The sequence below is a fragment of the Malurus melanocephalus genome, unplaced genomic scaffold (assembly GCF_030028575.1).
Source record: "Malurus melanocephalus ecotype Western Australia unplaced genomic scaffold, MMel_1.1 scaffold_877, whole genome shotgun sequence".
Classification (NCBI taxonomy): Eukaryota; Metazoa; Chordata; class Aves; order Passeriformes; family Maluridae; genus Malurus; species Malurus melanocephalus.
In genome coordinates this window covers 1-55700 of record NW_026624109.1, presented here as the reverse complement: position 1 = coordinate 55700, position 55700 = coordinate 1, and the positions used below count along the sequence as shown (strand labels likewise).

Genomic DNA, 55700 nt, shown 5'->3' with positions numbered 1-55700 from the left:
GAGATTCCCCTGCCCTGGAAATGTTCAGGRATGGGTTGGAAAGGACTGGGAGCAACCTGGTCTAGTGGAAGGTGTSCCWTKAAAGTAAGATTTAAATCCTACTGTGTTTTTGTAGTCAGATATGGATTTTTGGATGGAAAATCRGCCACTGCAGTGGCTTGTGGGGATGTACCAGTGATACCATGGCAGAGCAATGAATTCTCTKGTCAGGTGGGTGATGGCTCCTCAAAGTCCTGCTCAGGCCCACATTTCCCCTTTTCCACATCTGCTCACTGCCTCTGCTGAACAGCAGTGACTCTGGGCTCCATCAGTGCCCAGTGCCAAGGAGAAGCTGCATCTGAAGAGGTTCCAAACCCAATTTCTCAATTCCCTAACCCCGTGAATGCGATTCAGATCCATCCACAGGAGCCCTCATCCTTCCCATCCTGCGCTCCCACCCTGTCCTTCTCAGGTGAGATGCAGCAGGAGGAACGTGGGGAGGTGACAGCAGCATCAGGGCCAKCAGAAGGAGATCCCATTCTGGTTTTTCATGGAAACAGGAATGCTTTTTCCAGGCATGCTTCCCTTCCCCTGCGTGCACAAAGGGGTGGCCTGGCTCTGGAAAAGCTCACGGCCAGTTTGGGAACAACTCGGGGATGATGGTGCCTTGGCCCGACTGCAGAGGAAGGGAAATGTGTTACCAGCCTGAACTGATGTGATTTGATTCTGCTATTTAATCCAGTTTTGTTTTCTGGCTGTGCAAAAATGGCTCCTTGAAAACCCAGCTAAGAACGAAGCGCVCTCCCTGCAAGTCTGAGCGAGGCAAGGAAACCCAAATGTTTTGAGTTTAACTATTAAACATAGTTTCCAGCCAGTGTGCTCAGAATTTGAAATTAAACAAATGAAAGAAACATGTTTCAATGGTTTTATGCAGGCAATAATGTCATTAACAGGAAATCAAGAAATTGGGCTTTGCAGCTGCAGCATGAAGTTTAACCCTTCCCGTGCAGCTCGGGGCTTGCTGGGCTGGCACAGCCCAAATCCCACCCCTGGCTATCCCAAAAAAACTTCCTGGACCCGAATATCCCAATCCACACAGCCCTGAAAGCAGGATGGTAATGGAGAAAGCAGGAGGAGAGACAACGGGTAGGAGGGAATGGCTTTCCTGACTAGTGGAAAACTTTCAGATCATAAAGTCAAATAAAACTTTTCACTTCCAGGGGGGAAAAAAAAACCCAAAAACCCAAGCCTTTTGTGCATGGTTATTTTTAGGTGTGCTGTCAAAGCTGAGTACCCTAAAATTATACTCAGCCTTGGTTTGTTTCTGCCTGTCCATTCRATTCTCAGAATTAAGGACAGTGAAGGGTGTGAGGCTCCAACCCCCCTGGTGCTGTCAGGAATTGGGTGATGCCTCTCCCAGGCTGGACCAGTCCCGAGGCCACAAAAAAAAACATTAATTTTCTTAAGGATACCTGGATTTGCAGGTTTGAAATGCAGGCTGGAGAGAGGAGGCTTTGCATGGAGAAAGCTTCAACCCCACCCATGTCCAAACCAGCACTGAATTATCGAGGCCATTTCATCCAAAAATCACCTTGCACTGCTCCACCTTGTCCCAGTTTATCTACTTTATTTTTTTTTTTTTTTCAGTAGATCCTATCTTCCTCTGCCAAAGCCCTATTGATTGTATGAAAAGGTGTTTTCTTCCACTGTGAGAACCTCCACCATAATCCTTAAATAATTAATATTGGCAGCTTTGTTTCCCCTTTTCATTAAAAGGAAGGGAAACCTGGTGAGTGTGAGGTTGGTCTCTCCCCTGACTAGACTCAAAAATGGCTCCTTGCACGTACAGTTCATTAATGATTTTTTTTTTCTTTTTAGTAGAAATCATCATGATGGGGGAGAGACCATCAAAATATTTTTAATCTTTTCTCCTTTTGCTTCCTAATCCTTTCACAGAAGCCTGGAAATTGGAAATCCGCCATCCTTTCTCCCCATAAGAAACTGGGGGGACCGAGAACCTCAAATTGAGGTTTTCCTGAAAATCAGGAGARACTGAGATGTTATTAGGGSACATCCCCATTTCTGCATCCCCAGCCCCAAAACAGCTTCTGGGCTTTTCCCTTCTTTTTCCAGCAGGCCTGAAATTAAAACACTTAAAAAAAATAAATTTGAAAACAAATCTACCTTGATTCTCCTGTGATCCTGAGAGCAGATTCCAGGCCCTTTCACATCCCAACTGAGGGTTCTCTCCCCTCCTTTATTTGGGGAGCTAATAATTTTTTTGGATAATCATTTCCCCAGCACTCCATTCCTCCAAGAGCCCTCCCAGCTCAGGGGACTGAGCCACAAAACCCCTCCCCAGGAGGCTCCTCTGGCACTGAAGCAGCTCCTGCCTTGCTGTTATTCTGCTGGAAAAGGCCAGCACACCCCTCCACACGTCAAATCAAAGGTTTTCTAATCAAACATGCAGATCACTCATTAATGAGGATGCAGTGGGATGGTGACTGTGGCAGGAAGCACCGAGGGGAGCAGGAGGTCACTGTCACCTCCTGAGTCCCTGCTGCTGCTTCCTGAGATAACTTTGGCTCCTCACAGAAACATTTCCACCTGGGGGAAGCCCTAAAAACTCCTAGAAAGCAGGAAAAGCTGAAATCCTGCCATGGGTAACACAAAGTCAGGTTGGCTCCAGGACAACTGTGCTGCTGTGGTGTTTTACACCTCCAAAAATATCGGTTTTGGGGACTTTGTCAGAGACAGATTTTGGGTCTGTTCCCCTCTGTGCATATAATGGGAATAAGAGGGGCTCACATGAGCTGGAAGGAGAGCTCTCCCCTCACCTAAATCACGGGTGAAGGGGTTTGCTTGGAAATAGAAACTAAAAATTCAGAAATAATGAAAATAAAACTTCGATTATGCTCCCCATCCCATGCCTGGCTGCTTAAAKTAACCAMRARCACTGCCAGGATGCATCTCAGCCCATTGGGAAGATGGTCAGCTGCCAGGAGAACCGGGCACCTCCTGCTCTGTGCCAGCCTGGGGGTGGCACAGGAGGGGCAGCAGCTCCTGTGGGCMCAGGAGAAACAAACTGACCCCAGGGACAGCGATTTCTGAGCACATTTTGTGCAGCTYCAGCTCTGCAAGGGCTGCCTTGGGCACCTGAAAGGTGTTTTAGTGCTGGGGGACGTTTATCCACCCTGTCTGTGGGATTGATACTGGACTCAATGAAACAAAWGCTGAAATAGCTGATTATTCCTCTGGCCATAGCTTCAGACAATAAAGTTAGATAATTCCATAGATTGAAGCAATCCACCATTGTCCTTTCATTACCCAGGCACCAACCCCAGAGCACAGAGAGCAGCTTATATTAAATTGATTTCAGCTCATGGAGGCTGTAATATCAGAGCAGGCTCAAAACAGAGTTATTTAATGCATTTAAAAGTGTGTGGTTTCCACAAGCTCCGACACGTTTGACATCTCTTGAAGGGAGCAGGRATAATGAGGCTCTCCTGTGGTACACCTGACACCAGGCAGCACTGGGAATGTGGATCTGTCACTCGTGGCTCCAAGTGAGGTGACAAAAATCCTGGGTCAGAGATCTGGGGATGGTCAGCAAGCCCTGGACTGCAAACTGAAGCAAACCACCACACCCCAGATGGGATGGCTCTGCATCTCCAGAYTGCAGCAGAGCGAGCTTTGAGATGTCACAGGAGAACYATCMCAGCCCTGGAAGTGTCCAGGGCYAGGCTGGACGGGGCTTGGAGCAYYYTGGGATGGTGGAAGGTRTCCCTGCCATGGCAGGGGTGGAATGGGATGGGATTTCAGGTCATTCCAACCCCAACCATAACCCCAACCCTTCCATGAGCACTGGAGCAGCTGCAGTCACAGCTGGGACTCTGCTGAACACCCCRCAGTCAAACCCAGCCCTTTGTCCTGGAGTGCACTAAATTAATAACCTGCCCCATGCTGCCATTACACCATGCAAACCACGAGGAAAGGATTACACCCCTATAAAACCAGCTGCACGCCAGCAAGACAAAAAAAAATCCCCAAGTGATTTTTGTTCTCTTGGTGACTTCACRGAGGCTGGAGGATCTGGGGAAGCTCTCCCTGAGCTCTGGAGCTGCACAGARCCCGGGCACAGCTGAAGTGGCAGCAGCCCCTCTGCAGAGGGGAGCAGGGATGTGTTTTTTGGCAGCAGGGCCAGCCCKTTTCCTTGGGCCACCCCCTTCATTGTGAATGCTTCAGGCATTAGCTCAGGGARCTCACCCGGCTAAAAATAACCCTTCCCGCACAAAAAAAATAGACAAAGAAAAGGGCTATTTATACCCTGGATCAATTCCTGGGCTGATTCACCGCCTGGGCCCCGGAATGGCCGCACTGGGAGCAGGCACAAGGAGCTGGAGTGACCACGGGCACATCCCCTGGACACACTGACCCCCAGCTGGCTGTAAAACAGCTCAACATCCACATATGAGCCTTTTTCCTGTGATTATCAGGGGCTGGAGATGGGAGAACTGGGGGTGTTTCTATAGTTTTCATCTTAGTCTCCGTGTTTTCAGTTTATAAATATATTTTTTTTAGGTTTACCTCACCTGGCTCCCCTCCCAGCKGAGTCAGGGCTGTTCCTCTGTGTGCTGGTTCCAAATTCTTGGGTTTKAAATGCCACAGAAAGCCAAAGGGCCAGCTCCAAATGCCCAAAGAGGAGCAGAGGATCAGCCAAAGAGTTTGATAAAACTCAGGAAGAATGATCCACCCTCATCTGCCTCAGCAGACAAGTTTAAATATGGATAAAGACAGTTGGAGTAATAGAGATGCATTTCTTTTCCCCCTCGTTGTTTTCTGTTTTGACTTCTTTGGGATCATTCAAAGGGAGGTTCAGGCTTTGATCTTCTCTATGGGCAATATTTTCTTCATCTAGGTTTTTATAGTTTGAGCAGAGATGTTACACGCTTGCGAGAGAGACTATCAATATGATGTGGGCCCGAACAGAAAAAAAAAAAATGGTGTCAGGTTCTCCATTTGGAGTGTTACCTCGAGCTTTGAAGTTTGTAATGATTCAAAAGCATCTAGAGCTGCTACAAATGTTAATAAAATTAAAGCCATCTGAAAGTGAGGCTTGCATGTGCCTTTGAAAGCAGGTCTGTGATCAGTTATTACCCTCAATTACCTTGTTGTCCACTCTTTTAGCTCGAGGTTAAACTCTTAACACTTCGCTTTGAAGTGGTTATCCTTTTATCTATGACCGGACTGAGGAATTTAAGGGCAATAATCAATGAGAGCTTCATAAGAATAAAGGGGAGACAAGGCAAGGAGGAGAGGTGTGAATGTGCCCTGAACGGGCGGCCGGGACTTCGGGGGGCTGGGGGGACAGAGAGCTGCCAGGAGCCCGGAGGAGGAAAAGGAGAAAAGGGAAAAAAAGGGAAAAAGAGGGGAGAATGAAAGAAAAAGAGAGGAGCCCCAGCAATTTCCAAATCGCTGCTAAAAATAAAGCAAAAGCAGCAGCCCGGGGTGGGGCCGGGCGTGGGGAGCGCGGCGAGGTGAAGCCTCATCAAAGGAGCGGGGAGATGCGATTAAAGAATCGGCTTAATCACGGCTTTGATGTTCGCCGCGACACCTCGGGGACACTGCCCTGCTCTGGGGACACTGTCCCACTCTGGGGACCATCCCCAGCCCCGGCAGTGACCCCCGCCCGCCCCAAAGCCGGGGGTGCCGGGGCGCTGGCAGCGGGCGATGCCCGGCAGGGTACGGGCGATTCCTGCCCGGGAACAATTCCATTCCCCGGAGGATGCCCCAGAGGGAATCCAGGAATCCTCCCTGCCCTTCCCTGCGAGCTGCAGCAGCTCTGCCACCTGCTCTCCGGGGTCACCCGGCAGGTCCTTGGCCACCCCTCCCGGCTGCCAGCACCCACCACAAAATCACCGCGGAACGCGACAATCCCTTGCTGGAGGCTCAGAGAATCCACCCGGCTGTGTCCTGGTCCTGCTGTCCCCGTCCTGCCACCGAGGCCGCTGGTGACATCCTCATCACACCCTGCACCGTGTGATCCAGCGCGCTTTCACCGGCCGCGCTAAATCCGAGCAACACTCCCAGCCAATTCTTTTCCTTTAATTTTTTTTTTTTTTAAATCCGAGGTGCCTAAAGCGAGGTGTTGAAAYGCATGTCGAGCGCTCCACGTCTGGCAGGGGACCAAACCCCACATGGCCCGGGCTGGAGAAGTCCTGAGCAAAACCTCGGTGTGTGCTCAGCATCTCCCAAAAACCTCGCACCGCCGCGCTTTGATCCCGCGCCAGCCTTGGGAGCTGCGTGTCTAATTTAAGGTGCTGGGGTTGGAAAAAATGTTGACAATTATTGTTACTCTAAAATTAAATCGGTGCTTAATTATCAAAATTGATGGTAACTCGGAGTGGCGTTTTCAAAAGAGCCTSGGGGRGTYGGAGGGAGGTTTTCAAAGGCGGTTYGGTGTCTCAGGGCYTCGTCTCCCTCCTCGTACCTGCACTTTCTCACTGAYTGCTCCTGCTCCAGCTCCTTTTCCAGGCCACCTGAGCTATGCTGAGATGGTGCAAGGTGGACCTGAAACCACGAGCTCCAAACCTCCAGCCCTCCAAACGCACTTGGCTAATTCACAGCGAAAAATCAATTGGCTTTGGGTGCCTAATTCTCCTCTAATCCTTTAGATAATCCCAGCTTTAGGCTTTCAGATAGTGATAAAAAACCAAACCAACCCCACAATACAAGAAATTCATGCAAACAGAATAGGAAACAAACATATATTTCATATAACTTTCAGACACTCTGAACTTAATGCGAAGTAGGGTGAGGACAATAGCAATAAAACGTTGCTCAAGAGACAGCAAAGGCACAAGACCGTGAAGCCCGAGGCTGAGAACAGAGTTTCGTAATTAAGTAGCCTCCAGACAACGATTGTCACGGGCAGGCATTGCTCAAGGACCCAGCCATTATTGCTTTCATTATAATTTTTTCAGGAGAGGATCTTTTCCTGGCCTGGCTCCACCTTCACTCAGAGCTCCCAGCGGCCCCAGCCTCTAACGAGAAAGCGTTGATTGAGAAATGCTAACGAAGCCTGGGCAGGCACCGAGAGAGGGGCGGCTCTGGGGTGTGGAGCAGGTCTGGGGACAGAGGTGACACCAGGCAGGGACATCAGGGAGGTCACAGCTGGCACCTCAGGGTGCTCGTGCTGCCACAGCTCAGTCTTGGGGTCACCTGCTGGTTCAGAGGGTCCTGCTCATCCTGCACGTGAAATCCAYTGGAAATGTGCTGACAGGAAGGGTTTTCCAAAGGAAGGAATGGCTCCAAGGAAATCCTGATAAACCCTATATTGCAACTGAATACCTTCTGGTTAGAAATGCAATCCAACACAGTTGGAGCTGCAGGTTTTACACAGGAGCTGCAGTTTTTACCCTCTGTGCCTTTCACAGACCCAGATGGCATCTCCCATGGAAGGCTTGGGCATGGAGGGCACGGAGGAGCACACAGTGGCCAGGCCATGGCAGTGCCACTCATCCCACAGTACCATGTCCCCTACAGATCACTGCTGCATCACAGAATCCCCACATTCACATTTTGGCTGAAACAGAGACTGTAATTTCAKCTTTGCTATGGAGGAGTGAAAAAAGCACGAATGAGAAACTCCTCTCAGCTTGTAGAATATTGCGATTCCCCACCAAAACTCAAATTTGACTAAAAAGTTCCAGTTGACCATCACTCCCCCGGCCGGTGCTGAGCGAATCCCACTGGAATCCCAGGATTAACTCCCATCCCCTGACGTTACACCGAGCATGACCGTGCCTGTCTGAGCTTAACTGCTGACCTATCTGAAACATCCCACTAATTAATGAACCGAGGTCGTGTTCCAACACGGCCTCGTTGGTTCTCCAGCGAAGGGAAGAGCTGGGAAGGATCAGGAACAAACGGGAACAGYCCGAGCCGCTTCCTCCCCCCCAGGCACGGTGGGTCAGCTCTCCCAGAGGGGCTCTGTGCCAGCTGATCCTGGCTCAACWCTGATCCCAGGCTGGGGCAGGGCTGAGGCTCTCGCTCCTGCTGCAGCTGCTCTGGTCCTTGGCCAGTTGTCAGCACCTGGATGTGCGGGGAAGAGCGAGGTAATGCAAGGAGGCAACAAAGGAATAAAGTTCTCCTTGTTGCTGTTGAAAATGCTGCTGCTGGACAGGCCTGGATCTGACACAACCCATCTCCTTGGAGCCTCCTCGGCTGCTGGAAACCCCAGCCATGGGGAGCACGGGCTCATCTCATCCCATGGAGGGTTGGGTCCCATCCCACAGGAGGGGCTGGCTGCAAAGACCACCCCTCCTGCACTATGATCAGTAGTTAATTTATTTTCCCAGCTCATTATATGGAGGAACGGAGTCAAACACGGCAGAGGAAATCTCATGCAGGGAGGGGATCTGCATCCTTGACCCCCCAGAGAAGGAAAAGCAGCAGCACCAAGAGCCCACCTACTCAGAGGAGCAGTGCCTGCAGCCACAGGAGCCCTCACAGCTCCAGGGAGGGAGCTCAGCCAGACAGGAGCCATGGGCTAATGAAGATGAATCAGGTTCTTTTAAGGCTTTAATTCATTTTCTCCTCTGCCCAAAACAAAAGGTCCTCTCTGGGGTCTCCCATTGATGGTTCCCCCTCCCCCAGCACCATCCTTTACACCAGATCTTCCCTTTTCCTCCCTCCAGCAGGTTTAGGAGACAAGGCAGATCACAAAAAAGCAACTCCCCCGCCCATATTTTACCCATTTTCCTAATGTATTGCCCCAAAACCCTTCTGGRACATTGTGGGGCAGACTGGTCCTGGGGGAACTTCTGATTCTGACCCAACAGCACTGCTCACACCAAACCAACCATCTCAGGCATCCCTGGGCAGAGCAGGGGACAATCCCTGCACTAATCCCTGTCCCAGGGCTGGGTGAGACCCCTGAGGATCCCCAAGAACGGCAGAGGGGGAGAGGAGAGGCAGARCCACCCTCTGTGAGGCTCCACAGGGCTGGCAAACCCCGGATAAAAGGGAAAACACGCTCATCATAAATAAGGCTGAAGCAACACATTGCGAAATATCGACTCCCTCGGAAAGGCGGCTGTTTGCCTTCAGCGGAGCTGCATCTGATCCTCTGCCAAGAGCCTGGAAAAAGAGACTTTTCTGTGGTCCAGGGAAAACCAGGTGCCCAGAGAGAGCAGGGAGAGCGTGTGTGCACAGGAACACGTGAGCAGGGGGGAGATGGTCCCTGCTCCTCAGAGCCCCACAAAYGCTCCTGTGAGCAGAGCCAGCCCGGAGCTGAAACTTTAATTTTAATGCAACTAATCAGATGTCAGTGCAGAGACTGAAGGAAGGAGAATAGAGGGGAGGAAAAAGAAAGAGGTGTTGATAAAATACTTGTTAGAAAGAAAATTGGATTAGCGGTGCCATTCTGGCCATGAAGTTCTTTGAGGYAGAGAAAAGAAATAATAATCTTGTTCCTTTTTTTCCCCCCCGTCTCTCTGCAGCCCACAGAAGGCCTCACAGCCAAAACATCAGTGCTTCTAATCTTATTTTCTTTTTTCTAGCATGTATTTTATTAACCCCTTTTCTCATTTAACTGCTATGAATAGCTCAGTGGGTAACATCCTTCTTAGAAAGTGAAAACCTCCTTGGAGATGCGGTGCAAGGAGAGAAATGCAGACAAACTTCCAGCTCCCGCACTCAGAAGAAAAGCCCCCTCTGTAATCCTGTCTGGTGAATCCCAACATTGTACCCCAAGGTAGCTGCCAGCCCCAGGTCCTCCCTTTGGAGCAGGAACAATCAGGGAATTTATCTGGACACGCCAGGAGATTGCTCCAGCTCTATAAACTCCGTGGACGTGGAACGGAGATTAGAAAACAAATAAACGCCCACGCTGCTTCTTGGGAAAGTGTCTGTGTGTGTGTGAGTGTGTGTGCATACAGCACCCTGAAATCCAGTCAGGCAGCTGAATTACCTTTTTACAACTTCCCTCTAAACCACCTTTCCTTTACAGCTTCCTGTGCCAGCTATCAGTCACTGAAATTCCCAGTTTGGACTGGGATGCTGGTGGGAGTGAGCTGGTCCTTCACCCCACCAGCCCAAAGCTGGGCTGGATTCATCCTCTCACACTCCTGGCAGGATTTTGTGCCCCGAGTAAGACACGGGATATCTGCAAGCCCAGCGTTCCCTCCGACACGGCCGAAAGGGGAGAAAAACCATAATTAAAACATCARATCCAGGGGAGACAGTCCTGCCCTGAGCTGCTCTAAGTGGGAACAGAGATTTGGCCTCTCCATAAAGAAAATCCCAGCTCAAAGCGAGCTTGGCTGCTGCCCCCTTCCCTGGGAGCAGCAAACCTTGCTGGGAGAGGAGCGGGATCCGGCCCCGCGCGATATTGGTGTGTTATTTTCCTTGACAGCTGTGGTGCAGAGTGGTAAGTGCATGTTTAATTCATTCACAATTTATGGTGTAAGGAGAACAATGAATGTGTCTGAGGGAATAATTGCCTCACGGCGGGGATGCTGGAGAGTTCAAGTTGGTTGGCACCTGGACTTTGAATCGGGGCTGGCGGCGATTGGCTCCGGCGGCCCCACAATGGCCCCGATAACAAAGCTGGGGGGACGGGGAGGGGGTTCAAAGTCACCTCTCGATGGCAGGGGCCGCATCCCAGCCCCGTCAGACCCGTCTGGCCCCGCTGACCGGGCACCCAGCGAGGGCTGTGCGTGCGGGGGCTGCTTTTTCAGCGGGGAATTCTGAAATCCGCGTTCCCGCAAAACCAGCGCTTCCCCCATCTCCCTTCCAGGACCCTGTCACTGCTCGGTCCCGGCTGTGCCTGCCAAACCCTCCTTTTGTTGGGGTGTGGAGAGGGGGCTGACCCTTTGCAGTGTCCCCAGCAGCCACATGGAGCTCCCGAGGCCGCAGAGGTCACGAGCATCCATATGGAGGGCCGGGAGCTCGGGGCGTCTCCCAGCTGTCCCCACAGCAGCTGTGCCTGCAGCCCCCGAACAAAGCTCCTTAGGGGGCTCCTTAGGACACTCAGGGGGTGCTCTGAGCTGTCCTGGATTCACAGCACTCCCAGAAGAAGGCACCACGCTTGGCTCCACTCCCACATCCATCCATTGGGTCAGGCGCAGGGAGATCCCGTTATCCATCACAGGCTCTCTCCCACAGCGCCAAGAGGGGATGAATTTTGTTGTTGGCCAAATTTTGTGCCAACAACAAAGAGATGCCAACAAAGCACCCCTTGAGCCTCGGTCCACACAGTGGGGGCTGCAGCAGCCCCCTGCACAGCTCCCAGCTCCCGGCACCCAGCGGAAATGCCAGTCCGATTTCTCCAACACACGTGCCAAAGCACGAGCAACAAATCTTCCATGCCTCAAACCCACCCCGAGGAGAGCAACCATCAAGATGGGGCTCTTGGAGCCAGCCTCAGCTCTGGGGGGGAACAGGCTGTGAGGGGCTGTGAGACTCAGATGCTGTTGTTAATTATTGCATTGTTAATTATATCGGGGAGCTGTGCTAGAGACCATCGGCGCTGGAGCTTTTCCATACATGGACCGTGCAGGATGGAGCTGCGTCCCTGTTCTCCCTCTCCATATGGGAACGCCACGTGCTGGGGATGGGTTTGCCTTGGGCAGCTCTCAGAGATGCTGAGCTGAGCCCTGTTACACATTAGCTCCCATGCAGGGCCCTACAAGATGTTCTGAACACGAACGGAACACTTGGGACTGAGTGGAGGCTGCTTTTAGCTGGGGCAACATCTGGGTACGAGCAGATGTGGGCCAAGCTGGCGAGCAAATCAGTGCTTTCCTTTAGGGACTGAAGGCATTTTTTCCAAGGGGTTAGGTGCATAAATTCAAAGGACACCTAATTCAGATTAAAAAGATCAAGGTTTTAGGCTCCTGTGTCCCCTCGGAAACATCCCACCTATCTGCACAAGGGAAACAACCACAGCTGGGAGTGGAAAACAGAGCTGAGGTGCAGACAGAAACGTGAATTTGTAGTCCTGACAGAGAACCTTGTTTTATCCCATCTCTTCTGAGGTTAAACACGATGTTCTGTCAAACTGCACACGGAGGCAAACATGGCTCGTTGAGGAGGGGAGGCTGCCAGCCCTGCTTCCATCTGAGCTCTGCAACATCCAGGAGGCAGCACTGCTGGAAATCCATCACCCCTCTGTCCCCTGTGCTGCCCTGAATTGTCACTGCCTTCCCCAGAGCTGCTCACTGTGAGCCCTGACATGGATCTGCCTGGCAGGGAAAATAACAGAGCTGAGAGCTTAAAGAGGGACAGCCACACCTTCACCTCTCCGTGGGCAAGAAACTTCAGGAGAAAAGAATCCCCCAAGGATGGCTGGGAGGAAGCAGAGCTCTTGTGGCCCACAGGACAAATTCATGGGATGAACTATCCCACAAATTCATGGGATGAACTATCCCACAGTTCATGGGATGAACTATCCCACAGTTCATGGGATGAAGGGATGAGCAGAGATCGGGATCAGGGACGGCAGAACAAGGGCACGACACGCTGTCTCCACTCTTGTCTGTTCCCTGGTTCTCTATCAGTGAAGGAGAGACCAAGTGTGGCAGCAAATGGTAAATAAATGATATTTTATCCAGGGGTTTGCCTTATTTACATTATGACAAATGCCAGATAACRCCACAGAGCTGCACAATCACTGTGTAAAAGTGCTACGAGCTGCTCCCAAGCACAGCACACTCCCTCCTTCTCACACACAAGACACATTTTGCAGGACCAGATCCTCATTCAGTTCTTTCAAAGCTTTTCCTCAATTTTTTTTTTCCCAATTTAGGGAGGAAAAAGTTTTATTTAATTATCATCTTTTTTTTCCCTTTTTTTTTTTGTAGTTTGAATTGACCAACTGCATATCTTCCCCTGCCTTTTATCAAAAAAGCCACCAGTACCAGAGCACATCTAATTTTAAGAGGGCTTTAGTAGGCAGACTTAAAATTGATCATGCATTTTAGTTTCAGTAACTCGCAATTTCTGCAGCCTTTGATAGAGCACTTTAAAGAACAAGTCTTTAATGACAAAGGCTTAAAGGAAATGACCTTTCTGAAGAAAATATCAAAGCTTGGAAAAGATAGCTCCTTGGAAAAAAAAAGGCTGAATTAAAATGACCTTGTGTTCTGAAACTTCTTCACACGACATCTGACGTCTTACTTTGCCTTTGTACCCTCCAAAGGGGACCAAGTATAATTTAGCAATGTGGTGCCTCCAGTCCATTCTGTGATTTGGGGAGAACTTGCAGTGCATTAAGAGAATTAAAAAAAAAATCAGATCCTATAGAGATTCCCTATCAAGATCTCTTAGCATCAGAATCAAAGCTGCGTTTTTCTTCYAGAAAATTCAATAAACATTTCCTTCTAGCCACCATAAAATATTTTTTTTTTTCTGTGCAGCAAAATCATTTCTCAGTTTGAAACCACCRCAGCCAGGAGAGATTTGGGCAAGCACCAGGAGTATCTGCTGTCCACAGCACAATCAAAGCTCTGTTGCAGAAGGAGGGACCTTGTATCCCTTTTCTTCCAGCTGGGCCAAAAAGGAGCATTTTTGTTCCCTGTAACACAAGAACTGTGAGTGGCACTGAAATAAAGTGTCACCTTGATAAGGGTCACCTCCCTGGGTACCGGTGAAAAATGTCACGATGACGTTTTCTTGTGGGGTTTTATGGAGGGCAAAACAATCTTCTCTCACAGAGCAAAATCAGTGAATTAAATAAATCTAAAATACAAATGAAGCTTTAAGAACACTCAAGCTGGTTTTGCCAGAGATTRTTTAGGGACAAGGAAGCCAACTCTGAGGAGCTGGCAATTCCTACTGAGCCGGGGAAAGAGAGGCAGAGAGCAAACAATAACGGTGGAAATCAGTCTAATCCTTCAGTTTGGACTTGAACCCTCACTTGTTACAAAAATGATCAGAGCAATGTTAACAAYTGCAAGAGAATTCCACCCAAACTTACATTTAAGTTCTCACAAGGTTCACAAGCACCTTCAAAGTGRTCCTCAAGCTGTATCTGATGCTGGAGAGAGTTTTGAAACCCCCTGACTGACCATCATCTACTTCTCTGAAGCTGCTTTATGACCATCAGTGACACCAGCAACCCAAMTCCATCAAAAAGCAGGAAATTCAGGAATTCAAGTCGCTGCAAGAGGGTCCATGTGTTTCTCTATGGATGTACACTCCTTTTTGCTTTCAAAAGCACTAAAACCACACAGATATCATGGAAAACACAAGTGGAGAAAAAAAAATCAAAGATGTCCCATTTCCCTCAGGCATGACAGGAGTTGACACTGTGCCCATCTCTGCCATTTGGATTTGGGGCCATCCCAGTGCCCACAGCCTGTCCCTCTGCACAGCCCAGCCACCCCTGCACCTTTTGGGGTAAAATCATTTTCCTTCCCACAATTCACTCAACACATCCCAACAAATCCCTGCTGCTGCCATCTCCCCATCGCCCCAGGCCAGGCTTTGCGGCACCTGCCACGGCACCTCCTCCTTTATCAGAGGAGCTGTGACAAGCCCTTATCTGTAATTAGAAGAATCACTTGTTGATTCAAGGAAGGTGGAAAACCTGCCCGGGCCCAGGCTGGGCTGGCAATGCCGTGCCAGAGCCGGGCTTTGGCACGGAGTGTGCTGGAGCTGCCAGGAGCAGGGAGGATGGGGCCAGCCTGCCAAAGCCTCTCCTCCTTGATCTCGGTGCCAGGAGGAGATAAGAGCCCAGCTGGGAGCTGGGATTGGCAGCACAGCACTGCCATGAGCACCCAGGGGAGTGGGACCCTCTGAGTTCTGAGCTCCTGGTGACACCGGGGTGAGATGGGAGAGGTGACCGTCCCTGTCAGCAGGGTGTCATGGTGCCAGAGCCATGGCTGGGCTTGGAACAGGAATTTCTGGCCCATTTCTCAAATGTGCCTTGATCCTAACCTTACCAGCAGGATGGCTCCCAGGGCTTTGATCCTGACACCACCAGTGGGATGRTGTCCATGGCCTTGATCCCAATCCCTCCAGCATGCCCTTGATCCCAACCCCAGCAGCAGGATGGTGCCCAGAAACTTGATCCCAATCTCACCAAAAGGATGGTGCTCAGGCCCTGATCCCAACCCCTCCAGAAGGATGGTGCTCAGACCCTTGATCCCAGCCCCACCAGGATGGTGCCCAAGGAACTTGATCCCAATCTCACCAAAAGGATGGTGCCCAGAGCCTTGATCCCAAACCCAACAAAGGGATGGTGCTCAGGCCCTTGATCCCAGCCCTAGGAGCAGGATGGTGCCCAGGGCCTTGATCCCAATCMCAACAAAGGGATGGTGTCCAGGGCCTTATCCCAACACCAGCAGGATGCTTCTCAGGGAAAACAAAGCTTTTCCAGTGCCTGGCAGACCTGAATGTGCCCATTCTGAATGTCCCAGTGGATATTCCATCCCGTGGATGGCCAGGAGGTAGCGTTGGCCCATGGATGGAGGCAGAGCCAGCTCTGGGGGCTGAGCAGCTCCATCAGCTTCCCACTGCTCCTCAAACTCCATCCCAGAAARCGCTCTGGGATCTGCTCAGATTCCCCGGGATGACCGCAGAGAACTGGCACACGCCCACGTGGTGCCACGGCCACATCACTTCTGACTCTTTTCCAGCAACACCCATGCCTGTGTTATCACCATGAGGAAGGAATTCCCTGTGYCTGGAATATCCAACCCCACTGAGCYGCCTGCATCACCACTGCAGTGCTCCCATCCTCGTGCCAACACAATCCCTTAAAACAACACACATTCCCATTTAAAAAAACCATACAAAACCCCCCGTGGCTACTGAGGTGAGTGAGATGCTCAAGCAGGACAATAATGTCAAAACAAAAATGTAAGAAAATAAGAATATTTTAATATTATGTAAACACATGGACACGGAACAATGTCAAAATATGTTAAAATATCTTTGACATTAATAATAATAATAATAATAATAATAAATGGGGTTTTCTTCATGTTTAAAAGTAAAAAGAATGGTATTGGGAAGGAGTAACAAAAATATTAGTAGAGCAAAGTCTACTTGCTCAGTAAGCGAGCTCAGTGTGGCATGAAACTGTGTATCAAAAGCATAAATCCGTAATAAAATAATGATTAAAAAAAATGGACRGAAGATGCAACAAAATCCATGCTGACATGAGCTATGAATATGTTTTCATGAAGTTCATTTTTTTTGTGCTAACAAAAGAACCGCTAATCTTTGCATTACAATTTACAAGAGCCAAATCTTCAAACCTATTCAAAGCAGTCCATTTGGCAATCACAGAGATCCCACCGATCCATCAGTTACCTGGAAAGGAAGAGATTTCTGTCAGTTACACCTTGTTATTTTTATCATAAAAACACAACAGGCTGAAAGCAGGGCTGGGTCCAGTGGGCAGCGSRTCTGGAGCTTTCTATTTATCTAACRAAGTTACCTATGCTGGACTTCATACCAAGAATCTAGGACATTTTCAGTTTCCASTTAGTTTTAGCTAATTCCTGTTAATAAATAATTGAGGATTAATATTTTCTAACAACTGTCACACTCTAACCTTTTTGCAGTTGCTTAAATACCTTACAAATGCTGACACTATTTTTATAAGCACCCATTCWGATTTGCAGAAACCCTCATGTGAGATATGAAACACCATCCATGCCTACAAACACAAYAAAGATGGAGTGGCTTTCCTAGGAAGTTTCCCTGTACTCACCTCTCCACGTGAATCACTTACTCTAAAGGCGCAGCCAGGCTTTTTATGGCYGCAGCACTTGCCATAATTTATATTGGAGGGTGTAAACAGCTGGAAAAAAAAAGCTCAGGCTCATGGAGATCCGGCCCTTTGAAGATGGGATCTGTAATATTCTACATTGCATCATTGTTTTCTATCTTAAAAGGAGGTGGCATCACCGCGGAGCCGCAGCTGTGCGCGGAGCCACCGCCTCATCGCCGGTGTGCAGGCGAAGCCTGGACTTGCAGTGCACCTGCAAGTTCTCTAATCTTGCTCTAGCAGCTCTGACTAAGCACTGGGGAAAGATTCTCAGATGCTTGTTTACTGAAAATAAGGAGCTTTTCAAACTGKGCCCGTGCTGGAGCGTTGGAATTGAGCCGTAAAACTTCAAGGACCGGGACCCGCGAGTGTGAAATGGAGCACAAGAGCAAAGATAATCCCRTACTTTTTGGCGTGGCAGGCGTTCAGCTCTTCCTGGAGGACTCTTTTCTGCAGAAAACTTACCTGTAAAATACATCCCATATGAAAATAGGGTACAAAATTCCAATTTATATATTTGTGCTCGTTTCATTAAAGGAGTTTTTCTGATCTCTCCTGCCTAAATAAATGCGGTAACACTTTAGCTGCGAGCAGAATTAATATTTAATAGAAGACTGTTCTCTTGGCTTCCCTGGCTCTGCTCTGGCTCTGCACTCTCTACTCTTTCAGGAAAGAGTCAAACCAGTTGTTAAACCCAGCTGGTGGCACCACCTGGGTTGTGCAAGGGCTTGGGAGCTCCCGTTCTCCTCTCAGCTCCCTGGTGGCTCCTGCGCTCTGATCCYTGCACTTTTTGCTCTTGTGATGAAGGTACTCACCTGTTCCTCGAGTGTATGAAAATTAATGCTCATTAACACTGTTGGCCATCTCACCAGGAGCACACAACCAGGCAGCAATCCTTTGCATTTAGCCACGTGTTTAGAAAACTTCACCCGAGCCTCAACTATTTTCTTTTCCCGCTGTTTATTTTTATCCCCGCTCGGCGCTTTTACCCAGCCTGTCCTCTTCATCCTCCTCCAACAATAAATAACCCTGACAGGTGCACAGATTCCAGTGCCCTTCTCGTCTGATGTTTTCAAACAGGAATTTCAACAATTTTCAAAGAGCAGGACACCTGTGCTTCAGAGAGAGCCCAGCTCCCYGAGTGGTCTCCGCCGCCAGCGCGTGTGGAAACGCAGCCAGCAGCGACCATTTCTGGGAGAGCACCCAGGTTTTCATGTGTGCAGTTACTTTTACTCCTTTGAAATGCTGCTGCTGTTGCTTACAGAAGCCCTGCAGGTGGATATCAGATTTTATTTTTTTTTTTAACTCGTTAAAAGGCGTGGTATTCTTGTATTTTTTTCAGTGATGCTGCCTACCAGGCAGTSCTAATAGTTCTTTTAGGAGCCTTTAAAAATAGCTTTTTACTATCAGCTGGAAATAGATTTCCCTAGTAGACCTTAAACTCTTTATTTCTCACAACTTTAATGAGTTTAATGAGTTCTCTTATTTAAATAAGAAAGAGCATCACCCCCATTAGAGATCCCTTGAGGTGGAAGCAGAATGTTTATAACCAGAGTGCTGAAGTTGTGTCACCCCTTGCACAGAGAAATGTGAGTTTCCACTCTGAAAATTTCCTATTTTCATGAAAGGTGGCCTCTGCCTGGGAAAGTGTCTCACGYAGAGCAAAATATGACATGGAATAACCTTTATGTATTGCAAAGAAGTAAAAAAGGGAAAAACCCCAAACACATTGAATTATCAATCATCTCCACAGAGAAGATTGCAGAAGAAAGAGAAATGAGGTGTTGTAGAGCAATAATTTCTTGGAAAATTGTGTTGAAATTTGGTATAAGGATGTGATGGTAATGGGCCTAAACTTGTGTGTGGTGTCCTTGGGGTTTCTGCTCTTCCCAGAGCTCAGGGCAGCTCTGAGCCACCAGCCTGGCTCTGTCTTTGTCCCAKTCCTTCCCTTCAGCCAGGACAGATCCCACATCCCACATCCCAGTCCTTCCCAGCTCAGATTAATGCACATGACAGCATTTCCCTTGGATTCCCATTATTCTACAGCTCTGATCACCCTTCTTTACAGCTATTTATCCTTACTGGAATTCAGGCAATGATGACATTTTGTTTTCTTCCAGCTCTCAAACCACCAAACAGAAAAGCCCCAAATAACTTCAGTGGGAACCTCGTGCAAGAAACACACCCAATTAATCAGCAGTTCCCTATTTTAATGACAATTGGATATTCCTATTAGGCAATTTAATAGTCTATTTCATATAAATCAAACTGATTCTGCATTRATCTAGAAGAACTGGTGGTTAACAATGTTCAAGACAAAACATTACAGAGATTCATTAATTAGGAAAATGTAGAAATATCACAGTGATCATTTAGAACAAATATCTTATAAAAATATCCAATTTTGCTTTATTACATAGGCTGGACAGAAAATAAAATTATTTCTAATCCTCTTCTTCACCCTTTATAGGCAGCCTCTACATGGTTCCTTCAGGAGAAAGAGGGTAAGGAGATGAAAGGTAACTGTGAGCTGTGTTTGAAAGGTTGAGGAAAAAACCCTGATATTGAAGCACAGCTTTTCCTGGAAGAAAAATCTGGGATCAAAAGGCACAGTGTGGTAACCCCCAAACTGGAGAACAGCTCTGTGAAAGACGACTGAGTGGGAAGAATGTGAGTGCTGCCATAATTTGGTTTTGAGACTTATTCAGTGTTTTTGGCCAAATTTCAAAAGGTCGTGACCTCCTGYCTAGAAGAGAAGGCTTTTATCCAGCCCAAAAAGCTGAAGATRAATAACAAGAACTTACCTGAGACTTTAAAGATGAAATGGTGTCTTCAAAATCCTTTTTGGAAGATGCTGGCATCAGCCCTTTCAGTATTTTTTCATATTCTTCTCGTATAGTAATCAACTGTAACAAAAGAAAGAGAAATTTATCTATAAATGGCTGCTCTCAGATGTTGGAGGGTAACTTTTTTTTTCCTTCTTTGGCCCAAATTGGAGGCCAAATAAACACAGAATTGTATTATCAAGGGAGAGGGAAGGAGAGAAAAGAAAGATCAGCAAAGACCTGTAAAGTGCAAAAGAGGTAAAAATGACAAAGGCAAAAGAAAAAATAAATGGAGAGGAAAGAAAAGAGAAAAGACCATGGTCTGAAGGAGTAATCATCATTCTCAAATCCATCTGAACTGAGCATTTATACAGACACACCTTGTAAATTGACAGTCAGAAGTTTTCTGTTTGTCTTTGGTGGGATCTGAACCAGGTCAGTGAGGTGTCATTTGCCCCTTGCTCCCTTAGACAAGCTGAGTTCCTGTTTACCAAGATATTTTTTACAAAATTTCTCAACTTCTAGGCACTTTTGTAGACATTAAAAAAAATTACTCATCATGCAACTATTTTTCATTGCACTTTGTGCTTTCCTCAACTTCATGGAGGTTACAGAACTTTCAATGAGTAAATTTGAACATCTTAGACTTATTCCAAGACCAAAAGTTCACCCCAAAACGAGGAGCTTTGGACAGGGGGAAAWTTTCATCAATTTTAGCAGAAGCTGAGTAAAGAGCAGGTACAGAGCAGAGTCACATGAGCAGAGATCAGGTGGAAGGGCTGTGTTTCTTATCTCTCCAGAATGTTGAATTTGATGGGTTTTGACCTGGGATAAGATGGAGAGCGTGGCTCAGGCCAGCCCATCACGTTCCTGCTTGGCTGGATCAGAGCCTCACATCTGCACTGAACTCCCAATGGGATTAACTGCYTAATTCAAATTAATCAAGGACTTTGGTGTTCTTCTGGATTAGCAACTGAATGTGTAGATAAAGGATCAAAGGCCTTCGATATCAGATTAACTCATAAAATACCTTCAAACTTTCAGATGGATTTTTTATTTTTTCCCAATGGATCACACACCAACTTTGGTGYCGTTTTTAGTTCCCAAAAGGCTGAAATCCACCACAACCCAACACCTGAAGAAGCCATGAATTCCAACTCCCAGAATTTCCCCACATGAGACCCCAAGGCTGAGTTGACCCCGACTCCATCCCTCACCCCAGAACCTCACATAGGTGCAATTATCGATACAAAAGGAATAAAACCATCTGATAAAACCTCAGGACAATCCTGCCTCTGAGTCACCCCCACAGGCAGCAGGAATCGCCAGATCTCTATGCAAATGTTCAATTAGAGGCTTTCCTCGGGAAAGYGCAAGGAAGTGATGCCACTATGAAAATCTGGAGGGGAAAAAAAGGAGAGGTGAGACAGGAAACCTCGTTTGAACTCAGCTCGTGCATGAGCCAGCGATCAAAATTTATGGTTTTGAGAGCTACACCAATAAATTTATGCTACTATTTCTATCAAGGCTTCCAGAGTTATGCATAAGMGCTCTGCCAGGATAAATATTTTCTGAGCCAACAGCTCATTTGGGTGGGGACCTTGATAGAGCAGAAACATATATTTCAGTTGATTCAACATGTTCCATTTATTCTTGGTGAGACGAGACCAGAAACGGGCAGCCAGAGCAGCAAAATGCTTTTATTTCCTAATTCTTGATTAATAAAGATTCTATTTAATGGATCTGGATGAGCACCTGGCCAATATGCAGATGYGAGAAAAATTTTAATACAGCTCTGTGAAGGAATTAATTTTCTAATTGTGCAAGAGTTTTCTTGCAACCAGGTGACTGGTTTTAATGGTTTAACCTGCAGTTGTGCTCCAAATAAGTGCTTTCACAACGCTGGTAACATTTGTTATTAGCTCTGCAGAGCAGCAGAGGATCATTCCCTTCTGACAAAGGTGTTTCTTGGAAAGTCAGGAAGAAAGATTGTATTGGGCTTTAAAGTCTGGAGATATCTTACAGGGTCAGCTGAAAATGGAGACAGAAAATGAAAAACCAGCCCCGGGAGCTGCAGTCTGGCTTGGGGCTGACTCCTTACTCTGTTTCAGGGACAAGAGATCCATATTTTTTTTTTTTTTTCAGTGAAACCTTTAGGACACAATTCCAATTTGTTTGAGAAGACAAAATGTGTTCCTTTCAGCTCTGCTCACTGGTAAATGCATCACAATAAGATGAAAAAGAGTGCCCAGCTGCTTCCAGCCATGTCATGGTAAACAACCTGCTGGTGTTTTTGGCTAAAGTCACTATCAAGGTTTATTGACCCAAGAGATTAAAATAGTGCATGGCAAAASTCTAAATCACTTCTTACAACTTCTATTCTTCAAAAATAACATTGACTGGGCTAATGGACACTCATTTTAATGGCAGAAGGTTTTTATTTTTTAACACTTATTTTTCACCAATGAAAGCCATGTCTGCAGGGAAATTTTTTTTGTGTGCCTTAAAGGCTTTTTTGTTCTTTTATAGCCTCAAGCTGCCTCCCTAGGATCCACAAATACTGTGTCTCCTCTTGCACTCTTGAGGGATGTTTAAAATTGCAATTCTTCATCCCTCAGGAGGGCTTTAGACTGGATGAGGATGGCTCTATTTCATTTACTTGTGTTCGTTTTTCTTCGAGTCCTGAGACAGCTTTTTTTTTTTTTTTTTTTTTTTTTTTTTTTTTTTTTGGAAATTCATTTTGGTGAGTTGATTTAATCCATGAACCCCCAGGAAGGTTTTATAGCTTTTAATATGAAGCTGCCACACGGGTCTTTGTTTATTCAGGTTGGTGGCTAATATATGAGGTTTAGAATTTTGCCATCAATCATCTCTGGTGTCAGCAGAGAGCTGGAGTWGCCACACGTAGCTCATGTGTGCCTGGTCACACGGTAAATTAGTGAAAAAARAAGAGATAAATAGTCACAGAATTAYMGAGAGTGATGCAAAAAGCAGGGGACTTGGAATTTCCCASAGATCCTGCCGGGCACTGACCGTTCTCAGAGAGATAAAAGCTGGGTTTGATGCCCAGAAGAGAAATATCCAAACCTGAGCTTTCCAAATGGAGCAGCCAGGCCTGGCCCAGGGCTTATCAGCACAATCATGGSATTGTTGAGGTTGGAAAAAGCCTCTAAGATCCAGTCCAGCCATGAGCCAGCCTGCCAAGGGCACCAGTGCCCCTCAGCACCACAGCCACACATCTCCAAAATCCCTCCAGGRATGGTGGCAGCTCACTGCAAGGTGAGTGGCAATTTTACTGCTCGAACAAACCATCCAAAATTGACAATTTCCTTACATTTCAGATCTTTCCAGTTCCTGTTGTACAAGACAACATTTAACCAGAGCTTGAAATCTTCTGAAACMATTTTTCCTAATGAAGAACCCAACGATGCATCAATTGTTTTCAGCGAAGACCAAGCTCTGAGCATTTGTCTTTTCAGAAAATCATCGAACCCGAATATCCGGCACTTTTCAGCCCACATCCTCTCTGGTTTCAGGCAGCGGGAATTCCGACCCTCCCGTTGAAATATGGTTCTCCCCAATCCACAGGAATAGCATGCAACTYGATACAAATGTTCTTGAGTTCTTAAGGAAAGTAATGAACACCATAAATCCCGTGAATTTGGCTCAGCTGAAAACCRAGATCAGCTGAGTGAGTTGTTGTGCTGAGCGAACACCGCGTTGTTCTGCATGGAGAAAATCCTGCTGCAGCACCTCCCCTGTCCTGACAGCTCCAATAAAGCACAAACTGAGGGCACAGCCATCCCCTTTGTCTGTCTGTAGCCAGTAAACCATCCCAGCATCCAAAACATTCTTGCCTTGTTGTTTTACCAACCCACGGGGACCTCCAGCCCCGCGGAGCTCCTCGTTGAGCACAGAGTTTCCTGCTCCAGGACATTTTTTTTCCTTTTCCCAACCTGCATCCAAAGTGGCCTTATTCCTTCAGTGGCTTGAATTCCCATCTCTCTCTTTTCTTAACCAAAATCTCCCACCTGGAAAATCCTCTGTTTGCAGTTAAGCAATCGGAGTCCGTATAATTCATAGCTGCAAAAGAAGCTTTTTGAAACAAACCCCACCACTGGGCTGCATATGGCAAGAGCAGCATTCCTGGGATTACACGACTTGGAGAGGAATAAAAGCTTTCACTGTCAACACCACGGAACAACCAGGAATGTTGTGGCTAGAAAATTCACGCTGTTCTCTCGGCCTCCCCCTCGCCAGGGCTCTGCTATTGTTCCAGCTGGGATTTGGAAGATCCTGGATTTATTTTCTTCTCCTTCCAGATGATTCATGGCTGATGCCATCTTTGTTCCTCCAGCTCCTGTCAATGCCATCCCTCTGCTATCCCAGGAGGTTGGGATTGCAGCAGGAGGGTTGTCCCCTCCATGGGGTGAGTGGGACATGGGGGAGACCCCACTGACACCCCCTGATCCAGAGGAACTGACCCCAAACCAGCCCAGCTGAAAATGTGGAACCCCAGAACATCCAGAGCTGGGAGGGACCCACGAGGATCATCAGCTCCAACACAGGGGGTTAATTCCTGGCTCTGGCCATCCCCAATGCTCTGTCAGGATAACTGAGTCTGAAACAAAGCTCTGAGCATCCCTGACACCACTGCTGGAACACATTTTTGTGCTTCAGTCGTACATTCCAGCACGTGTCACCTTCCACACAATCCCTCCTGTCCTGTGGCTCTACAGAGAGAGGTTTCAGTGCCTCATTTGGGAAGTGCTGAGAGCTCACCAGTGCTGGGGGAGCTGACAGAACCCAGCAGCAGCAGSATCAGGCTCTGTATTTTCACACTGGCTGCGTGAACAAGCAAAYCTCTGTCGATAATAACTGGGGGAGAAACTCTGGAAGTGTTTCAGGAACGTGGGCTGAAGAAAGAGGAGCAAACGGTGGAGTTTCATCACCACTTCCAGCCTGTGCTGGATCTGAGTTTCCAAAGCGTCCCTTGGCTTGGTGACACAAAGGCTCCCTCCATCCTGGGCTTTTAAATATCCCAGCCTAGAGCTTATTTATCTGATTCTAGGAAATCAGAATCTTCTGAGAAAGATCACACTTCGAGAAAATGTGGGAATTCGAGTCAGGTTGCCATCTGATGCTATTTAAAACTCTCTGATACCTTCAAAAATCARAGAATCACGGAATGGTTGGGGTTGGAAGTGACCTTAAAGATCATCTCTGCCATGGGCAGGGACRCCTTCCACAGATAATGTTTCAAASAAGAAATATGGACAAAAATCCCTAAACGAAAGGGCTGACATTACTCAAATATTCCAGCMATCAGATTAAGAGCTACGTGGGACTCACACCATGGACATTCAATGCCCATTGCTCATCTGTGGCTCACAGATTCCTTGTTCCCAGCTCCCCAAATCTGCTCCCAGCAAKGAGAAGGTGTGGCAAAGCCTCAGAAGTTCCTCTGTGCTACACAGCAACCGAAATTTCACAAGGATGCATCACAGCATTCATCTGASAACAAATATATTTAGTTGGCATGGAAACAGTAAGTTGGGCTGAATGTGGTAAATATCCAGCAGCCATGAAAAAATCRAGCAAGTCAGGATAATAAACATTAGCAATGAAAACTGGCTGAATGCTTTTGAATCATGGCTCTTTTACAATTATCACTCCTGTTTTCATTTGAACACGAGTGAAATCCACTTAAACCAAGCTGTTCTATTTTATGCCAAATACTTCTATAACATCCTCATTCAGATAACTCCTTTCTCCTTTTTTTGTAATCTGTTGGAAGAAAAATAAATTAAAGGGCTGAAAACCTCCGTTGCTATTCTCCCTCATTTCCTCAGCAATATTAATGAATTGAACATAATTGATTTGCTGTCTCAGAATCTGTATCCTTTAAAACTCGATTTATGACTGGAGGTATCCTCATGGTTTTAGTATCTGTAGTGCTGCAAATTCAGCAGTTTGCAAACACGAGGAACTTTCCCCCTCTATTATCCCCAATTTTACATTATACTCAATCCAAATCTACGGCTAGAAACATTAGAACAAGCAGTGAAAAAAATAAGAGGGTTTTTTATTCCTGAGAAAATTCTTGTGTGTAATTCCCAAAAGACAGAATCTTGGAGCTTTTTAGTAAACTGAGTTGGGGCGATTAAACTTCAAAAAAGAATTTGAAATGAAATGATGTAGGCTGAAGAAATCTGGATAGTATAAAAAAAAAAGATCACTACCACAAATTCCTCTACAGGCCCCAATTCTGCAAAACTTGTTGCACATGCCTAAATTCCTGGATTCATTAAGCTCTGGCTGATGTGTGTCATTTTTAATTACACATTCACAGGATGTGAAGTCTCCTGTATGAACAATGGAGATTTTTTAACCGTGACTGACAAACGCACGAAGCCACAGGACTTGAGGAATAATGTTCAGTAGGAAATCTCAACTCATTTTAGATCCAGGCACAAATCAGAGAGAACCACAGGGCACGTTCACTCCAGGAGCTCAGGGTACAGGAACACAACTCAAATAGGATCATGGGACAGAAAACTGATCCCAGAGTTATGTAGGACTGGGATGGAAGAAACTCCAGCGCTGCTTTGCAAGGAAATGGTTTGGACACACCCAAATTTGCCAGAAACCTTCCCAGACTGCTTTAACTGTCTTGCGACCATATCTGTTTAATAACAACAAAAAAAATTATATAAACCTATATAGTTCATGTGAGTTTTTACATTTATTGCCAGTTTKCCACTTTCCATGAATACAATTATCAACGTCTCAAGAAGCTGGACATTTGATTTTTGAAGGAAGCATCCAAAATTTTGACCTGAAAGAAGATGATACAGCTGTGAGACTCCAATCCCAAAGTGCAGCATTACTGAACACATGGCTCCTTGTCCTGGAAAAYCAGGACAGAGACAGCACAACCTTCATGGAAAAAATAAAATTATTCAGGCCAGCACTTTTGACAAATTTGATTATTGGAACTCATCACCCAGAGATCGCTGCCATATGAGACAACACAGACACGATATGATTGCACCAACCCACACTGCAAAAGGGGAGAGAAAATCAAAAAGGAGTAAACACGAATTCATCCAAGAACACAAARTATGGGAGTGGAAAAGCTCCACAAAAACAACAGCTCCTCTCCAACTGCAGCGCCACGCTCGCCTCTAGAGCAGCTCGGGGCTTGCTGACAGCCCAATATATTTATTCCCCCCTTTATTTATAGGACAATTTGTCTCTCTGGATAATTCTAACAACAGAAGGTTAAGCCTGTGTGATCACCAGAGGGTCACTGGAACAAAGAGTTAAACTTTGTGGCTCTGTCAGTCACTCCTAAAGGCTGAAGAGTTATAAGGACATTGCACTGGAAAAAACGGCCAACATGGAGCACTRAGATACCACCCAACAAGCCATAACGAGAAACAGCTTTTTAGTTTTAATTAAAAGCACAACAAAATGTTTTTTCATGTCTCATTCATTTGTTTGTTGTTGTTATAGAATCAAAACAYGAGATTTTTCCTTTTAATGAAAAACAGAAGCTCTTTAACCCCCTCTCCTCCTTATTTATAGACATGTAAAAGCTCAGAAAAGCGGCTTTTGTAATGGCGCCAGCACAAATCTCCATGTTTTATGCAATTCTGATTCAGACAATATTTGGTAAAAGCAGAAAGCAAGTTACTGCCCTGAATATTTCCACTCCCTGATCAGCTGATGAGTTGTTAACCACTGTTAACACTTGATGAACATGTTTWCAGGTGGCCTGGCCAAGCCTAGCAACTGGAATCATGTCAGAGCTGTCACTTTTGCATTTTTTTTTCTGGAAAGATAAGCAGAACGAATGAATTAACCGGTCACAGAGAAGACAAATAACAACTAACAAAATGTTTGTCTGCAGAATAGACCGAAGCCACCTAAACCAAACCAGCTTCAGGGGCTCCAGCTGCTTCAGAAAGTCCCAGTGGAGGAAAGGCAGAGACAAGACCATTGAGGAACTTGGATACGAGTTCYACCAAATCTGCCAACAAAAGCCTGCAGGAGAAGCTCAAAGATGGACAGAACACTGAAATTTAAATAACATTCCTCTTTCATTATACTGGGGAATGGGATGTTACCATCTGAACCAGTTGGTGCTGGGTGGTACAGGAACTGTAACCCTAACCTTAACCTTAATCCTACCCCTACTCCTCATTAATTACCTTACCTAACATTAACTAAGTCTGGACAGGATAGTTCTGTAGGTTGGTTTGGAGCAGGTGCTCCTGTAGGAGAAACCTCAAAGGCAGAAAGGGGGGACAACCCCATGAATCTGCATGTGCAGCCTTCTACCTCTGTATTTCATTTTTTGTTTCTTCTTCTSGATCCTTCTCAAAACAGGTCAGGAGAGAAAAGAAAAAGTAAAATGGCAGTGGCAGAGACTAAAGAAAACTTAAAAAAGGATGAAATTTAGAAGAGAACGCCCCTCCCAGCATGCAGCCAGCGCTGTTCCCTGGGAGGGACAGCCATGAATTAAGGAGCTGATTTTCCTCCTCCTTTTCCAGGAGACTCTGAAGCCAAAATGCAATGGGCCAGCTCCCTCACTGCACCACATTCCTGTGCTGCTGCAGGCACTGGAGGATGAGCCTGGTCTGACATTTGGATTTGGGAGGCAGAGGGGGACAGGAGGGAACAGCTCATCACCAGCACTGCAGAGAGGAAATAGAGGAATTCAACACCAGGGTGAAAAAGGATTCCCATGTGCCAGCAGAACGACAAAAACTGAGGAAAAAGTATTTGGAAGTCATGATAATTAATCTTCTACAACCACCCCAACTCTTTATTTCTGCAGGGAGAGAGTCAGAAATGCTTTATGCAGGATAAATACTGTTGATAGTGTTTACTCAGCATTGAATAAAAGTCCCCAAATGCTTCAAAACCCGATTTGTACTGGAAATACATAAATTGCTATCTGATTCAGGTATTCATCACCTGCATATTCTCCTGAATATTTCAATTTAATCTGGTTTGAATGCAGATCATTGACTTTCTGTTCCAACACTGCCTGTAAACAACACACGCTGTTTTGCTCAAAGCACGCTAAATAATCTCTGACTTCACTGGAAGTGTCCAGAAAAATTTTAGCACTATTCATCATCTGAAATTGTTTACAGACATGTTTGGACAATGAATGCAGAAGATCAGGACTAAAGATTATTTTTAGCCGTTATTGTCCAATTATAATTCCCTTCATACAAACCATTGAAGAGCAGGTTCGAATAGTCTCAGAAAGCTCCATGAAAACAGAACAGGCAGCTGAAAACAGGCAGTTCAAAATAAATGCATCATTTAACAGCTAAAATAGCTGAAATACCAACTTGCAACAGAGAGCAGCAGATAAGTATTTGCCTGAAGGGTTCAGACAGTTTAATTCTTTTTTTATTACCAACAAAACAGAAAAGAAAGTGGAGAATTTGCAGGAAAAGATGTGCTTTTGCTTTGAAGGATTATTTTTAACCATTGCACCTCCTTGCCCAGGGGATGGGGACAGGATGGGGACAGTACCTGCTCCTGGGCTCTGAGCTCGTTGCGCTGGAGCCTCCTCTGAGCGTCGTAAACCTGCGCCCGGTAATTCTCCAACTCGTCCTGCAAGGCCTGCAACAACACCAAGGGATGCAAAAACACACGTGAGAAACATGGGATGGCAGCCAAAACTTCCAGGTGATGTCCTCCAACGAGCTGGGGAAGAAAGAGGAGCTGAGCTTGGGGCTAAGATGTGACAGACCCATTTTGGCCACTCAAAAAAGTAATTTTGCATAGGCAGGACCATTGGTTGAACAGGATTAGTGACATCTTAAAAGTTCTATCCCATTACAGGCTACAAGAATTCCTACTAAAAACGTAAAAAATCCCCTCAAAGATTGGAAGGCAAATGGAAATATTGCAACATTTGCATTTGCAGATGTCCCGTGTTTTTGTTGTCGTCCTCTCTGTACAACCTGGGCTTCCTAGGAGCAGTTTTGCAGTGTACCAACAGTTTTTTTYTTTAAAGCCAGAATAATCCTCTCTCTGGAAAACAATGTCTGGAATTTGCAGTGGAAATGTATTCCATATTACTGAAATGGGATGCTGGCCGAGATGAGGGGCTCCCCTCCTGCCCTGTAGTCAAATCCAGCACGTGATCTACAAATAAAGTATAAATGGCAATAAAGAAAAGGCATCCCATGATCATGTCACTTCACCACAACTACCCMATATTTAGCTCTGAAGTAATCACTCCTAAACCAAGCTCATAAAACGCATCGAMAAATTTATTTTGCCACRATTGTTCTCCTTATATATTTATTTYCATGCCGGCAGTMGCTCAGAGCCTTGATCTTTTTGTTACACGCTTTACAAAGGAGCAGCGTGCCCCAAGGAACTGATAGCCTGTGTTATTTCTAACAGATACACACCAAACAAACAATACCAACTTTCAAAGATTTTTTTTTTTCTTTTTTTTTTTTTGAAAGTTTCCTACTCATTGTTGGGTGTTTGAATACACGCTTAACATTTACTCACACATTTACTAAAAGCTTAGTGATGTTGTCAGCTTGAATAAAGGCATTGTTAAGTGCAAGTGCTGACTCCAGGCAAAGTGCACAATGTGGATGGGGGATTGACACCGGCACAGAGGCGGCTGTGGCTGCGGAAAGGGAATATTTGGAGTTATCTTTTGTATGGCAGGAAATCGGGGCAGTGATACCCATCGGGGAAAAGGAGGAGGGCTGGACCCGGCAAGGGGCTCATGCTGAAAATGCCACTGAAGGAGCTTCCAGGGCTGCTTTTAGGAATGCTGAGCTGCACAGAGACCTTCTGCAGAGCAGCCTGCAATCACAGAACCTAAAAAAGACCTCTGAGAACTTCTGCAGAGCACCCTGGAATCACAGAACCTAAAAAAGACCTCTGAGAACTTCTGCAGAGCACCCTGGAATCACAGAACCTAAAAAAGGCCTCCGAGATCACCAAGTCCAACCTCTTCTCCGATTCTACAATGGTCACTAAGCCTAAATCCTCCACCTGCTTGTTTTTTGAACACTTCCCCTCCACCACTTCCCTGGGCAAGCTGTCCCAATGCTTGACCAGCCTTTCAGTGAAAAAATCTTTCCTAATGCCCAACCCAAACCTCCCTTGGCGCCCTGCTTTTCCCTTGAGAGGAAAAACCAAGCAGCCCACGGACTCGGGATACTTTTCAGGACCCACCACATGATCAATGTTTGCTCCCTGGATACCTGTGAACAACTCAGGACCGTTAAAAGTCCTCGTGGTGCAAAGATTTCACAGCAAAAATGCCTCGCTCTTCTCCACAGCACCCAAATCCTGCRTTCTCCAATAATTTACAGGATAAAATTGCTATTGAGATAAGATAAGAGGACTACTTGTGATAGATCTTGCAYGCTGTTTTGAAGTGATGCCAGGCATTAACTTTAAAGTCTTAGAGCTGTAAGACTGTTACATGTTCTGATGCCAAAAATTGTAACCAGACCCATGCATGAACTTCAAATCTGCCCAGGGACTTTGACGCTATCGCAGCTTGTGAGAAAYGTTGAGATCCAGGCTTTGAACGTATAACCCGTTTTCAGTGCTCAACAAGTCCTGCAGTACCAGGAATTTGCATTAATATAATAAAATGTATGTGGGAATTACTTGTGAATTGCAGGCTTTTTGTTTGCTTTTTGTACATCTGTCTTGTGAGGTAAAACACAAACGAGCATAAAAGCTAAAATGAGCAATGTGGAGATGCAATAAGGAGCAGGGTTATTCCATGTACCAGGAAAACCATCAAAAACCCAATTAATKTGACAAAAATCCTGCCATAACCCCAGAGTGTCCATTCATAACCAGCCCAGGATGACTCTCAGGAACATTCCTGGAGTGTGTTTTGGATAAACTACAAAGGATGACCCATCTTCTCCTGCTCTTTCAGGATCAGCTTTTCCAGCCCAAATGGCTTGGCAGGGTGAAAAATAAGGAGGGAGGAAACCTCATCACACATCCCTCGTCATTCCCTTGTGCTCAGGAGCAAGTTTGACTCTTCCACAGCACTTTGAAGATGGCCAAGAGGCAGCATTTCAATGCACAAATATAAATGTGTGCAAATACAAATGTATTTGTGTCAGAGAGCAGATCTGTATCACAGCCATCTGCAAATCCTGAGTATGAAACTCAAAATTGTCCCTGCCAAAAACTGCGACCACGTGGTGGCAAAGAGAACGGGTGCCCTGCTCCTTCCTTCCTTCATTTCTCACTTTTCCTTCTCTTCTTTACAACAAACTTCTTCTGCAGAGGATAAAGTGAGAGGTTCCTTTGAATCTGAAAGTTTTCAGTGCAGCTGTAAGTCATTTCATTTGGGAAATTCAGATAACACAGCCTTTGTTAGGTTCACCTACTCCAGATAGCATTTGCCAGCACRGAGCACACATGGTTTATTTCATTACGAGAGCAGAAAATGTCTTAAATTTAAATTTAGAAAGAAGGTATTTTTACTATAGCATGTAAGTACAGCAAACTAACAACTCTTCCAGTTATCCATTCACCATTTGTCCAAAACAGAATTTACTGTATGAATTCACAGACTTTTCCAATCACATCATAACTGGCTGTTGGCAGGTTTTGTGTTGGGATGGCAAAAGAAAAACTTCAACAAACTCCTTGGATCAATCACAAAATACCTTTAACTGGACCCTTTTTGGATTATTCCAGAGCTGCATAAATTCCACGAGTAATTAATGTTCATTTGAGTATTCCAGCTATTTTATCAGCACAATGGCAAAACGAGTCAAACCAAAAGTTCGGCATTCGATCAAAGCCGTGCCAAAAYGAAAAAGGAACATCCAAATCTCACGGCTGCTGCAGATTCCTGCATGTGATTAACTCTGAAAATGGCAATTAGAAGGAAGCAGGTTTTTGCCCGTGATTTTAATTTTCTAGCAGGAATTATGACGGATGCCATGAATAATGCACCTTTTTGAAGATCACACTGAAAATTTTCTCTGTAGTCAAAAAGCCTCACATGCAGTGGCCAGAGCCTGAATGCTGATGGCAATTCCTGAAGCTACCAGAACCCTCAAATCATTTTCTGCATCACACAGGGACGCTTTTACCACATAGAACACCCTTAAAAACAGCAGAGGATTTACCCCAGGTACACCCCAGAACAATGTTTTGTTTTGTTTAGAAATGCAGTTTTTATTTCTTGTCTTCAAAGTGTCGATTTTGCCCAAAGAGCAGCAGAGCTTATGATTAATAACTGCTGAGATGAAGAAAAAGGGATCAAAAAAAAAAAAAAAATCCAGGCCAATTTTTAAGAGTCAGAGGCTTTTTTCCCCTGAACAGAAAACAAAACTTAACTTATTCAGTTAAATTTTTCCAGGTTCGGAACGAATTCCCGTCCCTCAGCTGTTGCTAAGTTGACTTGCATCACTCTTATAAAGACATTATTTTTTTTTTTCAGTTAAACAGGCTTTCCAATGCCATGTAAACATGTTTGCTGTTGAATGTCTACACCATACCTGACCTTGGAAGTGCTTTGTGTTGGCCAGAGAACAAAGAAATCGAATGTTTTGCTTTCCAGCCCAGATATCCTACACTTTGAAAAGCTCTTAAAAATGTAAATGAGATAATAAGCTCCACTGCAACAATGTGGGTGAATTACAGCTGGAGAAAGGGGAAAACTCATTTGATTTATTGCTAAAAATGGAAAGGATCCCAAAATAAAATCGCATTGTTTGGGTCGCGCACAGAAGCGAGAGGCACGGGAAGGATGGAAGGCGAAAGGAACGGTTTTGAGAAGGAGTCGCTGGAAGATTCTGGCTGGATTTTGGGAGCTGAGAGAAATTTTTGGATGAATCCATCCCAGTCATTGACACAGACACTGATGTGGAAGGAGAAAGGAACCTCTGAACTGCATTTTGGGGTAGGAACCTTTTTTCCACTGCTATTATCCTGCTGTGGATTGATGATCTCCAGTGAAGGTTTAATTCAGTTTGATCCAAACCTGAGGGAGAAGCGCACGTTGAGCTGGGCCTGTGGGACTCCAGAAAAGCTGAGAGGATTCACAGGACCGGAGGAATTCAGGGGGGTACCTGAGGGGCAGAATGAGATTGTGAAAAAGGGTGTTTTAAAAAAACAAAAACCTTGTAAAGCAGGGAGTTTTGACAAGCAGCCCTGAAGAGACAAAAAGGTGCAGCGCCAGCATTCCAAAATCCCTTGTCAAGGCAGGAATTAATTTTTGGCATTATTACAAGGTTTAATCTAAATCAACTAAAAGCTGGTAAAGGAAAGAGTTTGAAGAATACCAGGAACAAGTATGAAACRGGAATGTAGGAAGGATTTAGGATTTAATATATGGAAACTGATTTGATTGAACTTTAACCACAGGATATTTTTGAAAAGYGTTGGATTCACTGGAAGAAAGTTCMGTTCTGAAGAAATCCATAAACAGAAATAATGACTATTCTGAACTTCTTAGTATTGATTATYACTGTGAAGAAGCGATTTTTGAAGGTGAGATGTTTTGCATCTTTAACCTGAAATAATTTCCTACTTTTGGTGCATTCCTGAGAGTGGGAAGTCTTGGATCAACATTCATTCTGGTTGAATAAATAAGTGACAAAAAAAAAGGAAAAAAAAATTTAAAAAATTAAATATCAATGTATTTTCATATTAAAAAAGAAGTGCCAGCAGAAAAGTTGTTGCTCATCCTGCTCAGAATATGCCAGAGCCTTTTTTTGGAACAGAAATATGTAATTTTTATTAGCTGTACCAGCAACTCTGCACACATGGATGAACATCTGTATCAAAAAAAGCCCTTGATATTYATGACCAGTGCAGAGTAAAGCCACCACTGAAGGTAGTAAGAGTTAGCACTTTTCATCTTCAAAGAAGTTTTCAAATGTTACCAAATTAATATAATTAGTTAATGAAAGATGCAGTAATAAAAGCTACCCTAATTACCTACTGTAGTCTTAATTATCTCCTTACTAATGCCCACAGAAGAAGGCTTCCACTTTACATCCTCAAAACATGTGCCAACAATAATTCTGAATGCAGGCCTCTCTTTAAGTGCTTTCTAAATTCAAATTACATCCATTGATGTGTCTTCTCTCCCTGTTTATGAGAAGAAAATCTCTGGAAGTTTGAAAAAAAAAAAAAGAAAACAACCAACCCATGTGAATGTTAATAAAAATTAAATTTTCTTCCAGAAATACATATGGAGATGATTTAAAATTTTGTCCTTAAAACATTTCATTTTCAAAATCTTTATCTCTCCATGAAGCCAGAATTATGGGTTGTCTGGGCAGAAACTTCTCTTTCATACTAAGTGATCTCACTATTTAGAGTCAAATACAACTCTATCCAAAAGGAAGCAAGCCAAGAATCCCATCAAAATTTACCACAGATTCTTCAAATAATCATTATTTCTGCTAAAATATTCCACATTTTAACCCAAATACATTTATCTGGGTTTATTAGTACTGTAAACAAATGGACAAATGTATCTATGGAGACMATTGATGTAATGCCATGAGTCAGAGCAAACCAAGGGTGTTTCAAAAAGTGAAAAAATGACGTTWGAGCCAAATTTTTGGGGCATCCTCAACGTTTTTTTGGGTTTTCACTGAGCTTTTTGCCCACAACACCGCCAACAAAAACCTCTGTACTTGGAGTCCTCTCTTTTTGGTGCAAAGGAAATCTTCTGGTTTTAACCTAATACATATGTTTGCTGCTCACATATGGCAAAATTCCTTTCTGGTGGGAACTTTTTCGCTGTTGTTGCAACACACTATATATCCAAGAAGTCTCCTTTGATGTTGAACTCTTGCTCCAATGCTCATTATGCTACTGATTCAATATGAAAGGCAAAATTTCTGCGGTTTCTGTTAAAACAATGCCTTTGTTTTTGCAAACAAAGTTTTTCCTCAACCTATAGGCAGGGGCCAACATTACTGCAAGAGAAAAGAAAATCTATTATTTTACACAGAAAAGAGTCTCAGTGTTTAATAACACAAATTATTSCTCTGTCCTATAGGTACATTACAATTACTATTATGACTGTACAGAAAATTTAGGCTTTATTGCTCCTCGGGAACAGAAATTAAAATGCCTTAAGCCATGTTTGACATCTTATTCCTATTTTATTTTCCTTTCACTGACCTCCCAGCCTGTTACCATCAGTCCAACTTCAGGAATGGGGGAATTGGGAACAACTGTGGATGGGTGGGGGAAAGAGAAAGACCTGCAAAAGCTGTTCTTCACAGTGTCCTACCATGCAATAACAGCAGATCTGTCAATCTTCATGCCTAATATTTAATTTTAACCACTAAACACCATTTCAGAAGAGTGAACGTGAATTACAACACGGAATGAAAATGCAAATTGGTAATACCTTGGTAAATGTGTCCGTACAAGAGTTGGTTGCCCATTTTCTGCTGCCATTATGAAAAAAAAAGAAGAAAAACAAGTTTCCTTGGTCAGGAATCAGACAAAAGGTGTAATTTCCAAARGCACAGAATTCATTCAGCTCCCACTTGGGATAAGGTGAGCTCCCAAATGCACCGTGGCATGTTTAGAAGTTTGGCTCACTTTGCTGACATTTCAAAATGGGAATGGGGATCTTGCAAAATYCTCCACGCTGGGGGCTTTGCCCATYCCCACCCRTCAAGCAGCTCCCTGGTGCACCAGGCTACAGAGATTTGCCAGYAGGAGATGCCCTCGGGAAGTCTGACAAATCCTTCCCTTGGGGGACTGTGGGAAGAAAGAAAGAAAGGGGTTTGGGAAGAAAAGGAATAATTTGACTCTAGGAACAGAATCGAGTCTCTATAGCAGTAGGGGAAAAAATTTTAAASTAGGTCATTTAACATAAAAGAAAAATAGATGCAAACATTTTCCAGTGTGGCAGGCTCTAAMATAAGCTATTTTCATTTTTTGACAGTTTATAGGAAGGAGACTGACTGGCAGTGCTTTGTATACTTGGGATCATCAGCATTAACTCCTGAGCAGTCCCATAACATTTCCACATCAGACTTCATCTGGATTTTGGAGATTCCCTGAGCGCTGTCAGGATTGGCAACATGCCTGTTTTTTTTCCTGCTTTGCTCCTCTAAGATCTGGATGTGTTTTCAGCATTTTCTGTGCACACCTGGTCGAGCTGACCACAGTTTTAAGATCATTTTCCTGCAAAGTCTTGAGCCCTATTAGAAAYRAATTCTCGGCTGTGAGGGTGGGSAGGGRYTGGGATGRAWTYCCMRRRRARSYKKKGSYKSYYCYKGRWYCCYKGRARKKKYCMARGSYRGGYTGGAYGGGGTTTGGAGCACCCTGGGACGGTGGCAGATGTCCCTGTCCATGGGTTTTGAAGTTCCTTCCACCCAAATCATTTCAAGACTCTATGATTCTAAGATATATCCCTAAAAAACCTTGATGGCACCAGCAGGGCTATTTGTAGACTTAAAATGAGGCAGGGGCTTAAGCCTTTTGCTGAGTCAGGGCTTCGCTGCAGGACATTATAAACTCAATTCTTTTGAAAGGCAAAGGATGCCATAAGGCCCTGCAGAGATAACAGTTCAAAGAAAACAGCAGCATAAATCGTAAAGCCGGGCATTTTTTGTCAGGGGGAGCCAAGGAGGGAATTGTTTCCCCTTTGTTTTAGTGGCACAGGTGACAGGAGGGAAAGGCAGGCGAGGTTCAAAGGCTGCAATAAACTGGCTTTCATCTGCTTTTCTCAACGGGCCACCAAACCCAACGAGCACTTGCCACGTCCAAGCAYGGCTTTGTACGACCAGGACACTTCRGGGTTGTTGTGATGAAGTCAATCAAAAACCTGCCAGCTGCAAGGTTTCCTGTAATATTCACCTGGARTATTTCTAGTTTGTTTTGACACTGCTTCCCTTTTTTTTTTTCCAGCCTCCACGAGTGCCATGGTCAGGAGCAGAGCAGAGGAAAGGAGAAAAGCACAGAACCCTATCCCCCTCGCGCTCGCCGGCGTTGAGGCAGAAACACCAACRGAGCACATTTACCAGATAAAAATGAATCTTTTAAACCCAAAGATACCATGACATCTTAAGCATACACTTAGGAAGGAAAAGTTCAGAACTCCATTTTAAACCACTTATGAGAGGATTTACCAAGATTCTGCCTAATGTTCAGCTGACGCTTTGTCAAAAACATTTATCACCAAGCTTTTGAAGTTTCTCAGCTCTCCCCACTCCGAGTTATTAAAACTTGAACTGCAGAGTTTGTTATCAGCCTCGGAGCACACACAAAATACATCAGGTATTTTTCCAGTCAGCCTTTCAGTGTGATTTGGAGACTATTATACAAAATACAACATTCTCAATCAGGTTAATGTCTGACAGGTAACGCCGAGCGGGYGGAACTGCTGCGCCCCATTGATCCGCGAGACAATTTTCATTTCCTAATTTGCTTTTTATTAAACACTTTGCAATCAAAGGGAACAGCCAGGAGCCTGCCATTCTCTGAGCAGGTTTCCTGTGAAGACCTGATGTCGGCTTCGACATTCTCAGGCAACTTCTTGAATTTTTGATGCTGCGTCGCAAGAACGCCTAAAACATCGCATCAGTGCCGTGCCAGTGAAAAACTGCTGTTGTGAATACAAATTAAGCAGCAAAACATCTGGTTCTGCTGCTTGTTCTACTCCTCAAAACTGTTCTACAAAAACAAACATCAGGRGTTCGGGCAGAATTCCCTGAGATGAGTGAGAGAACGCCTGAGTCGTGATAAAGCGGATTTATCAATCACTCGCCCAACGAGGCAATCCTCCCGCTGCCCGGGGCTTCGTTCCCGACCCATTTTATCACCAAACTGCCACTTTAAGTGGGTGTTCGGATATTTTGCACCTGGAGCCAGCCCAGAGGTTCCAGCAGACCCACAAAGGTCCCCTTGAAACGCACTCCTCCCCACGGATACACRAAAACCTGGAAATACAAACATTTCTAACGGGCTTTACAAAGCCTCTTATTTTGTYGTGCTCTTTTAAAAACAGAAATATGAAAAGCTCGGGTATTTCTAATCAATAGGCCAATCTGATTCCCAGTAAGAATGAAAAGCTATTTCTTTTGTGCAACCAAGTGCTCAATATTGCTGCAATTCTCCCATTACATAAAATAACACACATTTTCTTGCACGCAGGCCCACACAAAGAAATCTAATAACGTCTTTTTACCTTTCAAAGTAACCTYAATCAACAAAATTAACTCACGAGGCAAACCGCTGCTTTTTGAACTGAACAAGAGCGAGCTTGACTCAACACACGTGAGATGCGAGAGGCAGCAAAGTAATATCTGCTAAAATTATGTCTGGAAGCCAAAAATGGGGTGATTTTTGACAGGGGAGGATGCACACTTGGAAACTTGGAAATTCTTTMATTCAAAGTCTTTAATGACCTCCAACCCAATTACATGCACAAGACATGACAATGCAGTTGCTCCTATTTAAAAGTATGAGTGAAAACGGAGCATTTTTGAAGCCTGGTTCATTTTTTTTTAAACTTTTTAATCATGTTGAGATGAAGCTCATTTACTTAAAAAGAAAAAATGAAACAGAACGTCCTCTGCAGCTGGTCAAACAGATTACGAAACTCTAATCTCAGTAGCCTGAGGAAAACCAAAACTGTTTTTCAAGTATCTATTTTATAGAGCATTAGCTTTATACTTTTTAAAAGAGGCATTAACATAACTGATCAGAACATCCCAGAATGTTTCTGATCTAGTTAATCATATGACGTTATGACAGAGATTCTTGCTGTCACAATGCCAATGTTTTTAAACATTTCTAAAATCCTTTAAGTTCTTTTTTTTTTCCCCCAAATTAGACATGGGTAAGATCTATTTCAGTTTCTTCAGAAGTTTTTCCTTCCATTTTAGAGCTCTACAAAACTAGTGCAGGATATTTTAGATAGACAGACACATCCACACATAGCAAGGAACAATGTCAGGCTCCATGACCTATTTAAATGTTTCTGTTAAGCTTTTTATACAAAACATTTTTACTGTAATTCCTGCATAACTCGTTTCTGGGAGTCCTCACCACCCTATTTCCTCAACTCTGTTGTATTCTTTACAGCTGAACTGGAATAATCAATAAAAAATCAGAATTTGCCTAGTTTAAATTTGTTGAGTTTGTTCCCCTTAAAAGCAACTGTTTAAACATTCAAGCCACACTTGTTGCAGCTCTGGGAATCAATGATTATTGGACAAAATTCCAGCAGGTCTGGGCCCCTCCAAGCCAGACCTGGAATAACCAGACTGAGGATTCCTGGGAGAGATTCCCAACATGAGCACCTCTGCAGCAAGAAATGCCTGCACTGGAAATAATCAGCCCATGCTGGACCTTCTGGTGATGATGATTTCTCCAATACAGGTTTTTCTCCAATAAAATGAGTCTCATTTTCTCCAATAAAATGAGTTTTGAGAAGAAAGATTCTGCTATTTCAGATCCTTCTGGCATTGCAGGAAAGTCTTAGATGGAGATGCACAGGCAGGGGAGGACTTCAGTCCCACACAGCACAGGTTCTGTTCAGTTACTTGTGAGTCTAAAAAGCATTCCCAAAATATCTGCCTGCTTTTGCTTCCAAGGAACACCCACAGGGTCGTGACAAGGTAGTCAAAATACCCCCAGAAAGCACAAAAAGCTTTTTTAAAAAACTTATGTAAATAGTTCCAAATATTCCTATACAGATGACATTTGAAAATGCAAAAGCATTAAAAAATAACAGAAAACAGAGCAGGTTCTGAAGCACCACCAGTTTCTCATTTGTGCAGCTCCACATTAATGCCTCAGCTACTTCATGTACCCAAAAACTTTCCCTTATCACAGCTGAGACAAAACCTGCAGGAAAAACATTATATGTGTGAAAGAACCAGGAATTCCTGTGATCAAAGGTGTTTCCAGGTAAACAATTTAAATCCATAGTTCTAGATGAACTTGCATCCACTCCTTTTTGCATCATAAATGACCTGATCTCTTTTCAGAACACAACGAGTGATGCTCTCCTTCCTCCTCACAAAGGCTTTACTCTTTTGGGATGGTCTGAACCATAAGACAGCAAACCCCAAGGCAAAACTAAGCTGGGACTTCCTGGCAAACCCCAAAAGGGAAGCGAACGGGGCATTAAATGTTTTGTCTTCTAAGGCCAACACGGGCTGGTTTGAAATCCATGATCTCACGGCACATCCAGGGCATGGGTTTCCAGCATGAAATACAAGTGAGGTGATCTGATGTGACTCTATTCACCTGCCAACAGCCCTGGCAGAAAAAGAAACAGGTTTTGGGGATGAGCTGCTGCTGGAGGCAAAGCAGGAACCATTAGAAGAGCTGCCCTGACCTGCGAGGAACTGGTGGTTTTTTGCTTTGAACTTCAGCAAACCTTAATGAATTCTTCATAATTGGCAATCCAGGGTTTTCACTGAGGATTTATTCTTCTGGAGGTGCCAATGCAGGAGACAAATTCAACATTGGAAATACAAATGTTGGATCTTGCAGTTGGTTATCCAGACTGTTGAAGGCAGTTCCAACTCGACTTCAGCTCACTCTTTGTGTTGTATCAGAAATTCAATTTATAGGTGAATATCCATCAGTGATGAAGAATTTTGGTTTCATAATTATTAAAACTTGTTGATTTAATTGAAATTATTGACTTCAACGTGGTAAAAGCTTACATGAAAAGAAGCAGAGACAGTTTTAGTAACAGCAGCAGTTCCAAAGTGTTGTGTCCTCCCCCTTACTCGGAGGAGTAAGGCTTTGGTTGCACTTGACTCATCCTTTACTGCTCTTCCTCTCTTCCGTTATCTGGCACTTTTGGAGGGGATGCTGCCAAGAAGTTCCTTCAAAGTCCTAAATTTTATCCTGTAGGCAACACTTATTTCAGTTTCCCGAGAATAAATTTCACAGACAGACCCCTGAAGGAGAAACCAGGTGAACTCTCTTTGCCCCATAAATCAGCCAGGCTCCCTGAAAAGGCCAAAGGTACCAAACTACAGATGCTTGCACAGAAACAATGCAGAAAAAGCTTCAGCCTTGAGGTTCACAGAGTTCCCCACCAGCCTCCTTTAGAATGTTTTCAAGGGTCAACAAATCAAATATTTGCTGTCTCAAATCCTGTCCATCATCAGTGAATCGAGAYGTCATGGTGCAAGAATCAGCCCAGGCTCCAGAGCAGAATGGAGCATTGCTGTGAAATGAATATCCACGTGTAGCAAGCTCAAAGAATGAAGTGTATTTTCAATAAAATTCATCTGGTTTTCCATTTCCACACACATATAGTGAACATATAGAGGAGGGTTCCTTGGGCTGCAAGGCAACAAGGTGTACGGACAGAAAATATTCACTGTGTGCRTTTTGAAAAGGAAAAGGAGCAGAGCACAACACACAGAAAAGACTTTTTTCCTGTTTCTGGACTCTGCTGCTATTTTGACTGCCAACTGTACACAAAATTTCCACTGAAGGGCAAGTCAAACCAATTTCCCCGAGGATGGAGGCATCCGAAAGCTCGCTGAGGTTATTCCATCAGTGCCCACGCGTTCTCTGAGCGGATGAGCAGCTTCGCTTTGAATCCACATCAAACCACAAGGACTGGCTGATAATAACCTGCAATTAAAATGGTCTTGTCCTTCTAGAAAAAAAACTGGCTCACAGTTCCACCTCACATCTTCTAGCTGGGCACAATGGGGCGATTGAGGCTGCGAGGAAATGGGATAGGTTTGTACGGAGGAGCCGACGGGTCGGGTTTGGTGACACTGTTTGTAGGTTGAGCCTCTTACACAAATCTCTGAGATGAAAAAGCCACTTCTGCTGAGCATGCAACTGTGAGAAAGCCAGAGCCAGAGCTGGCAAACACCGAGCTAATTAGACAGGTGTTTGAAAACCCCAAACTTTACACTCGACGCGTTTTTGGACCTTTTTGATGTCTTGCTTGGTGCTGTTTCACACCACTCGGGGCTACAGAGAAAGGCAGGAGCTGCTCCCCTGCCCGGCTCTGGGGCTGAATTTGCCATCTGATCTGCTGAACGCACAGATAAAAGTCACCGCAGACTTTTTTCCCCTTTTCAAGTGCAGCACTGTAACTTGGAAAGTTCTTTTATTCTCAACTCCACTGACGCAAAAGAGTGGCAGGAACATGGCAGCTTTGGCTGCTTTCCTTCTGTAGCTCTTTGTCAGTAATCTTTTAATGCTACGAAAACAATAGGTATTTTCATTTTGGATGGAAAAAAACCATCCCAGTTATAGAAAATTAAGGCTTTCAGAAAGTCTAAGAGTGCTACTGACCACTTGATTCTTCTGCTACCCTGCCTTTAAATATTGGTAAATAGTTACCATGCACAGGTATCAGATTCACCAGGTTTCTCTTGTTACACTCAAGAAAAGCCCAACTATTATGAAAATGGTTAAGTTTAACAAAGATATTTCTATTTCCCTGTGATCTGCCATTCAAAAGTGTTAGCCAGTCTTTTTTTTTTTTTTTTTTAAACACTCTTGATATTCGATCTTCTTGGGTTTCAGTTACATATAAAGCTGGAGAGCCAGCAGAAAACTCGAAGTGGAATCTGAAGATTTCTAAAGTCAACACTGCTTTTGGCAGGAGCATTTTAATGCATAAAGCCGAAATCCTCAGTGACACTCCCCTGCTGATACCCCTGCAGCAGCCAGAGCCACGAGGAGCACAAAACCAAAAAACAAACCTATAGCAGAACACACATCTTTGCAAAAAACAAMMAMAAAAAARAAAAGGATGTTGACAAAACTGTTGGAAGTGGTGTGGGCACAACGGGATCAGCCACGCTGTAAGAAAGGTATCCAGGGAAAAGAGATGCTGATAACAAACCAGAGCTGCATCCCCAAAGCCCTGCTTGCCAAACCCTCCAACCTGCCTTTCAAACCTTCAAAACCCTCCACTGCAGGGTTATAAACGCTCGTGGGCTGTGGAAGGGTGGCTCTGGAGGTGTTGCTGTGCCCAGCACCTTTGGGTGGGTGGGACTGGGCTCACACAGATTGTGTTTCACCCCCAAGGCTGGAGAAGCCCCGCAGTCAGGGCTGTTCCAGGAGCAGGGAAGGAGCTGCGTTCCAGGAACTCACTGGAACTGGAACAAAGCACAGCCCTTGGACAGCCTACACAGCCCTGTGCACAGACTGTTTCACAGATGCCCTGTCTTTGGACGACATTAGACACTTGTTTTTATCTTTATCTTTTTTTTTTTTTCTTCCCTCTCCACTAAAGTCCCAGACTTTGGAGCGCAGGCTCTTCCTCCCAGGCATTCTGCCTCCTGACTCCTGGGTATCTCCCCAGCTCTGTTTTTTTTAAGCACCACTTTCTCCTTCACATGAAAGTCCTTCTGCTCTTTGGAGAGCAAAACGCCTTTGAAATGCAGCAGTAAACTCAGAGCATCACAGCAGCCTTAAAAAAGCTGATTTCCATTTTCTTATACCACAGTTCTAAACATTGTCTATCCTTCTTTCTTTAAGTGTGTGGGCTTATATCAGTATGACTTAAAACTTCTAATAAGAGCATTTTGTCTTCACAATTTTAACCACACAGGACCCCTCTCAGTGTTATTACTCTTATCTTCTCAATTAAAAGCAGTGAATTTGATGGCTGAATTTGAATTATTTTCCTCATTTTTCCAGGGCAAAGTTAGCGTAGTCCATATTACTATAATAAATTGATAGTTTAGCTGTATATGACTTTTCATTTTATTATGCATTTATAGAATCTTTAAGTCCATAATTTGAAGACAGGTGGCATCCAGTCTGAGGCTAACAAGGAAAAAAAAGAACTTCATGAAGCAAAGTGCCTTCTGGAGGGAAAATAAAACACTGAGGACAACAATGATAATGCAGGAAAAAGTAAAAATACCAACTTTTAAACCTGTCAAATAAATCTGGACTGCAGTTCAGAGGAAAAGGCAGGCACCAGCTCTAGTCTTTTATAAAACTTGTAAGTCTGATTTTGCTGTTGGCCATGGTAAGTTTTTCAATGTGTTGAGACATGAAAAGTCAAGAAAAATGCCAGAGTGCAAAGCTTGCTGCAGGAAAAAAAAAAAAAGATGACTCAATTCTTTGTCTCACAAAGCATGTCAAAGATATTATAAAGTACTTACAGATGCTCAGCCACTCGGATTGCCTGGCTGGCCAAACATCTGAAAGCCTGTAATTTCGAAGAGAAGGTACTATGCTTCAGACAATGAAATAACTTCTGTGGCAGTAGAAAAAGAGATATGATTTTGAAAGGACGAGTTTTTGAAAATCAGAATTTCAGCTGTGATCAATAACTATCTAAGCTTAGCACAGAAGTCAGCCTATTTTAATTATCATTTATAATGAATGTGTCAATACAAGCTTTTAAAGATAACAATGTAATGAACAATGAGACAGAAAAGAGTTGCAAACCTCAGGGCTAAACCCTCATTTCTCTAAGAGACACAATTCAGGTGAAACCAGCATCCACATCAACAAAGACTGTGAAAAACAGGTGCCTCAGAGTTTGGACCCCATGTAAAAGAGAAAGCAAAACAATAAAAGACTCACAGATTTCATTTACCTATCTCTTTGGAAGACACGACTTGCTCTGCTGATCAAACAGAACATGGGAAGTTCTGAACAACATAAAAATCATTTGCCTGGTAAATTTTAAGGTCTGCTCTAGCACAAGTGTCAGTACCTTGTAATTCCCTGTTAATAAAAGACACTGCAGAGTTATGAGCGTTATTACAGGCTAAAGTCACCAACAAAGAGACCAAGATCCATGAAAAAGCACTCCAGTGTTTAACATCCAAGATGGGCCCTTACAACTCTTGTTTTCACCATGCCAAATGGTTTATCATGGTAATGCTCAGCCACAAAGGCAATTAGAAGGATTTGAAGGCCCTCTGGAGAACTTTGTGACACTCAGATCTCCGAGCTGGGCGGTGACTGACAGAATTTGGCACGGCTGAGGCCACGGAACCACCACCAGCAGTGGGGCATGTTCTGACCAGATGTCTTACAAGACACAAACCAGTGCCAGCAGTGAAATGCTGACCTCCTTTTTACAGGCACTGCTGGCTAAAAAGAAAAAAGAAAAAAAAAAAAAAAAGACCTTCGTCCAAGTTAAAATAGAAAATAAAAGACCTTCATCTGAGTTAAAATAGAAAATAAAAGACCTTCATCTAAGTTAAAACAGAAAATAAAAGACCTTCATCCCAGTTAAAGTAGAAAATGCAATGAAATACTTCCAAAAATTGTATCAATAAKGTGGGTCTGGTGATAAAAGTTCATTCTGAGCTGGTAATTGAGGTTGTAGGAGTGAATTCTGCCACCTCAGTGGATCCTGGGCAACAAAGCAAGTCAAGACTCCCTTACCAAGAAGCCCTTGACATAATCTATGTCTTCACCCTAAGTTTTAGGTTTTCATTCAGAGCTTACACTAATTTTTCAGGGTTTTTTCCCCTAATTAATGTCCTGTGTGTTGTCACTGACATAAGGTCACAGCCTTCTGCACCATCAGTCATTACAGCCTTCATTTCCACCTTTGCCACAAACTTTGGATGAAGTCAAAGCTCTGCCCTCCTCTGTCTCACTTTTAAAACAGGACTAAAAATGTTCCTTCTCCAGATCAGGGCACTTCAGTTTCCCTAAAGCCTCTCCTCCCTTAAGAAGCACTAATTAAAAGCATTTAAACCACTTATATTTACCTTTGCTTGGGACTTTTAAACCAATAAATCAGAATTGTTTCTTCATTTGTTACTAACTCCAACCCTGGCTCTTGCAGAGCTGTTCCAAAAGGTGTTTTGAGGACAAAAACCAAAATATCTCTGCAGTGCTGCAGTCAGTTAATGTTCTCAGAGATTAATGTGCTTTCCCTTTTAATACAGAATGTTATCCATAGTTGTAAGTGGAATTTGCCAATAAACATGGCTGATAATGAAATAGAAATCAGCTCATGCATCAAATTGTTAAAACAACGCTTTTTCTGATACAGAAATTTGCTATTTTTTATGGTTTCACAGAGGAAATTCCTCGTGTTGATAAAACATTCAGTACTTAGCAGAAGAAACAACCCTTTGGCTCCAGGACACAGCAGCATCTAATAAATCCAGTAGGATATTAGGAATACTCAGTGCCCACAAAGGCCCAGACAATTTCAACCCAGAAGTTTTCCCCTTTGTTCTGCTATGGCTATAAAATACTTTTTTTCCTCCTCCCAACATTTTGAAACATAACAAAGAAAAAAAAAAAAAACCAAAACCAACTGCCTCAGAATTTTTCACATGAAGGGGAACATTATTAAGGGACATTCTTTCCTAGAAATCTTTTAAGTCTTATTTATTAAGAGAATTAATGTGATCATAAGCTGGCTGACACACCAAGTGTTGAAATCTGTCATCTTCCAACCATGCTTTGCTAATGAAATTTTGGTGTTAATTCAGGGATATAACAGAATCCTAGAATCTGTAACAGGAATCAAACAACAATTGTGGTTCATCTGGCACAAAAAGCATCATTTTCCTCCTTTTCTGTTGTGGGTTTGTCACTGTGTGCTCTCCATCATCTATTTCTTTCCAGAATCTGCTTTTTGATGTGGAGTCCCCACTTGGCCATCAACTGCAACATTAAAATGTTCTGAACATGTTTTGCAGTTCCAATCCCAGGAACTGTTTTGTACTTTTAATCCCAGCATCCAAAAGGATTTCATTAAAAAAAAAAAAACCCAAACAACTGGGGGATTTCATAAATAACCTCAAGGTATCTTTATGATGCCACCAACCCCTTCTTCTGCCCAGTCCAGTAACCAAAAGCAGCAGAGGAGTTTGGTGAAGGCTCTGACCATTGGAATTATCAAGCTCCAGGCTGTTGTGGGTACATCACTATAGGGATGTAAGAATCAAATTTAAAAAAAAAAAAAAAGTTTACACCACACTTCAGTGCCCAACAAGCTCAGATCAGGGGTTTTAGGTCGTCAAAAGAAGCAAAATGCTCTTGAAGGTTCCATTTATTCAAGATACTACCTTAAAAAATATTGAGTTGAAGATGGATGCAATTGTGCAATAATAATGAATCCAAATCTTTTACTAGCAAAGAGAGGCAGGAATTTGAATTAACATCAAAATCGTGTATTATGGCATCCACATCTGGATATCACTTCACTGCCTCAATCCAAAACTTCTCTGAGAGCCAGTCGGTTTCTGTAAAAAATGTATTTCTCCCTTTGAAAGGAAATAATAATTGGAAGGTCTTCCAGGAAGCCACCCAATACCAATAGAGGAAATTGCAATCTGTTCCTCAATGTTAGTTTAAATCAATGTTATATTTAGCAAAGGCTGCTTTTTAATGACAGCATTTTCAAGAGCTTTTACTACACTGAGCCTCCTCAAAGGCTTACATTATATTAAGAATTGCTTTGTTTGTAGAATGTCTCTTTAATCATCCCTCGAGGTCTTCAGCTTACCCTGCATTAGATGTTGTTCCCCATCTCCAGGACATCCAGGATTCCATTTTTACCAAAATCCCTTTTTTTTTTTTTTTTGCCCCAGGCTAATAAAAAGCAAAGTATTTCTGCATATGCTTGCCTAGAAGTATGTGAGGTTCTTAAAAATATTAAGTGATCAAATATTAAAACCAGCTTTTGCTGGTTCCAGAAGTATACACAGCATTTCAGCTTCCTAGGAATTTTCTGCTTGGGTATCTGGATTTCAGTAAATTTCCATTAAATCAGTGGTTTCAAAGGAAGAAWWTTTTTTWAAAGTACASTAWTAATGATACTAAACAAAATTCAAGAACTCCAAGCTAAACAGCTCCTCCAATTTCTTCTCCAAGTCGACAAAATCTTTTAAAAGCTGCTAAAAACTCTCTGGGACACTGCTCAGAAACCCTTTGCTGAATTTCCCTGTGGTTTTTATGGATTTCATTACATTGTGAGGTAATAACATCAAAATTAAGATTATAACAGCTGAACACAGAAGGGTTTCATACCACCTATAATCATCAGTGCTCCAAAACTGGTGCTGCCAACAGCTGAATTATTCCATTGAATGTAACTCAGCTTAAGGGAATCCATAAATTCAACATGGAATTTGCATCAGAAGAAAAAAGCTGCTCCTACAGGGGAAAAACTTACCTGTGCATGAGAATAATGTGATTTACCTGTGTTCTATCAGCAGAACCTGGTGATAAAATAACCTACCTGTGCTGATTCCACTTGGATAACAGATTATAACCAGATTATATTCATGATTTTTATAGTTACACCTTTTTGTAGTTACGCCTTTCACAGAAGAAAAAAAATTCACAAAGAAAATTCTTCTCCTCAACAAACACACAAACAAAGGCAGACATTTTCCTTAAGAAAATATAATGATCATTAAAAAAATTGATGAAAGAGAAGAAAAAGCACATTTTGCAGATGATGAGGCAAAAATGACAACCTAATAGACGCCACTCCTTTATAAAGGAGAACATTAACTGCACCACAATCCAACAGATATCCAACATTTAAAAACTTCCATTTGTGCCTTTTGGGCACAAAAAAATTAAGTAAACTGTAGGAGTTGATTTTTTGGGAACTCATGATTTTTTCATGAGTTTCTACATTTAATAATGTAATTCTTTGGTACGAGTAAATGCCTTTAGAAAGGGAAAAAAAAAGGATTTCCTTTTCTATACAACTTCTCAGGAGGTGTTTCCATTGCCAACATGAGCAGATCACATTAGTTTCAAAATTTTTCCATTGCTCTTTACTACTCTGAGGGAAAAAAAGGGCTTAAAAATGATTTCTGCTCACTTCCACAGGTGGGATTCTCTGCAGCCACTTTTAATCGAGGTGTCAAAGCAGCAAGAACAGAGCCTGGCTATTCAGCCTCCTAAAACAATCGAAAAAGGACAAAAAATACGATTCTGATGCAAAATCTGGAAAAATCTAACGACCAAAAATACAAATAATGAATACTTTATTCCATCCTCATTCAGCATAGACTTTGCATGTAGATTTCAATGGAAATTAAGGCCAAACTTTCCTTCAATGCAGCCTTAAAGATGGAAATTGGGAAGGTTTGTGCAAACCAGACTGCAGCCCAGGCCATGCCACTGCCTTGCTCTCCTATTTTTCACCTTTTCTCTCTTCCAAGCCCTAAAAGCACAGCAGAAAAGTGCTGAAAATAAGCAAAAATATCAGGAGTGGTACAAAAAGAAAGAGAACAGGAAAGATTTGAATATGTGACTGACGTGGATGGATCAGATGTGTCAAATCCAGGAATGTGATCAGCCAGGTCAAAGCCGGGGCATCTGGGTGAGCTCTGGGTGAGCAGGGACCATACCTGCACTCATAACTTTTAATTCCCCTCATTTCTTTGACGAGAAATCCCCAGATTACCTTGATTGTTCTGTCATTATCTTCCATCAGCTGCTGCTTCTCATCTTCCAATTTCTGTGCCACGTCCTGGAGCCGCTGCTCGGCCGCAAGCTGCTGCAGGTTGTTCTCCTCCATCAGGGAGGAAATGGTTGTCTTCAGCACAGTTATCTCCTGGAAAAGAAAACAGCAGGTTAAAGCTCCCCTCCACAAAATACAAAAGTATTTTGAGTGGTTTTTTATATAAATATGGCATTGGAAAGATCTGCTGTTCCAAGATGGATGTTTGGAAATAGCAGGGCATGAAATGCCATGTGGAGAAAAGGAAGAGAGTGAGGCTGTCAGTGATGGGAATTGCTGAACACAAAATATTTGGAAGTGTTTTCCACTGTGACAGTCCAAAATATTTGCTCATGAGAACAAAGCACATCTGTGATCTTCCAACTCCAGCCTGGTGCCCGTCTTCCACCACCCCAAAACTGGGAGTGTGAGTTTACATCGGGGTGATGGTGCTGCCCCTTTTTCTGGAGAATATTTTACAGCTTGATACTGCTGAGAAGAAAAACGTTCACATTAACACGCTGGACTGAAATTTAAACTTGACAGGGAAATTTCTGAGCTGCTGATCTCCTTTTAGATTCTGCTGAGCAATACATTGGGGACCTGACCCCACATTAAGACCTTAAACGAGACCTTTTAGGTGATTCGCTTGTGATTTGTTGAATTGTATTTGTTTTACCTTTTTCATCATTGGGGAAAGTCATAACTAACCCTGATCTTTTAGGCATATTTACAGAATTTTATACTGACATGTCATCACCCAGCAAAGCACTTAAACATGTGGGAGAATCCCTGACTTTAATGTATATATTCAAGCTTAAGGTTAAGCTGCTGCAGCAGCATATTATGGTTTAACTCTGAAAGCACTTCAGCACACAGACAGCTCAAGGAGGGACCAGAGTGCTTAAACTCTGTATCTGCCACACCTCCTCACTGGCAGAGAAACATTAATTACATGGCTATTTAGGAAAGAAAAATAGTTAAAAAAACCCTAATAATAGGCCAGGACTAGTGTGAGAAGAGATGTGGTACAAATCAAGGAACTAAAATCACTGGGAAAAGGGGAAAAGACCTGACTAAAAACCTGTAGAAAATTTATTTCTGCTTAACTGCTTGAAAACCCCAGGAAGTAACACAGATTATATGTAAAACCTACCTTTGTAATTCTGTACTGCTTTAGACAATACATATTAAAAATACAGTATTTTATATTATACATATAGGTTAAATACATATTTTAAAAGATAATATCCATCAAAAAGAAGGTTAGTGGATACCAATATGCCAAAGTTCAGAGTTTATCTGGACAGGGTGCAACTCTTTAGGCAGAATGAAGCAGCATCTCTGGGTTTGCAGTTGAGGTCGTTGTTCACAAGACAGACAATTTGCAGAAATGTGGTTTTAGCAGGTGGGTAACGTGCAGGACAAAGCAATGGATCAATAATTAATCAATAAATTAATAAGATAACAGCTTGAAACCATGCACTTCATTTTGTCACTTTTACAAACAAGTTACAAACTCTCAACAGAACCCAAACCTGAGATTTAAAACTTTTCCTGAGTTAAGAGCCCAGCCTAGTACAGGAGTTCTGAAATGCATGCAAGAAGATTTCAGCAGGAATTGATGAAGAAAGATCTGCTTTGTGCAGCACTTTTCGGAGTGAAAAATTCTATTGACTTTGTATAAACTTCAGAGGAAATTTCTTGAAATATCTTCTCTGTGTGGGTGTTAAAAGCAAATGTTCCAAGAGGCCGAGGAGAGTAAGATCAGACAGATGTTGTCAGCAACGCCACCACAAGAAAAGTCGCGATCGGCCGATTATCAACAGCGAGCTGTGAAAAAACCCCAAACCCAACCATGGCCAAGCAGCTTGGGGGATTTGATTTAAAGCCACACAAGTAAGGAAATTCAGCCATTCAGGTGAAGGTGCTGTATGGAGCAGCCCTGGCAGATGATGTGTGTGTTGTGTCTGCCCCAAAAAACACTGATGAACCGGGTACAGCTCCCTCCTCAGTGACAGCAAAGCCACCTTAACACAAAACACATCCCCAAATTTCTCCATCCTGAGACTGTTCTGCAGGCCAATAAATGTCACTGACAAAATTTAGTGTGACATTTAGGTTAAAGAGTTCTTACCTTGAGCTACACTATCTACGTGTTCCCACTGCAACAATTAAAAGTGATTTCTCTCATCCCTGAATTAATAATTCAGAAATGCTTTCAATTATTCCCACTGTCTTTAACAAATGGAGCAAGAACCATTTTTTGTACTGACATTAGATTATGACTGGCATGGAAAGACTGCCTTGATTCCACTCTCATGTGGGTGACAATGACAAAAGGTAAAATAGAGGAGGCTGTGGAAGAGTTCTCTTCCTTCAGGTCTGACATGGATTAAATGTTACTTTTTGAGCTTTAACCATTTCCTGCTTTTCAGGTTCAGATGGAAAGACAAAAAAAATAAGAGTTTTTTCATTGTTGTCTCTTTCTCTCTTTATAAAAAAGGCCCTCAAAAATGACTAAACTACTAATTTAAAATCACTGAAAAGGTTTTTAGGAGGGAGAGCAATCTCTCTGATTTACCACAGAAACGTGGAATTGGTGAGGGTGGAATGGACCAGTTTAAAGATGTATCACCCAGAGCTGGCTGCTCAGGACCAGCCCAGTCATGTTTTAAGTATCTCCAAGCATGGAGATCCCTCTCTTTATGCAAATAAATGTGCAGAAAATACACATTAGATTTGAGAAATATAAGACATATTTACCACTGATTCTGATAAATGTAACGTGAAACAGTGAGAGCCAAAAAATGTCATCAAAATAACTGAAGCCACGGTTTTGGACAAGTGTTACAGAGAATAAGACTTCAAGGAGCTGAAAAGCTGAAATAGAGAGTTTTAAGTATTTTAAAGTGTTGGTAAACATTTTAAAAAAACATTTTAAAAAAGTTTGCAATTTCTTGTTATTGTCTCCCTGATCACTTCTGTTTAGTTTAGAGGCTGCTAAACCTTTCTTGGTAGTGTTCTTATTGATTTTAAAAGATTATTATTGGACTATTGGCTACAAACACCCTCTGCAAGGCAAGGCAGACACTCTGCTGTGGCTGAGAGAGATGAGGAGAATGACACCTCCACACAAATCCTCCTGGCAATTTTCTTCCTATTAAAAGCTTAACTTCTGGTTGCATCTCCATCATTTTTCACACTTCAGTACTACCTGCCAGTCAAACTGAAAGCTGGAGTATTTAAAAATCATCCCATCTCACCCTTTTTAAGTATATATGTAAATTCAACACTCATTTTCATCTTCTGAGCTCTCTGAAGAACAGAAACTCAAGTCAAAACCAGCATGCCTGGAGGACACTGCCATTCCTCAAGGTGTTGTTTTGGGCAGAAACGCAGAACTGGTGGGGATCAATGATAAAAATGAAGAAACCATGGGTGACACCACCTTTAACATGAAATGTTAAAGTTCTGATTGTGTAACTTCTGATTTTATGTTGCTGGAGCACCTCACCTTCCTCCCCACTGGCTGAGGGAGGGCTCAGTCCTGTTGGATCCTCAGGAGATGACGATGTCGATAAAAAAGACCAAACTCAGAACTCACAAAACCCCACCTTGTATTTTCTAGCCAGCTTAACGCTCTGCACTTATTTCGGTTCAAAATCTGCAAGGAGACACCGGACGTTTGATTTGGCAACAAGCCACGACTTCTCCGGGCCAAAGAACCGAAGCAACTCCGCTTTTCCTTGAGCTTCCAAGCGCAACAGGTTCACCTGAGCTCCTGGCCACCTACCTGCGAGGATTTGGCCAGCTTCAGGCTGTACTCCTGCTCTGTCTGCTTCAGCCGGCTGCTGGCCTGGAACACACACAAAGGACAAACCCATCAGCTCAGACAGAGGACGTGCACAGACATTTTGCCACCCAGCCCCGGGCTTGGCACCTCCTCCGCGTGCCCATCGCCGAGCGCCGGCCCCGCGCCAGCCCCAACGCCCTTTTGTGGCAGCCAAAAAAACCGCCAGGGCTCGGGCTTTGATCTCGGGCCAACTATTCATCACTTAAAAGAGGGGAGAAATTGTACCTCTGCTGCCAATTATTAGGAAAACATAAAGAGTTCTGCGGATTAAAAAAAAAAAAAAGGAGAGAATGAGTGTGTGTGTGTGTGTGTGTGTGTGTGTGTGTGCGGCAGGGGAAGGAGGCAACACACAACAAATGAGTTTATCAGGGTGGATTTGTGCCTGAACTGAGGGGAAAAAAATGAGGGAGAATCCCAGGAAGAGGCTGCCAGGGTACAGTGTGATATGGGGAATGCAGCTTCACCTCTCTTCTGCTCATCCCTTCCTTAGGAAAGGTGGGGATTACACAGAAAATCCACCCAAGGTGCAGCTCAGCCAGCTCGGCCATACAGCTCTGTCCTTGTCCCAGCATTTTTTTTCACAGCTCAAAGCTAAAGAATAAACCAAGCTGAAAACAAGGTTGCTTTGTCATATCAGAACCCAGCAAGCAAATATTTCTAGCCACAGGAAAAACAGCCCTTAAGGTTTTTTCTTTCCCCTCAAATAATTTAATTTCAGAAATAATTTGATAATAGTGATAGTAATAAAAAAATAAATGCAATTCCATTTCAGGAGAGAAACCTGATTTGTGTTTTTCTTGCAGAAACCAGCCCAGCCCCAGCATGCTGTCCTCAGGTGAACTGCTCAGCTCTCTCGTCTTCTTGGCTCTCAAACTTGAGGACAGGTGTCTCAGACAAATATTTTCTTAGGGGGGACAGAATCTCACACAGCCGAGTTCTGAAGCAAATTTAAGCTGATTAAGTTTTCAAAACCTATCTGACCTCCTGCTCAAACCTTTGATCTGTCGTTCTCAGTTTTACGGCGCCGCATCCATTGCCCAAACCCGGCCCACGCCCAACGCTCTTTGGGGGACCACGGAAACCACAGGGGCCCCCAAAGCCTCAGAATCCTGCAGGGCTCAGCTCCATCTCTGCAAACACCCGGGATTTCAGGCAGGGAAAGAGTCTGATTGATTTTCCTGGGCTGTGAATTTGGGAGCTGAGAGCTGTGGAGCGTTTGGGGATCACTGAGGCAGGGCTGGGATCATCCTCGGCAGGGCAGGGCTCTGCAAGGTGCAGCTCAGGGTAAGAACATCACAGCCAGCTCAAATTAATCCTAAACTTTAAAACTGAAGTTTCACAATCTGAATCCCTTCAAATTCCAAAATTACGAAACATACGGACGTCTCCATCTGTTTGATGGTCACAAGGAATGTACTAAAGAAGTTCTTCCAAACCAATTATGAAATTTGTGCCTCATTTTTGAGTTAACACTACAGTTTGGTTTTGTGATAACAGCAATACACATTGGTTTAAAACAGCATCTGGAAGAATTCTGGAGCGCCAGACAAATTAAATTTCACTTTTTCTATGTTTATCACTGAAAAGGGTCCATTGTGGGGGTCCATAAATAAAAGCAGTGGGGACACAGCACCAGTGACCCCAGAGAGCTCTGCCCTTGCTCTGTTTCTCTCAGTATTTGGCCTGGCCCATGTTAACACTCATTCTATTGCACTGCAGCCCAGTTTCAGATGATGTTTCACCATCACTGCCTGTCCTAAAGTGACTGAAACTGCCAGTTTATCTTTAGAGAAAAAAGTGAAAAATAAATTACAGCAATAGCAGAAATTACTG

General features: G+C 43.8%; 1 protein-coding gene across 1 annotated transcript; it reads right to left on the bottom strand.

Annotated features, from left to right (window-relative positions):
• Nucleotides 1-15845: 15845 nt before the first annotated feature.
• Nucleotides 15846-53882, bottom strand: LOC130585368 (centrosomal protein of 112 kDa-like; the record flags this gene model as incomplete). Its single annotated transcript, XM_057385833.1, has 6 exons — nt 15846-16302; nt 17169-17227; nt 19567-19668; nt 29146-29235; nt 49976-50125; nt 53808-53882. Coding segments are annotated over 6 exons (480 nt in total), but the record flags the coding sequence as incomplete, so codon positions are not given.
• Nucleotides 53883-55700: the final 1818 nt, after the last annotated feature.